Genomic DNA, 72089 nt, shown 5'->3' with positions numbered 1-72089 from the left:
CTTTCCACTCAAACCCTCTTTCCACCAAATCCAATCCTATGAGAGAGAGTTGAGTGTTTGGGGAGACTATCATTTGAAGCACAAGAGCAAGGAGTTCATCATCAACACACCATCTATTACCTTTTGGAGAGTGGTGTCTCCTAGATTGGCTAGGTGTCACTTGGAAGCCTCCGTCAAGATTGTGGAGTTGAACCAAGGAGTTTGTACGGGCAAGGAGGTCGCCTACTTCGTGAAGATCTACCCTAGTGAGGCAAGCCCTTCGTGGGCGATGGCCATGGTGGGATAGACAAGGTTGCTTCTTCGTGGACCCTTCGTGGGTGGAGCCCTCCGTGGACTCGCGCAACCGTTACCCTTCGTGGGTTGAAGTCTCCATCAACGTGGATGTACGATAGCACCTCCTATCGGAACCACGCCAAAAATCTCCGTGTCTCCAATTGCGTTTGCACACTCCAATCCCATCCCTTTACATTCTTGCAACTTGCATGATTTACTTTCCGCTGCTCATATACTTTTGTCATGCTTGCTTGATATGTATTGTGAATGTTTAAACTTGTGCTAAAACTCCACTTCAACTTAAAGAAATTAAAAACTGCAACTTTTCTTACTAAGAGTATATTCACTCCCCTCTAGACACCTCTTCTCGATCCTTTCAATTGGTATCAGAGCATTGGTCTCCATTGCTTTGGTTTAAACACCTTTGGAGGAAGATGGATGAGTCTACATTGGGGAGTCTTAGACATAGAGTGCCTATACTTGATGGAGAGTACTTTCATGAGTGGAAAAATCAGATGCTTGAGATTTTCAATGAATATCACTTAACCAAGTACATTACTACTCCTTGTGCTCGCTTTGTTGATCCTTTGCATCCCACACCCGATGAGGATCTTGACATGATTCGCAATCTTAGAACTATCAATCTTATTGTAAAAGGATTGCCTAAAAATTTGATTGCTAGCTTACCTCCTCTAGGTTGTGCTTACACCATATGGAGATTTCTAGAGGAACGATTCCCAAATTATTCCTTGAAAAATCTAGATGAGATTCTCCATAAGTCTATTGCCTTGAATAGGATGAGTACTAGTGATCCTAAGTTTGATGAGTGCCTATTTGAGCTTCGTGATCTCATGCGTGCCAAAGGAGATGTTGGAATTATTAGCAATATCATTTCTGAAGTAATTAGGATTCATAGAGATGAACATTGTTATGGTCATACTTCTAATGAATCACTCTCTCTAGGAATTGATCCATCACATGATGAGGTTGAACATGGATACTATGATGAGAATGATGATAGTGACTATGATCTTGATGATGCGATGAGACACTTCGGTCTTATGGCTAATCTTCGCGACTACATGGCTGGAGGAAAGGAATGGGTCCTTGATAGTGGATGTATTGATCATATGACCGGAGACAAAGATATGTTCCGTGAGCTTGCTGAAAACGACGGCCCTCGAAAGTATGTCACTTTCGGTGATAACTCAAAGGGTAAGGTGGTTGGCCTTGGTAAGGTGGCCTTCTCACATGATAGATCCATACAAAATGTTATGCTCGTTGAATCTCTTGGCTACAATTTACTTTCCGTATCTAGGCTTGCTGACTTTGGTTTTAATGTCCTATTTACTGAAGTAGATTGCCAAGTGTTTCGTAGAGATAATCATAAAATGGTCTTTACCAGTATCCGTAGAGGTGATCTTTACATTGTTGATTTCACTAAAAAGGCTCAACCTAGAACTTGCTTTATTGCTAAATCTTCGAAAGGTTGGTTGTGGCATAGAAGGTTAGGCCATGTGGGCATGCGAAATCTTGATAAGCTTATTAAAGGTGATCATATCCTTGGAGTAAAAGATGTTATATTTGACAAGGATAGACTTTGTAGTGCTTGTCAAGCAGGAAAACAAGTTGGAGGAAGTCACCCCGTGAAGAACATTATGACCACGAGAAGACCGCTCGAGCTACTTCATATGGATCTCTTTGGTCCCAATGCCTACAAGAGTCTCGATGGTAACTCATTTGGTCTAGTCATAGTTGATGATTTTTCAAGATTTAGGTGGGTGTTCTTTCTTGATGACAAATCGCAGGTCCAAAAGATCTTCAAGAGCTTCGCTAGGAAGGCCCAAACTCAATTTGAAGTGAAGATCAAGAAGGTTCGCAGCGACAATGGAACGGAGTTCAAGAACGCAAATGTGGACACCTCTCTTGACGAAGAAGGGATTTCACACGAGTTCTCGGCTACGTACACACCTCAACAAAATGGAGTTGTTGAGAGGAAGAACCGAACTCTTATTGAGATGGAAAGAACGATGCTTGATGAGTACAAGACTCCGAAACACTTTTGGGCGGAAGCGGTTGAGACAGCTTGTCATGCAACAAATCGCTTGTATCTTCACAAGCTACTCGACAAGACGACATACGAGCTCCTCACTGGTAACAAACCCCAAGTTGGATACTTTCGAGTATTCGGCTCAAAGTGCTACATTCTTGATAAGCATCATCGTTCTAAATTTGCTCCTAAATCCCATGAAGGCTTCCTACTTGGTTATGGCTCAAACTCTCACACTTACCGTGTCTACAACAATTTCACCTGAAAGGTTGAAGAGATGGTAGATGTGAAGTTTGATGAATCTAACGGCTCGCAAGTAGAGAAATTGCCAATTGATGTAGGAGATAAAGACCCTTCGAAAGCAATCCAAGACTTGTCTATTGGAAAGATTCGACCAACGGAGGTGAAGGAGAGTACCTCATCCGTCCAGGTGGAAGCTTCTACCTCACGACAAGGTGAACCAAGAGTTGACATGGAAGCATCCACGAGTGGGACACATCAAGATGAAGAAAACGAGGAAGTACACCAAGATAAACCTCATCAACCTCCTTCTCCACCACGACAAGAGAACGACAACGTCAACAATGAAGAAGGCCAACAAGAAGGACAAGATGATGAAGAGGATGTTCCACCCCGACCCAAGCAAAAGCTCCCACGAGTTCGAGCAAGAGTCTCAAGAGATCATCCCGTCGAACAAATCTTCAATGGCATTCAAACCGGGAGAATCACTCGCTCTAAAACTCATTTGGCTAATTTTTGTGAACATTATTCATTCATCTCGAGCATTGAACCTATGAAGGTTGAAGAAGCATTGGAAGATTCGGATTGGATAAACGCCATGCATGAAGAGCTACACAACTTTGAGAGAAATCAAGTGTGGACATTGGTCGAGAAGCCCGAAAACAACCACACCATCATTGGTACCAAATGGGTGTTTCGCAACAAGCAAGACGAAGATGGTCAAGTCGTCCGCAACAAAGCTCGTCTCGTCGCCCAAGGCTACACTCAAGTCGAAGGTATGGACTAGGTGAGACATATGCCCCCGTTGCTAGACTTGAGTCCATCCGCATCTTACTTGCCTATGCTAATCACCATGATATCACTTTATACCAAATGGACATTAAAAGTGCTTTTCTAAATGGTGAAATTGAGGAGGAAGTTTATGTTAAACAACCTCCCGGCTTTGTCAATCCTAAGAAACCCGATCATGTTTACAAACTGCACAAAGCTCTTTATGGTCTTAAACAAGCTCCTAGAGCATGGTATAAATGCTTGACCAAGTTCCTTATTGAGAAAGGATTTGAGATTGGAAAGATAGATTCTACTCTTTTACTAAAAGGGTTAATGGTGAATTATTTGTATGCCAAATTTATGTTGATGATATCATATTTGGTTCGACTAACCCTCATTTTAGTGAGAAGTTTGGAAAGCTAATGTCAAAGAAGTTTGAGATGTCTATGATGAGTGAACTCAAGTTCTTTCTTGGTTTGCAAATCAAGCAAACTAAGGAAGGCACCTTTGTTTCTCAAACAAAGTACACCAAGGACTTATTCAAGAAGTTCAACATGCAAGAAAGCAAAGGTATGAAAACTCCCATGCCAACTAGTGGACATCTTGATTTGACCAAGGACGGCAAATCGGTTGACCAAAAGGTTTACCGCTCTATGATTGGATCTTGTTATATCTATGTGCCTCCCGTCCCGATATTTTGCTAAGTGTGTGCATGTGTGCACGATATCAAGCGCCCCCCAAAGAATGTCATCTTAAGGCTGTGAAAAGGATAGTGAGATACTTAATACATACACCAAATTTTGGCATTTGGTATCCTAAGAGGTCCTCTTTTGATCTTGTTGGCTATTCCGACTCGGACTATGCCGGAGACAAGGTTGATAGAAAGTCCACTTTGGGTACTTGTCAATTTCTTGGTAGATCTCTTGTGTCTTGGTCCTCCAAGAAACAAAACTCGGTATCCTTATCCACCGCCGAAGCGGAATACATTGCCACCGGTTCATGTTGTGCTCAGTTACTTTGGATGACCCAAACTCTTAAAGATTATGGGATCAATGTGAAACATGTTCCATTGCTTTGTGACAATGAGAGTGCTATTAAGATTGCTCACAATCCCGTGCAACATTCTCGAACTAAGCATATTGAAGTTCGTCATCATTTCATTCGAGATCATGTTGCTAAAGGGGACATTGATCTTAAGCATGTTCGTACCGATAAGCAATTGGCGGATATATTCACCAAACCGCTTGATGAGAAAGTCTTTTGCCGTTTGAGAGGTGAATTGAACATCATTGATGCTTCAAACTTGGAGTAGGAACTCCATTTGGATACATGCAAGGCATGAGCCTATAACTAATCCTTGATACCTCTCTTATGATGATGATCATATGTCTTGGATATACTTGCACCCTTGCATGCTATCTAACCCTTGTAGGTACTTGGATGAATCTAAATCTATGAGATTGCAACTCACTTACAACTTGAGCAATCTCTACATCACCAAGTCTCTACACAATGGTGGTTGAAGACAAGGAAGCTTGGAACCCTTTAACATATCCTTTGACAAATTCTATATATCAAATTTCATTTGGTATCAAATTTCATTTGGTATCAAATTTCATGATTGTCATTTTGGATACACAAGTGCTCTTCCTTGCAAAACTAACCCATGTAGGTAGATGAACTCACTTCCAAGTGGTGCTCCCAACTCTTGATGAGCTACATCAACCTCGAGCAACCCACACAAGTTCAACTACATGACTAATATCAACACCACCACCCAAGGTATGTCATTCCATCTTAGAGAAGCTTTACCTCGAGTCATAGGTCAAAGAAACTCAACAAGATGTGAATACATCAAATGCTTAAACGAAAAATGGTAACCCCATTTTGAGCTTAAACGATGAGTATGACTTATGATCAAGTGTTCTCACTTGACTCCTTAGTCAATATACTCTAACATAGGTGACTTTGTCACCGCCCAATTCTAGATGAAGTTCTCTAGTGTTTCCTTGAGTTTTTGCATTTGTCCTTTGCATATTTATTCCCTTTCCTTTATCAAAAAAAAACTTCATCTAGATTTTCTTTTCTCTTTTTTCTGCATCCAATTCCTTGCAAATCTTTCAGTTAATTCCTTGCAAAGCCTTGTGAGATCTTATTTGCCTAGTGAGCTGAGGTGACAAGAGTTCTCTCTGTGCTGAACTCGGTCACACCGGTCTGTCAAGTTCGGTCAAACCGAACCAATTCGGTGCCACCGAAGTAGATAACTCGGCGTTACTGATTTCAATGCAGAAAAGACCATTTGCCACTTGTTCCTACATTTTTGTTCTAGCTCCACTCGATGATTCTTATCCTCTACCAGCATCACACTCTATATGCTGCTTTGCTCTGTGACTCAAGGACCAAACCTATTTTGACTCACACTCCAAAAGAACCCTTCTTGGAAATTGATGTCAAAGGGGGAGAGAGATCATATCAAAGCTTAATTCTTCAAAAGGGGGAAGAGAGAAATCACATCAAAACCCCCAGATGCTTGGTATTCAAAGAGGAGAGAAGTCACATGTCTTTAGAGGGGAAAAAGACATGTTCATGTTTGCCAATTTTCTTTGATCTGATTTTTTCTCAGTTCCCTATCTTCTCCCAACATCTCTCATACAAAATTCAGGGGGAGCAAGACATCTATGGGAAGGAAATCTTTGAATTCATTGCATAGCTTTTACCTTTGGGGACATGTCTACATCCAATAGAGTACTCAGTACTCACTCTCTACATGTCATCCCAGTCTTGGTACTCTTGTGGTTTGTTTTGTTTGCTCTGGCTTGTAGATGTATCTATGTTATCTAACCTTGTTTACTCAGGTTCATTCCTTCCTAAGCCAACTCAAGACCACAAGGTAAGTATATGCATCACACTCATGTGCATGAGGATTTCTTGCTGATGTACATACTGTTTGCAAGAAGGACTCATGAGCATGAAGGTACATTTCCTATATTCACATCTTTTGCTCTGATGCATATAGCCAAGATACATGTAACACATTGCTTACTCTGCCATGCTTATGCATTCACATGCTCCTATACTCCATATTTGCATGATTGCATACATATAGGGGGAGCCTATGCATACATGTCTTTCCAAAGCTTTACTGGTTATTCTCTATATCTTTATCTAAAGCTTTGATGTATGTTGTCATCAATTACCAAAAAGGGGAGATTGAAAGCACAAGTGATCCCTTGTTGATTTTGGTAATTAATGTCAACATATCTCTTGTTGGACTAATGTTTTCATCTAGTATGTTTCAGATAAGTTCAACAATGGAGTGGCGTGGACTAGAGGATGTGGAACCCCTTCAAGATGGTAAGGACAAAGGATTGGCTCAAGATCAAAGCTCAGGACTCCACATTTTCTATTTTAGTGATCCAAGATCACATTGAGTCCATAGGAAAGCCAATACTATTAAAAGGGGATGAGGTGTTGCTTAATGGCTTGCTTGCTCAAAGTGCTTAGTGATATGCTCCAAAGCCCTCAACCACTTTCTCACATCCACATATGTCCCAAACCAAAAGTCAAACTCGGCCCCACCGAAATTTCCTATCCGGCGCCACCGAGTTCACTTGACATAGCCACTGCTAGAAACCCTAGTCAATTCGGTCTCACCGATGGGATCTCGGTCTCACCGAGATGGGCTTGCCAACTCTCTGTTGCCTATTGCAGTAATTTCGGTCTCACCGAAATATGCAATCGGTCTCACCGAGTTTGCTTGGCCAACTCTCTGTTTTGCTTATTACCCAAATCGGTCCCACCGAGTTTGTGTAATCGGTCCAACCGAGATGAGGCTTTACCCTAACCCTAGCACATCAGTCCTACCGAGTTGATCATATCGGTCCCACCGAAAATCCTAACGTTCACATTTGAACTAAATCGGTCTGACCGAGTTTTCTGATTCGGTCCCACCGAGTTTGGTGATTTGTGTGTAACAGTTAGATTTTGTGTGGAGGCTATATATACCCCTCCACCCACTCTTCATTCGTGAAGAGAGCCATCAGAACATGCCTGCATACATTTTCTGAGAGAGAACCACCTACACTTGTGTTGAGGTCAAGATATTCCATTCCAACCACATAAATCTTGATCTCTAGCCTTCCCCAAGTTGCTTTCCACTCAAACCATCTTTCCACCAAATCCAATCCTATGAGAGAGAGCTGAGTGTTGGGGAGACTATCATTTGAAGCACAAGAGCAAGGAGTTCATCATCAAGACACCATCTATTACCTTTTGGAGAGTGGTGTCTCCTAGATTGGCTAGGTGTCACTTGGGAGCCTCCGTCAAGATTGTGGCGTTGAACCAAGGAGTTTGTACGGGCAAGGAGATCGCCTACTTCATGAAGATCTACCCTAGTGAGGCAAGTCCTTCGTGGGCGATGGCCATGGTGGGATAGACAAGGTTGCTTCTTCGTGGACCCTTAGTGGGTGGAGCCCTCCGTGGACTCGCGCAACCGTTACCCTTCGTGGGTTGAAGTCTCCATCAACGTGGATGTATGATAGCACCTCCTATCGGAACCACGCCAAAAATCTTCGTGTCTCCAATTGCGTTTGCACACTCCAATCCCATCCCTTTACATTCTTGCAACTTGCATGATTTACTTTCCGCTGCTCATATACTCTTGTCATGCTTGCTTGATATGTATTGTGAATGTTTAAACTTGTGCTAAAACTCCACTTCAACTTAAAGAAATTAAAAACTGCAACTTTTCTTACTAAGAGTCTATTCACCCCCCTCTAGACACCTCTTCTCGATCCTTTCAGCCGGAGCAATCCATATGGTGAAATGAGCAATAGGGGCTTGTGGCCAAACGAATGGTCAACCGACATGTGTTGGGGATATAACTATTAGGTATGACCCGCCCAGGAGGGGCCGGGTTATACCTATGGCGATTCATGAAGCCCAAGACAGCTCTGGAAGATGGCGGTTCAGTTAAGGGCCCAAGGCCCGAAGGCAGCTCAAGGCCCGTAGAAATAAACCGCCATATGCACATAACTTGTATTGTAAGGTAGGGATAGTTACAGACCGAGCCGGACACTGTTTATGAGCCGGCCGGGACTCTGTGAGCCGCTGGGCGTCGACCTCTATATATAAAGGGACGACCCAGCGGTGGTTCAGGGCAAGTAAGATCAGATCGAAAGCTAGGTCAAGCGGATTCGCTCCCTAGTAATCGAAACATAAGCAATACCACCTCAAACTGGATTAGGCCTTTACCTTCACCGCAAGGGGCCGAACCAGTATAAACCCTCATGTCCTTTGTCCCGTTTTAACCCCTTTAAGCTTCCTAGTTGCGATGGCTCCACGATTAAGTCCTTTCACTAGGACATCTGCCATGATAATTCCATGACAGTTGGCGCCCACCGTGGGGCTACGCACGATGGATTTGAGTTCTTGAAGGGCAGCTTCGAAGGGCTCAAGGGATACGCTGTGGGCCAGATGACCAAGAGTCATCGCGGCAAGCTCTACATCGACGACGCAGGCTGGGGCCCCGACGCCGGCTCAATTGCGTACGGGTACCTGGTCCCCTTCGGCAGAATCCACGTCTTCATCGGCCAGATCGGCGAGCCGGGCCCTAAGCCAGACATCTGCACCGACATTGTCGAGATGCCTCAGCGTGCGAGACCCGCCCGGGCTCAGCCCGCCATGAAGCGTGCCTTCGTGGGATGCATCCATGGAGGGGAATTTTCTGAAGGATATGTGTTTGGCGGTGAGACGGCCATCTACTCTGATGGTGAGTCGTCCACGGGTGAGATGGATTCATTGTATCAATTGCAAGACGGTGGGCTTGGGGGCTGTTCCGATGGCAGCAGTATTCCGGACCCCTTTGAGCCGCCGAGTAGAGTGGGGATCTTCATGGCTGGCACGCAACCCATTCAAAACTCTATGGTTGCGGCAGCGATAACCTCCGGGTCAGTGGCAGCCGGGGCAGGAGGCCCTGCGCGCCCGCCGGCTCAGGTGCTGATGGATCTCATGGATAGGATGACAGCCCTATTAACCGCCGCGGTTAATCAGGCGGATCAAGCTCAACATGATGCAGAAGTGGCACGGTTACGTGAGGAGGTAGCACAAGCCAAGGAAACCTAGCAGCAGAGGACGTCAGGATGGCCACAGAGCGGGCGGCTTTGGATGCTCGAGCTCAGCAGATTCAATCAGAGGCTTTCCAGCTTACGATGGATCTGAACGCATCAAATGAGGTCATGAGGAGAAGGCACCAGAAGGCTCAATCCCGTCTGCCTCCGACTTATGATCCTAGAAACCTCTTCCGCACACCCGGTGCAGGCCCCAGTAACCCGCCGGAGGTAAACCGGGTTGCAACGCCCGGGGCTGGGACGCCGGTTCAACCACGGGTGATGGAACATCCTCGTATGAATACTGCTCCACCTCATTATGTACCAACACCACCGGGTCATTATTCTAACCCTTTGGAGAACATGGTCGCTGCGGCGACATGATTGGCGGCTCTCTCGGTGAAGGGCGACTCTCCGACGGCGATTGAAACGCGAAGGGTCAGAGAACTTCTTCAGACGGCTCTGACGCAGCAGGAGGCATATTATTATAGTCGAGACATGATTCATTCGACCCCTCGCCCAAGCCGGAGCCCGAGTTATAGCAGGCACATAGATTCAGCAGCCGTTTCAAGCAACGCCCGACGCCGTGACCAGTCGTGCGGGCATGACCCGGCGCGTGCTAGAGCTCCTAACTTGGTTGACCAGGACAGGATACGCCAAGAGGCTGAGTGGGCGGCTCAGCGGACGGCTTACCAGTCTTTTCCGGTTTATCCAACGACTTCTATTGAGGTAGGCGTGACCACGAGGACTGGAGGTGTCCCTTGCTTGGTGCCGGCTCTGCGTAACGAGCGGTTGCCCAAGGATTTCAAGGGCCTCGAAAGGTGCCTAATTACACGGCCGATTTACAGCCCGGGGCATGGATTGAAAGTTATGAGATGGCCATGGAACTACTGGAGGTCAGTGACGCTGCAATGGCCAAGTACTTCACCATGATGTTGGATGGGACGGCCCGCACCTAGTTAAAGGGGCTGCCACCTAATTCCATTAGTTCATGGGCAGAGTTAAAGGTCCGGTTTATTCAGAACTTCAAAGACACATGCAAGCAGCCCATGTCAATTGTGGATTTGACTAATTGCAAGCAAGAGGAGGGTGAGTCCACAACCCATTGGGTGCGCCGGGTCAAATCCATAATACATTCATCTGATAAGATGGATGCCGGCTCTGCAGTCTTAATGTTGGAGAAAAATTGCCATTTTACGCCTCTGAAACAGAAGCTGGGGCGGCTCAAGCGCGATTGTAATGACATGGGCCAGCTAATGGCGGCTCTAGTCAAGTACGCTGACTCTGATAGTACCAAGGATCCCGAGTCTGACGATGAGAAGACAGGGAAGGGAAAGAAGAACGGCAATGCCAAGGGTCATCTGCATAACCCGGCGAATCAAGGAGGCAATAATAAACGTAAGGCTGACGGTAGCCCGGAGTTTGTGGCTAACACCAATGCGCGGGGCAACAATCAACGAAGTAAGGGGAGACCACCTCCTCGGTCCGACGGGTCAGGTCCCACTCTTGAGCAGTTGCTAAATGAGCCCTGTCCAAGGCACGACACTCAGCAGAAACCGGCCACTCACCTATGGAAGGACTGTGCGGTCATGAAGGCTTTCAAGAATTCTAACATGTTCGACGACAGTCATGGGCCGGGCAGCGGCTCAGGTGGCGGCGGTTTTCATGGCCCGGGCGGTTCAAATTCCAACTTTCAAGGCTCTCAAGGAAATCAAGGTGGCTATAATCAGCAATCTGGCCAGGGAGGTCAGCAGCAGCAGTAGTCTGGATATCAGAGTAATCCAGAGCAGCTGAATAGTGGACAATATCATGTGTTCACCACCAGTTTACGCAAACGGGACCAGAAGCTTCATAAGAGGGTTGTGAATGCTGTTGAGCCGGCAGTGCCTCATTATTTGAGATGGTCTGAGTAGCCTATTCTATGGAGTAGGGAAGATCACCCTCCTCGGGTTGACAATCCGGGTCACTTGGCCTTGGTGGTGGCACCTCAGGTTGGCGGATATAAATTCACTAAGGTGCTCATGGACGGAGGCAGTAGCATCAACATCCTCTATTATGAGACTTTCCGTCGCATGGGGTTGACTGATAAAAATCTTAAGACATCCAACACTGTTTTCCATGGAGTGGTGCTGGTAAGTCGGCGTACCCAGTGGGTAAGATTGAACTAGAAGTAGCCTTTGGAGATGAGCATGATTCTAGGGCTGAGAAGTTAACTTTTGAGGTGGTCAAAATCAAGAGCCAGTATCACACCCTATTTGGACGACTGGCTTATGCCAAGTTCATGGCACGACCATGTTATGTTTATCTGCAGCTCAAGATGCCGGGTCATAAGGGCACTATCACAGTGCATGGGAGTCAGAAGATAGCCTTGGAATGTGAGGAAGGCGATGCTGCTTATGCTGAATCTGTTTGTGCAACAGAGGAGTTGAAGTTCTACAAGGACAATGTTGACCCGGCGGACATGACGTCTTTGAAGAAGCCAACCACAGAACATGAGCCGGCGCTGAAGTTTAAGTCGGCTGATGACACCAAGCTTGTCGATTTTGTTCTAGGTGACTCATCTAAGCAGTTCAGTATCAGTGCTAATCTGGATCCCAAATAGGAAAGCGCGCTCATTGAGTTCATCCGTGAGAACCGGGACATCTTTGCATGGAAACCTTCTGACATGCCGGGTGTACCGAGAGAACTCGCTGAGCACACTCTCAATATTGATCCAAAGTTTAAGCCAGTCAAGCAGTTTCTTCGGCGATTCAATGAGGAGAGGCGTAAGGCCATTGGTGAGGAAGTGGCCCGGCTCTTGGCGGCCGGGTTCATTATTGAAGTTTTCCATCCAGAGTGGTTGGCTAAACCGGTGCTCGTGCTTAAAAAGAACGGCACCTGGCGTATGTGTGTGGATTACACGGACTTAAACAAGGCTTATCCGGCTGATCCTTTCGCGCTCCTCGTATTGATCAAATCATTGATGCTACGGCGGGTTGTGAGCGTTTGAGCTTTTTGGATGCTTATTCTGGTTATCATCAGATCAAGATGGCAGTTAAGGACCATGAGAAGACGACTTTTATTACTCCATTTTGAGCCTTCTGCTATGTGTCTATGCCTTTTGGGCCTAAGAGTGCCCAGGTGACTTATCGGCGATGTGTGCAGAACTGTCTTCACAGTCAGATTGGGTGCAATGTTCATGCTTATGTGGACGACATTGTGGTGAAGTCCAGAGAGAAGGAGACCTTGATAGATGATCTGAAGGAAACCTTTGATAACCTCCGGGCCTACAAGATGATGCTTAACTCGGCCAAATGTGTTTTTGGAGTACCAGCGGGCAAGCTGTTGGGTTTTCTGGTTTCTAACAGAGGCATCGAGGCTAACCCGGAGAAGATCAAGGCAATCACTTCTTTGGCTAAGCCAGCGTGTATCAATGATGTTCAGCGTTTGGCGGGTCGTATTGCTGCTTTAAGCCGGTTCATAAGCCGGTTAGGTGAGAAGGCCATACCGCTATTTCAGATGATGAAGAAGACAGACGACTTTGTCTCGAGTGATGCTGCTAACACTGCCTTTGAAGACTTGAAGAGACAGCTCGCTGAGCCGCCGGTCCTTGCTGCTCCCATTGATAAGGGGCCATTATTGTTATATGTGGCTGCTAACACACGTGCTATTAGTGTGGCCATTGTCGTAGAGTGCAAGGAGTCTGGCAAGGAGTATCCGGTTCAACGGTCGGTTTACTACGTCAGTGAGGTGCTTATTGAGTCCAAGCAAAGATATCCACACTGGCAGAAGCTTGTTTATGGGGTGTTCATGGCAAGCCAGAAGCTTAAGCAATATTTTCAGGGTCATCCCATCACTGTGGTTAGTTCTGCTCCTTTAGGAGATATCATTCAAAATAGAGAAGCCACAGGACGAGTCACCAAGTGGGCCATTGAACTTGGGCCTCATGGTTTAAAGTATGTGCCACGCACTGCTATCAAGTCTCAAGCATTGGTGGACTTCATCAACGATTGGACAGAGCTGCAGATGCCTGAAGAGAAGCCAGACAACACATATTGGACTATTCACTTTGATGGGTCCAAGCAATTGGAGGGCTCGGGGCTGGAGTTGTTTTAGCTTCCCCTCGAGGTGAAAAATTTTGTTATGTGCTACGGTTGATGTTTCCCTGTACTAACAATGCAGCTGAGTACGAGGCCTTGCTCCATGGTCTTCGGATGGCTAAGGAGATGAGCTTAAGCCGGGTAAGGTGCTTTGGTGACTCAGATTTGGTGGCTCAACAAGTATCAGGCAAGTGGGATTCCAAGGATCCTCTTATGGCGGCTTATCGCCGTGAAGTTGATGCCATTGCTGGACACTTAAAGGGTTACCAAGTGGAGCACATTGATTGCAGAAAGAATGAGGCGGCTGATGCTTTAAGCCGGCTGGGGTCTCAGCGTAAGCCGGTGCCAGCTAACACTTTCTTAGATATTCTACATAACCCTTCTGTCAAGTTGCCTACAGAGGAAGACTTGGCTGTTCCAGACCCGGAAGCACAATTGGTGGCGGATCTTCACGCCATCCCAGATTGGACAGTGCCATATTTGGCTTATATGACCTGGGGCGAGTTGCCTGAGGATGAAACCTTGGCTAGACAGATAACCCGGCGGTCTAAGTCAATGACAATTGCCAATGGTGAGTTGCATCATCGTAGTGTCACTGGGGCGTTTCAACGCTGTGTCTCTCCTGAGGAAGGTCAAGAAATTCTTCGTGCCATCATGCCGGTTCAAAGTCTCTTGTGGCCAAAGCTTTCCGTCATCGATTTTATTGGCTGACAGCTCACGCTGATGCGGAGGATCTAGTCAGTAAATGTGATGGTTGCCAGAAATTCTCAAGACGGGCTCACGTGCCGGCTCAAGAATTGAGGATGATTCCAATTACTTGGCTGTTTGCAGTTTGGGGGCTCGACATGGTTGGGCCTTTCAAAAGGTCCAAAGATAAAAAGACACAACATCTGGTGGCAGTTGACAAATTCACAAAGTGGGTTGAGGCAGAGCCGGTTAGTAAGTGTGACGCAGCCACAGCGGTTCAATTCATGAAAAAGGTGATCTTTCGTTTTGGCTTTCCACACAGCATTATAACTGACAATGGTACTAATCTGTCCAAGGGTGCCATGGAAGAATTCTGTCAACGTGAGCATATCCGGCTTGATGTTTCATCAGTAGCTCACCCCCAATCCAATGGTCAAGCTGAAAGAGCCAATCAGGAAATCTTGAAAGGCATCAAGCCCCGGCTTATGGTTCCTTTACAACGGACGCCGGGTTGTTGGGTGGAGGAGTTACCCTCAGTGATATGGAGCATCAATACCACCCCTAACAGGTCTACGGGTTACACGCCTTTCTTCATGGTTTACGGAGCCGAAGCGGTTCTCCCTAGTGACATCCGTCATGACTCGCCCCGCGTGGCGGCTTATGTTGAGGCTGATAATGAACAAGCACGTCAGGATGCACTTGACCTGTTAGATGAGAAGCGTGACTTGGCAGCTGCCCGCTCGGCGATTTACCAGCAGGACTTGCGCCGTTATCATATCTGCCGGGTTAAGTCCAGAACCTTTCAAGAAGGTGATTTGGTGCTCCGGCTCATCCAGGATCAAACTGATGCACACAAGTTATCCCCACCTTGGGAAGGGCCCTTTGTGGTCAGCAAGAACTTGCACAACGGGTCATACTACCTCATCGATGTTCGAGAGCACAAAGACTCACGTAAGTCGGAGGAAGAGACCCACCGGCTGTGGAATATTGCTCATCTTCGGCCTTACTATACTTGAGCCACTGGCTCTCATGATGTACATATTTTGACGATGTATATATTATGATAAGTAATAAAACAGGACCTCTGTCCTTTTCATCCTCAATGATCATATGTCTTCATCATCATAATTTTAAACGACCAATTGGGGGCTAATCATACTCGAATCCAGCTTAACCCTTTGGTCTGGCTCATGATCGTATTCGAATCTAGCCATTAAACCTCATGATCACTAGGGGGTTTCCTGTTCAAACATAGGTCGTATTCGAACCAAAGAGAACATAGCTATCGGTACCCTCTTGATCGGCACAATGCCAAACTCACTAGGGGGCTTCTTGATCGTATTCGAATCATATCTTGACCCCTTTTGGGTTCGACTTTGATCGTATTCGAATTAGAGTCGTTAAAAAAACTCTCAAGGTCATTTGGGGGCTTCCTGTTCAAACATAGGACGTATTCGAACCAAAGAGAACATAGCTGTCGGTACCCTCTTGATCGGCGCAATGCCAAAGCCACTGGGGGCTATATGATCGTATTTGAATCCTAGCTTAACCCCTTTGGTCCGGTTTACTGATCATATTCGAATCAGAAGCCTCAAATTTTTCTTTCTATTTGGCTTAAGTTTTTTGAAAACAATCTTTGTTTTTGTCTTGAGGCTTTTTGTCCAGATCTAAGTATAAGTATGGTTTAAATTTAACCCGGCTTGGTTTTGGACGATAAGTCGCCAGCATATGACAATCATCATACATGTGGAAGTGTTGGTTTCTAAAGGATTGGGTTATCACCCTTACTGTTCAGTTCACATGAACCGGCAGTGCAAATTCAAAATCACAGGTATGATATTATGGTTGTGTCTCAACGCTATAATTCATAACAGGCTTATCTATGTCTGTTCTTTCAATATTAATGGTTGTATGTAAGATGTTATGACCCGCCCTGCGGTAAGCCGCCAAGGATTCTTGTGAACTATCTCTGTGTGCATGACAGTTAAAAGACTTTCTTAAGCATAAAGAAAACAGATGATAATTTTAAAAGGGGGAAAGTTTAAGGCGACGGCTTAACAAGTGTTGAGCACCAAAACGTGCATGATGGCACGACAAAGCAAAGTCATTTCTACCCTATTACATGACTCGCCGAGTCCAAATGATTAAATTGTTTTTCAGCAAGGTACAAATATGAGCCGCCCGGCGGTTCAGTCTTCTTGGCCTTGTTGCTCGGAGTCTTCTGCGTCATCCTTTGCCGGCTCTTCGTCTTCTTCCGCTAGCTGAAAAGTTGGTGATGACCAATTGATACCAGATAAAGCTTCAAATTCAGCTTCATCATCTATAAGCTCAAACGGATCGACTTCAGGAGCAAAGGTGTGCTTACGAATTGGCGGGATTAAATCCATCACTCTGTAAGCCGGAGTTGGCATCTTCTTATGGTCCCGGTCATAAGCCAGATGGTACTTGGAGAGGTCTGAGTCATTCGCAATCATTGTGGCCATTGGACGGATTTCTTTTACACAGGCCGCAAAGTCTTTCTGATTGAAAGGTGTACCATCTTCTTTCAGACTTGGGTAACCAGTAGCTACCTCGGATGGATAAAGCTCTGGTACCCATGCCTTGGCCCGGCTCAAGGCTGTCATGACGTCGGCTCTTGCAGATGATCGCTTTATTTCATCAAATCGAATAGGTAGCACAAAAAGCTTCTTCAAAACATCTATCAACATAGTTGGTGCTTGACCTGTTGGTGAGATAGAGGCCAGTGCATGTTGAGTCCCGGTGTACAGCTGTTCAACAAGGGTATAGACAGCTTTCAGCTTAACAAGCATGTCTTCATTGAGGTTGCTGCTCCTGGGACCTAAATAGATTGCAGTATGATTAAGATGGCGAGTTATATGATCAAAAATAATGATTCACTTCTGATGCTTGATAAAGGTGACTCACCGAAGATGGCTGAAACCATCTGATTAACACGGCTTTTTAAACTGGACAATTCAGTGGTTGCTTCTTGAAGTGCTGCTTCTGCCTTCTCAGCACGTTGGGTCAAGGCCGTCTTCTCATCTGCCCAGGATTTTCTATCTGCTTCAAAGCCGGTCTTCAATTTTTCTGACTCAGCCAAGCTAAATTGGAATTTTGACTCAGCCTTCCGGGTCTCAGTTTCCTGAGTCACCAGGCGGGTCTTGGCATCATTTAATTGGGATTCCAGTTCAGCAGTGGCAGAATGCATAAGGAGCAGAATTGTCAAATATCAAATTTATTAGATTGCAAGTCCCAAGTCTTTTGCCAGCAACAACACTTGACACTTGGGGGCTAATGTCTATCGAAGCTCAATTTTCAAAACAGCGGCTCTAATAAAGTCCCAAGTACTTTGCAAGCAAAACTACTTGGCACTTGGGGGCTAATGCATACTGTTTGTTTTTTCTTCATTATGAGCCAGAAGTAATGTAACTGTCCTAACTGATTCATAGGGGCAATGCAGTCAAAATCTTTCTTCTTATACAAAGACAAACAAGGACCGGCTAATTCCCATGGATTAAGCCGGCCCTTGGGGGCTACGGATGGAAAGTTAAAATCTGGTTTACATTTAAACCGGCCAAAGAGGGATTCTATGGTAGCAGTTATGAATTTTTCTCAAGTCTACAACCTATATTATCATAGATAGTAGACTTGGGGGGCTGGCAGGATATGTATACAAATTACTTAAAGATGGAAATTCATACCTCATATTTTTGGTGCATCTGCTTCACCATATCAATTTCGAGGTCGCGGCTGGAGTGGACCTGGCTGAGATAGCCGGAGAGGATCTCATTGCTGCTTAGTTGGGAGTATTGAGAAATATCAAACTTCTATTTCCGCCTCTCAGTGACTTCTTGTTTGGCAGTATGTTTGGCTAGAGCTATCGAATTTTCCGGCTCTACAAAGCTGGTGCTAGTAATCAACACATCATCATTTTGAGGCTCTGACGGCTTAGGTGAGTCGGAGGGGGCATAAGTTGAAGGATTGATGGCAGTGTCACCAAGGCTAAGTTCCGGAATCTCAGGAGGGGTGACAGTGACAGTTTCTACCGGCTGCTTATTGGAAGCCTCAGGGACAGGGATTTGTTGTTCCGGCTCAGGGATTTTTGTGGTGCTTCTGTTGGCTTGATCACTTTAGCCTTTTTGTTTGGCTTCGCTTGACCACTACAGAGGTTATGAAAAGTCAGTATTAATATAAGAACATATGAAGGTATAGAGTAAAGCTAATTGATATTACCCAAGGGCAATCTTGAAAGCCGGCATTCAGTTTGTGATGAGCCATCAGAAAAAGAACGAGCAAGTTCCTGGTCAATGATCATTAAAAGAGTTAAGTAACAAATAAGCAAGACCCGTTGACAGATGAGAAGAATTTTTCAAGTTTAAACACCTCGTTTCGGCGTTTCCAAGGAGCAAGGGTGTTCGGTAAGCCGGAGGATAACTCATCACCTCCGCTGGTCCGGGTCTGGCGATGGCTTTCATGCTGCTGTCGTTTCAAAAGAAAGTGAGGATCTAAATAAGCCAAGGGGTGTGAAAACCTTACTTTCCGGGTTACTTGTTGAAGTTTCTGTCTTGTCAAAGATTCTGAGCCGGAGGAAATAATAGTTACCTCTTCTTCAGCTACTTGGCTGGCTCCCGTCTTAGCTTGATAATAATCAGTGTCAATAAGATGGTTGAAAAATAAGCCAAGAGAGTCAAGGGCTACCTCCGACTCAGAGGTATCATCCAGCTTAAGCATGTCAGAGGCGCTTGGTTTTTTCTTCTTCTTGGTGGTCTTCTTGGCGGTTTTCCAAGCAGCCTTCTTGGCAGCTCTGGCCTTCTTAGCAGCCTCGTGGTCATATTCCGCCTTCCAGAATTCTGACTTAGCCTGCAGAGGTTGTCAATAGTTGAGTTAATCATATATTCAAATAATGAGGTGAAGATACAGTAAAGTTCAGAGGCTTACATCTGGGGCCGTGTTAAGCTTGCAGAAAGGGGCCAGACCCACTTTGACACAATCCTCCGGGTCTTCATATAGAAGAGACTTCACCATTTCATTGATTGCTTCTTCAGACAATGGTTCGGAGCTATGGCGCAGTGAATCTCTTGTATCACCACTATAGGTACCCATTAAGCCGGTGCGACGGCTCAACGGGATGATCCGCCAAGAAACCCAGCACCTGACTAAATCAACACCAGTCAGCCCGTTTCCCGGCAGAGCTTTGATTTTCACGATGGTGCGTGCAATCTTCTTCCGTTCAGCGGCAGAGAGCTTTTCAGGGAGATTATGTTTGGGGTCCAGGCGCTCAACACGATAACCCGACATAGGATTCTCATCAGCCGGAGAAGTGTCTTTGCAGTAAAACCATGTCTGATTCCAGCCTTTAGGGTGACTCGGCAGCATGGCGTAAGGAAAGATGGCGTCTCTGCGAAGTTGAATCGAGATTCCGCCTAGTTCCAAGCTAGGGCCATTGGTGAATTCAGTCTGGCGGTTTAAGTAAAAATACTCTCAAAAGAGTTCAACACTAGGCTCCTCTTAAGTCTCGAAAAAACTTAGAGCCGGGTGGTGAGAAACCCCGGTTCATGTGGTCAGTAAAGACAATGACTTCGCCGTCTTTCGGTTGAGGTTTCTCTTCACCCGGGTTAGGAGCACGATTATGCATCACGCTCTTGGCGAGTAAATATCCGGTTTTGAAAAAAATCCTTGAGGGTGCTCTCAGTGACGATGGAAGGAACCCAATTGCAGGTGTACACTTTTTTTAGGCGGCATTGTGGAAGAAAACCTAAAGGAAAGAAAAATTGCCGGTTCAAGTTAATTGGTGAAATCACAGTTTAAGTACTCACAGTATATGTTCAGGATGGCGGCTTAAGTGAGGACTAATGGTATATGACTAAATTATGTCAGGTTACGTAAACCGCCATGAGCAGTGCAAGTTATTTAAGCCGCCAGGATAAGTTGGATGATGTCTGTTGAGTATTTCAATTTAAGTCGGCAATTTGAGCCGCCATGGCTAGGTGGATCTAACAAATGAAGTTTTTCCCTTAGTGTTACACAAACAAGTTTCACAGGCTGCAACTATTATTTTGGATCAACGGCTGTTCAGGAAAAGAAAAATAAATCTAGACCTAAAACCAGTACAAATGAGTTCATGAGATTTCACAAGATTTTTCTTCCGGGAAAGGGGATCTACTGCTATCAAAAGTGGAAATAAAACAACTACCGCATTGGTTGAACACCGTTTTCAGATCAAAGAAGCTCGCGGTATAGCCTGGAAGATGAACTACGAAGAACACAGAGAAACTCGCAAACCCTAATGCGGATCTGAGGTATGGGAAGGCAGAAACTTACAGCTGCAGATCTACTGCGGAGGGTCGCCGCCGTTCTCTGGATCGACTCAGGTTGATGCAGCGGCCGAGGTTGAGGAAGACGAGGTGCTCTGCGGCGGCGGCGGAGCTCGAGCGGCAGAAGGGTTGCGAGAGGAAGAAGATGCTGGAAAGGGGGAGAATGAGGAAAGACCGGTCGTGCCTATTTATAAGGAAAGACTCTTAAGTGGGCATGAAAAACGAGGATGACAAAAATATGGTTATCCAGCTACCAGGACGCCTCGATTCTCGGGATGGTCATTAAGATAAGGATCCGTTGAGATACGTTGGATAAAGTGTGAAGTAATGCCGAATGACATCATGGCGGGTTATCACAAATCCAGAAGATGATGTCATGGCGGGTTACAAATTCTTGCACAATGAAGAGTAGAAGATTTTCTGTAAGTGTTGAAGATTTGTCAGGACCGGGTTTTCGGGATATATTTTCCTAGAAAATGATCCTTGTGCTCACTAGCCCCAGGATTTCTGTTAGCTGATGAGGCACCAACTTGATACAGAAATTCCAAGCAAAGTACAAGATATGTAGTACAAGACCATTGTGGCCTATGAGTACAACAATTGGTTTCTAGTAGTTGATGGCGGAAGCGGTTTGTGGTTCATCTGCGTCTATGGGACTCCATTTCCCACAGGAACAGCTGACCAGGATAACTCCTATCTTCGCGAGGCTGCTATCACCTTTGCATGGGTTCCGGGGCTGTCATCGCAACGCTCTTCTCCATGCAAGAAATCTGGCCAAGACAATAGCCAGGGACAAGCCAGCGAGTACTTTTGAATGTACTCGCAAACATTATGAACACAGGTATAACATAACAAATGGTAATAATGCTCTGAAATATTCTATGATCACAACGTCAGTCATAAAATAACAATCCGTGATGCACGCAAGCAGGGTTATTTATATATAACACGAATATGCAATATGGGAGTAGAAATAGATTGCACCGATCGGGTGTCTGGAGCGATGCCTCGAAAGGATTTTTATAGAAAACATGCCTCAGTCGGGCGTCTGAGCGACACCACCTAAAGGGCTTATAAATAAAAGAAATGACAAGCATGCCACAGTCGGGCGTCTTAGCGACACCACATAAAGGGCTTATAATTAAAAGGAATAACAAGCATGCCGCAGTGGGCGTCTTAGCGACACCACATAAAGGGCTTATAAATAAGGGGAATAACAAGCATGCCGCAGTCGGGCGTCTCGGCGACACCACATAAAGGGCTTATAAATAAAAGGAATAACAAGAATGCCACAGTCGGGCGTCTTAGCGACACCACATAAAGGGCTTATAAATAAAAGGAATAACAAGCATGCCACAGTCGGGCGTCTTAGCGACACCACATAAAGGGCTTATAAATAAAAGGATCATAGTGAATATCCAGGAGGTAGAACCGTCCCAGGGATACTCGATAATTCAAATAATATAATGGGTTAGTCCATAATAATAATAATAATAATCATAATCATCACATGTCACAAGTCATGATCCATGTTCTGGTTTAACAGTTTTCTCCTCCGAAGACCGACACTAAGACCGACACTTGACCCATCCCAGACTGTAGTCCTTACCCATGGACCCGGCTATTCGAATAGATTTAACCTCTGCAGAGGGTGTACTCTTTACCCATGAGTAACAGATTTCTTTAGTCCATCGGGACTAATTCTGTCTATGGTCTTTTAATTGAAAACACACCTGACCGCACACACCAGCCTAACTTACCGGTGTCTGGAATCACCCACGACACCTGTTAAGCAAAACTCTAAGTGGGGAGGCTACAACCTCGCGTAGCATGGGATCAAATTTATATCGCGCGCTCTAAGGGGTGCCCCCCCTCTCGGTCCCAACCGGAAACACCCATGCCCCCGGACCAGGTGGCATGCCTACCGGATGCAGCCGGTATCTTCCACCATGGCCTCTCTGTACGGTGTGTGCTAGGAAAGGGGTTGACAACTTACTGAGCCGTACCCTACGTATGGCAGGGACAAGTGGTAGTACGAAACAAGTATGGGGGTTACTGGAACAAGACTCGATCTATGGTCGACTCAGGAGGTTTAAGTATCCCCTGCATGATTAGCATAGCAAATATATTTCAACCAACAGATAGAATCACCACTCATCATACCTCATCATGCCATACCGGACACAACCGTCTTGACGAGGAACTAGAGACAAGCTCGTGTCTACCCAAGACAGAGACTTTCCCTGCTTCCTTCCGGTAGGCATGAAAGGCATACGAAGATGATTACTATCACAAGCATATCCATTTCTAACAGCAAAGAATCTTCATTATGCACTCATGCGTATGATTGTATCGTCACATAAAATAACGAATGCTCCATGTCAAGGTGGTGTTGTAACCGTATCAAGCAACACACAAAAATATTATGCCAGGGTTCAGAATGCTTGCCTTCAAGTTGTGGAGAGGCAGGGTGCATCCCAAAAACTTTTTGAAAGTTTTCTTCTCTCTCCAAAATCCTATTTTGAGGAAATTTAAATTAACACATAATTTTAAAACAGTACAAAAAAGGTGTCTGGAAAATTTTCAAATAAATATGAAAATAAACTAGACAGAATTTGAGAAACAACAAAAAAAGAATCAAGTCATTTGGACTTATATTTAAAAAGTTATGGCCAGTCAAAGTTTAGTCAAATTTCTGTTTTTAAAATAAAACCTAAAAAGAGGAAAAACGTTTCGAATAGATACACGCAGGAGACATACTTTGAGTTTTACGCCTCCACTTACGCCAGGGTGGACCGGCCCGTGGTCACTGACAGTGGGTCCAGGGGGCCCACTGGTCAGGTTTGACCAGTCGCCCCCCGCCTCCTTCCTCCTCTGGCCGAACAGAGGCGGGGCTCTGGCGATCGACGCCGGCGAATGACGGCTCCCCGCATGGTTTTGAGGGCAGGGATGGATCCGCCAGTCTAGGGCGGTCCTCCCGGTGGTCGCTAGGTCGGCGGGGGTGGAGGGAATCGCCGGCGGCGAGTTCTGCGGCGGACGGCGACCTCGGGTGAATTGGGGCTTTGGGTTACGGCGGTTCCCGAGCGAGTTTGAGGTGCATGGCAGCTCCGCACGGTCAAGGGGAGTCGGGTGATGGTGCTAGATGGACGGGAGGATCTCTACTTGCGACGAACTGGACCGGAGGGCGGCGGCGGCCGAACTGGCCGGAGACGGGGAAGGGAAGGGCTTCTGGCCTACTGGGGGGAGGGGGGCTCTAGAGAGATGGCCTGAGGCTGCCTGGGTGTTTGGATGAGCTCGGGGCCTCCCATTATAGCGCAACTAGATCGGTTCCGCGGCCGTGGATAAGAACGCCGGCGAACCGCCGTTCTGTTGCAGCAGGGGGGTGCGTGGTGGCGACGGGCGCTAGCGGACGCGTTCTTGGATAAGCTCGGACGGCTCCACAGGGCAGCTGGCGCACGCATATGGCTCGGGCGGCGCCGTCCATGGCAGGGGCTGCTGCGGCCGCCCGCTTGCTGCCATGGCCGACCTGACAGCGGCGCTGTAGGGCGCTAGGAGGGGGCCAGGGCGGCTCTGCGGCGAGGAAGGGGTCGGGCGTGCAGGCTGTGCGAGGGGAGTGGCCAGAACGAGCGCGGGGAGGCGGCAGTGGGACGCGGCGACTCGGTGTGCGCGCGCCCAGCGCACGCACGCCAGGTGCTCGACGCAATGCCAACGCGTTCTAGGCCTCTCTGATGCCCCTGTAACTAAACAGAACTAGGCTAATGATTATGTGAGAGCTAATAGACATGCTGGTAAGGCCATTAGAGCAACTTACTAATGCAAGTCTAAAAGCATGCCAAAACTGGCCATGCCCTTAACCTGCTTGATGAAATGCAAGGGCATCTAGGCATGTCTTCTGCTGGCCAAAGTCTCGAGATCAAAGTCTCTTTAGATGTAGGTGAGGGTGGCAAGGTTAGTTTGTCAAAAACAAAAACTTGTTAGTGCAAGTTTTTGAGAAAACCAATTCTGGACAGAAGTAAAGGGCATAGTTTCATGGACCAAAAATACTCCAATGGGTGCATTCTCCTGGACTTAAGGGTTTTGCAGGGAGGACTATAAGCAGGAGGAAGAATCAAGGGTAAAAGGGCAAGTTAAAATATGGTTGCAGTAGAAAATACCAAACTGAGCCAGAGAGCAAAAGAGGATGTTTTGCTCAAATTTTTCAAAGAACACCAGTGGGTTAATGCATATAGTTGAATTATATACTCTGTTGGGAATCGTAGCATAATTTAAAATTTTCCTACGCTCACCAAGATGCATCTATGGAGTCTACTAGCAACGAGGGGAAAGGAGTGGATCTACATACCCTTGTAGATCGCGAGCGGAAGCGTTCCAATGAACGTGGATGACGGAGTCGTACTCGCCGTGATCCAAATCACCGATGACCGAGTGCCGAACGGACGGCACCTCCGCGTTCAACACACGTACGGTGCAGCAACGTCTCCTCCTTCTTGATCCAGCAAGGGGGAAGGAGAGGTTGATGGAGATCCAACAGCACGACGGCGTGGTGGTGGATGTAGCGGGTCTCCAGCAGGGCTTCGCCGAGCTTCTGCGAGAGAGAGAGAGAGGTGTTGCAGGGGAGGAGGGAGGCGCCCAAGGCTTAGATGTTGCTGCCCTCCCTTCCCCCCACTATATATAGGGCCAAGGGAGAGGGGGGCGCAGCCTTGCCCCTTCCTTCAAGGAAGGGTGCGGCCAGGGGGGAGTCCTTCCCCCCCAAGGCACCTCGGAGGTGCCTTCCCCCTTTAGGACTCTCCCTTCTTTCTTATCTCTTGCGCATGGGCCTCTTGGGGCTGGTGCCCTTGGCCCATATAGGCCAAGGCGCACCCCTTACAGCCCATGTGGCCCCCCGGGGCTGGTGGACCCCCTTGGTGGACCCCCGGACCCCTTTCGGCACTCCCGGTACAATACCGATAAAGCGCGAAGCTTTTTCGGCGACCAAAATAAGACTTCCCATATATAAATCTTTACCTCCGGACCATTCCGGAACCTCTCGTGACGTCCGGGATCTCATCCGGGACTCCGAACAACTTTCGGGTTTCCGCATACATATATCTCTACAACCCTAGCGTCACCGGACCTTAAGTGTGTAGACCCTACGGGTTCGGGAGACATGCAGACATGACCGAGACGCCTCTCCGGTCAATAACCAACAGCGGGATCTGGATACCCATGTTGGCTCCCACATGTTCCACGATGATATCATCGGATGAACCACGGTGTCGAGGATTCAATCAATCCGTATGCAATTCCCTTTGTCAATCGGTATGTTACTTGCCCGAGATTCGATCGTCGGTATCCCAATACCTTGTTCAATCTCGTTACCGGCAAGTCTCTTTACTCGTACCGCAATGCATGATCCCGTGACTAACGCCTTAGTCACATTGAGCTCATTATGATGATGCATTACCGAGTGGGCCCAGAGATACCTCTCCGTCACACGGAGTGACAAATCCCAGTCTCGATCCGTGCCAACCCAACAGACACTTTCGGAGATACCCGTAATGCACCTTTATAGTCACCCAGTTACGTTGTGACGTTTGGCACACCCAAAGCACTCCTACGGTATCCGGGAGTTGCACGATCTCATGGTCTAAGGAAAAAATACTTGACATTGGAAAAGCTCTAGCAAACGAAACTACACGATCTTTTATGCTATGCTTAAGTTGGGTCTTGTCCATCACATCATTCTCCTAATGATGTGATCCCGTTATCAATGACATCCAATGTCCATAGTCAGGAAACCATGACTATCTGTTGATCAACGAGCTAGTCAACTAGAGGCTTACTAGGGACAGGTTGTGGTCTATGTATTCACACATGTATTATGATTTCCGGACAATACAATTATAGCACGAATAATAGACTATTATCATGAACACAGAAATATAATAATAACCATTTATTATTGCCTCTAGGGCATATTTCCAACAGTCTCCTACTAACATCTCCAAATTTTGGTGGAAATTTTAAAGAAATATTTAAATAGGTTGTAGTGCAATTCACAATCTGGACCAGATTTGAAAACCTGGGGTAAAGCTCAAAATTCACAATTGATTAAGAGAGGTTTTTGCATAAAAGTGATTTAGGAACACCAAATGTCATCCCCAAATTTTGGTGAATTTTTTTTAAATGAATCTATAAAAGGGTTGTAGTGCAAAGGAGCCTCTAAAACTCACCAAATGTCATCCCCAAATTTTGGTGATTTTTTTTAAATGAATCTATAAAAGGGTTGTAGTGCAAAGGAGCCTCTAAAACTTATAAAAATCATTTCAAAAGAAATAAGGCTCAAAAAATAATAATTATATAAATAATTCCACTGATAAAAGAAATGTTTTCTTGAGAGGGTATACAAGTCCAATAATATTTTTGGAAAGTTCTCACTTGGGGGAAAAACTCCACAATATCCAAGAAAAGGGAGGTTCTGCAACCAAAAGATAAATCCCGAAAATAAAAATTAAATTTCCTGGCAAAATTTTAATTAATAAAACAAAGTCAAAATTTTGGGGTGTTACAACACTACCCCCCTTAAGAAAAATCTCGTCCTCGAGATTTGCTAAAAGCTGTTTTGAACAAACATTGCTCTTACCAAAAAAATCATCCTACTTATGCAATAAAATGTATCTATAGTGAGAGGGCAATAAGTGGTGTAAAACTACAGTGTGGTATACTAGCGCTGTGTGGGAAAAATCCATGGTTTGGGGAAAACGAGAGATTTGTACTTTGGATATAGTAAATTTAGAATAAATTCTAAATTTCTAAAATACGCTGGTCGTACCCGAGAGCACAGTGCTCCCTCTGGCTAACAGGTGGACCCGGGGCCCACTGTCGGCCTCTTCTTCTACCTCTGGCTCTCTCCTCTTCCTTTCTCCCGCGTGCTTTCCCGCGCTTTCTCCACCGTCGACGTCTAGCGCGTAGGGCATCTAGGCCGTACTGCGGTAGTGCGCGGCGTGCTAGCTGCCGGTGCAGCGTGCACTCACCTCGTGGGCCAGTGCACTATCGGCACTGCTCGCGGATTCTCCTCCGAACACCGGCGATCGAGCGACGAGCGGCGCTGGTGGACCTCGCCCACCGTACATCGATCTCGAGCTATAAAACGATCGCGGTGCTCCTTTCTTCTTCCTCACACCTGGCCTCGCTTCTCCTTCTCCTTCCTTCTCATCCATTTCTGTCTGCAGGAGCTCGAGACGAGGCTCTAATGGCGGAGGTGATGCCGGACTGGTACGTGGTCCTGATGTGCGGAGGGTTGGCGGCGTTGCTGGGGTTCTCCGTGCTCCTGTGCGTGATGATCCTCGATGATTGTCGTGATGCTGCCGCTCGAGTGTTAGCCCTTCGCGGTGGCGGTGATCATGAGAATTAAGTGCGGTGTCGAGCGCTAACTGTTGTCAGTGTGTTGGAGGCAGCTTGTACCCGAGTGATTACCCACTAACCTCTCCTTCAAAGGTGATCAGTTAGGTGTAACATGTGTATGTGCATTAGCAATTAGTGCGCGAGGTCGAGTGGTTGCGGTTGTGAGTCTGCTGTGGTGCTGCGTGAATAAAAATCTACGCCGTGAAGAGATATATGCCGCAACGATTCCGGGGAAAAATCTCACTTCAGAATTACCGAAAGTGAAAACGGTTAATAAAAATTAACAGCAGTAAAAAAACCACTCACATTAATTGAAACTAAAAATTTAATTCATCGCACAATTTTAGGATACCACGCATGAGTTGCGACACAGAAATAAATGCTGAGACAATGAACATAGCAGCGACGTCTACAATGATAACGGTAAATGGATAGGGTCCTGAGAAAACGTCTCTGGTACTGGGGCACACTCCTCTTCAATCGGGGGAAGCGGATTGACTAGCCGATGAATGCGTCTCTCCTGGTCGGGCCTTAGTGGTCTCATTGTGCACAATAGGGCCAGGCATTATGCCTCGAGTTGGGGGAAGAGGCTGTGCTGTGCTGTGTTGAGGCTAGCGTGCCCTTTTTATAGAAAAGGGGATGGAGTCTTCCTTCGCACGCTTGCGAATGAGACAAATTAGGTGTCGGTAACTGGCGCGTGATCGACAGGCTAGGCTGATAGGTTGGGCACCGACTGCCAAAAGCGTCGGGGTCACTGTGTGGCTATCTTACACGGGAAGCTTGGCCAGGGTTAGGTTAAGGTCTAGTGGGTCGGTTAACCTAGGTTTATTGACCTGGCTAAGATAGGATTAGCAAATGGTCAGCCTGGCTCTGATACCAAGTTTGTCAGGACCGGGTTTTCGGGATATATTTTCCCAGAAAATGATCCTTGTGCTCACCAGCCCCAGGATTTCTGTTAGCTGATGAGGCACCAACTTGATACAAAAATTCCAAGCAAAGTACAAGATATGTAGTACAAGACCATTGTGGCCTATGAGTACAACAATTGGTTTCTAGTAGTTGATGGCGGAAGCGGTTTGTGGTTCATCTGCGTCTATGGGACTCCATTTCCCACAGGAACAGCTGACCAGGATAACTCCTATCTTCGCGAGGCTGCTATCACCTTTGCATGGGTTCCGGGGCTGTCATCGCAACGCTCTTCTCCATGCAAGAAATCTGGCCAAGACAATAGCCAGGGACAAGCCAGTGAGTACTTTTGAATGTACTCGCAAACATTATGAACACAGGTATAACATAACAAATGGTAATCATGCTCTGAAATATTCTATGATCACAACGTCAGTCATAAAATAACAATATGTGATGCACGCAAGCAGGGTTATTTATATATAACACGAATATGCAATATGGGAGTAGAAATAGATTGCACCGATCGGGTGTCTGGAGCGATGCCTCAAAAGGATTTTTATAGAAAACATGCCTCAGTCGGGCGTCTGAGCGACGCCACCTAAAGGGCTTATAAATAAAAGAAATGACAAGCATGCCACAGTCGGGCGTCTTAGCGACACCACATAAAGGGCTTATAATTAAAAGGAATAACAAGCATGCCGCAGTCGGGCGTCTTAGCGACACCACATAAAGGGCTTATAAATAAGGGGAATAACAAGCATGCCGCAGTCGGGCGTCTCGGCGACACCACATAAAGGGCTTATAAATAAAAGGAATAACAAGCATGCCACAGTCGGGCGTCTTAGCGACACCACATAAAGGGCTTATAAATAAAAGGAATAACAAGCATGCCACAGTCGGGCGTCTTAGCGACACCACATAAAGGGCTTATAAATAAAAGGATCATAGTGAATATCCAGGAGGTAGAACCGTCCCAGGGATACTCGATAATTCAAATAATATAATGGGTTAGTCCATAATAATAATAATAATCATAATCATCACAAGTCACAAGTCATGATCCATGTTCTGGTTTAACAGTTTTCTCCTCCGAAGACCGACACTTGACCCATCCCAGACTGTAGTCCTTACCCATGGACCCGGCTATTCGAATAGATTTAACCTCTGTAGAGGGTGTACTCTTTACCCACGAGTAACGGATTTCTTTAGTCCATCGGGACTAATTCCGTCTATGGTCTTTTAATTGAAAACACACCTGACCGCACACACCAGCCTAACTTACCGGTGTCTGGAATCACCCATGACACCTGTTAAGCAAAAATCTAAGTGGGGAGGCTACAACCTCGCGTAGCATGGGATCAAATTTATATCGCGCGCTCTAAGGGGTGCCCCCCCTCTCGGTCCCAACCGGAAACACCCATGCCCCCGGACCAGGTGGCATGCCTACCGGATGCAATCGGTATCTTCCACCATGGCCTCTCTGTACGGTGTGTGCTAGGAAAGGGGTTGACAACTTACTGAGCCGTACCCTACCTATGGCAGGGACAAGTGGTAGTACGAAACAAGTATGGGGGTTACTGGAACAAGACTCAATCTATGGTCGACTCAGGAGGTTTAAGTATCCCCTGCATGATTAGCATAGCAAATATATTTCAACCAACAGACAGAATCACCACTCATCATACCTCATCATGCCATACCGGACACAACCGTCTTGACGAGGAGCTAGAGACAAGCTCGTGTCTACCCAAGACAGAGACTTTCCCGGCTTCCTTCCGGTAGGCATCAAAGGCATACGAAGATGATTACTATCACAAGCATATCCATTTCTAACAGCAAAGAATCTTCATTATGCACTCATGCGTATGATTGTATCGTCACATAAAATAACGAATGCTCCATGTCAAGGTGGTGTTGTAACCGTATCAAACAACACACAAAAATATTATGCCAGGGTTCAGAATGCTTGCCTTCAAGTTGTGGAGAGGCAGGGTGCATCCCAAAAACTTTTTGAAAGTTTTCTTCTCTCTCCAAAATCCTATTTTGAGGAAATTTAAATTAACACATAATTTTAAAACAGTACAAAAAAGGTGTCTAGAAAATTTTCAAATAAATATGAAAATAAACTAGACAGAATTTGAGAAACAACAAAAAAAGAATCAAGTCATTTGGACTTATATTTAAAAAGTTATGGCCAGTCAAAGTTTAGTCAAATTTCTGTTTTTAAAATAAAACATAAAAAGAGGAAAAACGTTTCGAATAGATACACCCAGGAGACGTACTTTGAGTTTTACGCCTCCACTTACGCCAGCGTGGACCGGCCCATGGTCACTGACAGTGGGTCCAGGGGGCCCACTGGTCAGGTTTGCCCAGTCGCCCCCCGCCTCCTTCCTCCTCTGGCCGAACAGAGGCGGGGCTCCGGCGATCGACGCCGGCGAACGACGGCTCCCCGCAGGGTTCTGAGGGCGGGGATGGATCCGCCAGTCTAGGGCGGTCCTCCCGGTGGTCGCTAGGTCGGCGGGGGTGGAGGGAATCGCCGGCGGTGAGTTCTGCGGCGGACGGCGACCTCGGGTGAATTGGGGCTTTGGGTTACGGTGGTTCCCGAGCGAGTTTGAGGTGCTGGGCAGCTCCGCACGGTCAAGGGGAGTCGGGTGGTGGTGCTAGATGGACGGGAGGAGCTCTACTTGCGACGAACTGGACAGGAGGGCGGCGGCGGCCGAACTGGCTGGAGACGGGGAAGGGAAGGGCTTCTGGCCTACTGGGGGGAGGGGGGCTCTAGAGAGATGGCCTGAGGCTGCCTGGGTGTTTGGATGAGCTCGGGGCCTCCATTTATAGTGCAACTAGGTCGGTTCCGCGGCCGTGGATAAGAACGCCGGCGAACCGCCGTTCTGTTACAGCAGGGGGTGCGTGGTGGCGACGGGCGCTAGCGGACGCGTTCTTGGATAAGCCCGGACTGCTCCAGAGGGCAGCTGGCGCACGCGTATGGCTCGGGCGGCACCGTCCATGGCAGGGGCTGCTGCGGCCGCCCGCTTGCTGCCATGGCCGACCTGACGGCGACGCTGTAGGGCGCCAGGAGGGGGCCAGGGCGGCTCTGCAGCGAGGGAGGGGTCGGGCGTGCAGGCTGTGCGAGGGGAGTGGCCAGAACGAGCGCGGGAAGGCGGCAGTGGGACGCGGCGACTCGGTGCGTGCGCGTGCAAAACGTGCACTCTGGGCGCGCCCAGCGCACACACGCGAGATGCTCGACGCAATGCCAATGCGTTCTAGGCCTCTCTGATGCCCCTGTAACTAAACAGAACTAGGCTAATGATTATGTGAGAGCTAATAGACATGCTAGTAAGGCCATTAGAGCAACTTCCTAATGCAACTCTAAAAGCATGCCAAAACTGGCCATGCCCTTAACCTGCTTGATGAAATGCAAGGGCATCTAGGCATCTCTTCTGCTGGCCAAAGTCTCCAGATCAAAGTCTCTTTAGATGTAGGTGAGGGTGGCAAGGTTAGTTTGTCAAAAACAAAAACTTGTTAGTGCAAGTTTTTGAGAAAACCAATTCTGGACAGAAGTAAAGGGCATAGTTTCATGGACCAAAAATACTCCAATGGGTGCATTCTCCTGGACTTAAGGGTTTTGCAGGGAGGACTATATGCAGGAGGAAGAATCAAGGGTAAAAGGGCAAGTTAAAATATGGTTGCAGTAGAAAATACCAAGCTGAGCCAGAGAGCAAAAGAGGATGTTTTGCTCAAATTTTTCAAAGAACACCAGTGGGTTAATGCATATAGTTGAATCATATACTCCTACTAACATCTCCAAATTTTGGTGGAAATTTTAAAGAAATATTTAAATAGGCTGTAGTGCAATTCACAATCTGGACCAGATTTGAAAACCTGGGGTAAAGCTCAAAATTCACAATTGATTAAGAGAGGTTTTTGCATAAAAGTGATTTAGGAACACCAAATGTCATCCCCAAATTTTGGTGAATTTTTTTAAATGAATCTATAAAAGGGTTGTAGTGCAAAGGAGCCTCTAAAACTTATAAAAATCATTTCAAAAGAAATAAGGCTCAGAAAAAATAATAATTATATAAATAATTCCACTGATAAAAGAAATGTTTTCTTGAGAGGGTATACAAGTCCAATAATATTTTTGGAAAGTTCTCACTTGGGGGAAAAACTCCACAATATCCAAGAAAAGGGAGGTTCTGCAACCAAAAGATAAATCCTGAAAATAAAAATTAAATTTCCTGGCAAAATTTTAATTAATAAAACAAGGTCAAAATTTTGGGGTGTTACAAGATTGACATGAACCAGTTCAAATCAATCTGGGGCCTAATGTTGGTGATATAACTATTAGGTATGACCCACCCATGAGGGGCCGGGTTATACCTACGGCGATTCATGAAGCCCAAGACAGCTCTGGAAGATGGCGGTTTAGTTAAGGGCCCAAGTCCCAAAGGTGGCTCAAGGCCCGTAGAAATAAACTGCCATATGTACATAACTTGTATTGTAAGGCATGGATAGTTAGAGACCGAGCCGGACACTGTTTATGAGCCGGTCGGGACTCTGTGATCCGCTGGGTGTCGACCTCTGTATATAAAGGGACGACCCGGCGGCGGTTCAGGGCAAGTAAGATCAGATCGAAAGCTAGGTCAAGCGGATTCGCTCCCTAGTAATCGAAACATAAGAAATACCACCTCAAACTGGATTAGGCCTTTACCTTCACCGCAAGGGGCCGAACCAGTATAAACCCTCATGTCCTTTGTCCCGTTTTAACCCCTTTAAGCTTCCTAGTTGCGATGGCTCCACGATTAAGTCCTTTCACTAGGACATCTGCCGTGACAATTCCACGACAACATGTATCCAATGGTTGGATTCCAAAGCACGGTCTCTCTATAGATTGCAAGCATACGAGATGAGTGATCCGGAAGTGCTTCATCGTCCAAGGCTAGGCGTCACCGATGAACTAGAGGAGGGAGGAGCAACCTTGAGCAGAATAACTATATATTGCTGGAGATTTAGAGAGGGAGAGGGGTGATCCTTTGCGCAGAACTTGATGTGCAAAAAGAGGGGGCACCCCTTGAGTATATATAGGTGCAAGGGAGGGGCGACTTGGAGGAGGGGTTCCTCTCCTTTGTGGTGGTGCACCAAGGGGTGGTATCCACCCCAAACCCTAGCCGCACCAAGAAAGGCTTGGTCGTCAAGGCTAGGGGGCGCCCGGCCCCTTCTTGGGCCTTAAAGGCCCATGCGGCTGCCCCTATAGGCCTTGCCTATAAGGGTTGGCATAGGTGCATCTTTCATCCTAGGGGGCTCTTCAAAAGTTCTTGTATTCCTCCTACATAATTATCTACCTCCTGAAACTTTCCCACTTTCCTCGTTTTATCTTGTTTTATCCGAAATGCTTCTGGTTTCTCTAAAATACTTTGGGTTCTCTCTCGAAACAATTTTCGTTATCTCTGCAATTTTTCCGATGATATTCTCCTAAGCTCCTAACTCAACTAGCACTCAATAGATCTAAGATCCTTAAGCGTGTGACTCGGCATAGAACTGACCAAAACACATTTCATTCAATGATCAATAGTGGAACCGTGGACATCCATATTGAGCTCTATACCCACACAGATGATTATCAAGTGGAGCTATAGCTACTGTATGCTATTCCTCTTGCTTTGCGGTACTTTACAAAACCCGAGGTGAGATATATCAGCATCCCCAGGAATCAACACATGAGCACTAGCTAGTTTCCTTGTTCTATTTTATCGTTCCCATGTTTTGGCATCCCCGTGAGAAATACACGATGTGTCTGGCCAGACGATGATGGATACAAGCATACCAAGAGTTCCCTAAGAATATCTCTCCATCACCGGAGCAAATTGTAATCTCAAGCATCTAGTCCCGTGTCACAGTTTCCAATGAGCCCATAAGTTACCCTTATCATCACCATATTACGGTTGATATTAGAAAAATCCCAAAGGGCATCGTCCAGTATGAAGTGACTCAATACTCCCATGGTCTAAGTAATTGTGCATACATTAACTTCGTGTTATAGACTATAGACTATAGACTTGTGACGAAATCATCTTCTTCTATAACATACAACTTGGGTCAATTCAACACAAGTGTTCATCTAACATCGTGCCCTCAATATTGTTGGCATCATCGTTACACTTAACTCATGCCTATGATCAGGAAAATGGAACCATCATGCAACACTTGAGCTAGTGCTAGAGGCAAAGGAATGTATTTTACTATTTATTATTCTACATGTGCACATGAGTTATTCTACACATGATCATGCATACTCGAGAACCATTACAGTTATAACATATAACATTAACATTAAGTATAAAATTGGAAATGTATAATAACACAATTACTATTGCCTCTAGGGCATATTTCCAACAGTCTCCCACTTGGACTACAATCAATAATCTAGTTACATAACTTCTTTTACACCAATGGCAATTCGGTGTTGTTCATGGATTGCTCGTGGTAGAGGATTCGTCATTAGGTCTGACATGTTCAGATCATGTGAATCTTGATTACTTTCATAGAATCCTTATCTACATGATCCCAAATATTGTGATACTCGCATTCAATATGTCTGGACTTCTGGTGGGACATTAGCTCCTTTGTGTGAGCCACGATGCCACTATTATCACAACAGAGAGCCATTGGGTTCAGTGCGCTGGGAACCACACCTAGTTCTTCAAGAAAGTTCTTGATCCACACCTCCTCCTTCGAAGCTTCTAAAGCTGCGATATATTTCGCCCCGTTGTAGAATCCGCAACAGTGTTCTGCTTAAAACACTTCTATCACACTGCACCACCATTGAGTGTGAAAACGTAGCCCGATTAAGATTTGCAGTCATCTGTATCAGTCAAGAAGCTAGCATCAGTGTAACGATTTACAATGAGCTCTTCATCGCCTCACTAAACAAGGAAAAAATCTTTAGTATTTCTACGGTACTTAAGAATATTTTTCATTGTTGCGAGTGAGTCAATCCTAAATCACTTTGGTACCTTATACTAACACTTAGCACATAAGAAACATCCGGGCTTGTGTGTTAGCGCCGCCTCTCCTCGCAGCGCCGCTTCTTCTACTACCTTGAGCTGCCTCTCACAGCTCAACTCTCTTTGTCTCACACAAGAACACACACACACACATGGTGAAACTCAGAAAACACACACGCACACAGCCAAGGAAGAAACCCAACGAGGCTTTGCCCAGAACACTCTTCCTTGGTGCACACAAAGACTACATTTTTCCTCTAGCCCTCACGGCCTCAACTTCTATTACTCAATGCAATGTATTTATACAAGACTCGGCAACCATGCGATCTAAACTCACGCCAGTAAAGAGGACCCACGCACGCACTAGCCACCAACCCTCTCGGCAACTAATCCCACTAAGCCATGCAGGCACTAACACACGCACTACCGGCCTTATCCAGTCCTGGAATTGCTCCAACAGCCATGACTCGGCCAAGCAACTAACAAACTCTGTGAATCTCTCAGCTCTAACCACCTCGTCTAGCCGGTCAGGCTCCAGCCTCTCATGTACTTGCCGCATCACACGGCCGTGCCACCTCGCGCAGCTTTGCAGCATCTCGCCGTACTCGCCGTATCACACGGCGCCCTGGCATCTCGCCTTCTCCGCACATCTTCGCTGAAGCTTGACCGGACTAGCTACTCTCTAACCTATCCTACATGCATGATGAAAGCAAACTAAATATGCAGATACATACATCAAGATTAAAGCTAACATTTCCCCCCTTAATCTTGATTCTCCAATCTCCGACGCGGATCACCCACAACCACTTGCCGAATGTAGCGACTTCTCCTTGCCGAGGACGACGCTGTCGCGGCGCCCATCACCACATCGTCCTGCCACACGCAGTGGCCACCTCTTGTCGTGGACGGCGCCTTCGCAACACCGATCACCACGCCATCATCACCTCGCAGCATTGCACCGCAACCGGCCACCAGCGGCATCGCGCCGCCGCCAGCCATCACCTCGCGTCGGCGTCCTCCACCTCACATGGAGTCCACCGCGTCGCCGCCGTCGCAGCCGTTGCCTCCGCCACCGCCACGCCGGCCACCATAGCCGCCGGTACCGTAGTCACCGCCACGGATCGACAGGGCTCTGATGCCAATTGTTGGCGCTGAATCTCCTTGCAGCGCCGCTTCTTCTACTACCTTGAGCTGCCTCTCACAGCTCAACTCTCTTTGTCTCACACAAGGCACACACACACATGGTGAAACTCAGAAAACACACACGCACACATCCAAGGAAGAAACCCAACGAGGCTTTGCCCAGAACACTCTTCCTTGGTGCACATAAAGACTACATTTTCCCTATAGCCCTCACGGCCTCAACTTCTATTACTCAATGCAATGTATTTATACAAGACTCGGCAACCATGCGATCTAAACTCACGCCAGTACAGAGGACCCACGCACGCACTAGCCACCAACTCTCTCAGCAACTAATCCCACTAAGCCATGCAGGCACTAATACACGCACTACCAGCCCTATCCAGTCCTGGAATCGCTCCAACAGCCACGACTCGGCCAAGCAACTAACAAACTCTGTGAATCTCTCAGCTCTAACCACCTCGTCTAGCCGGTCAGGCTCCAGCCTCTCATGTACTTGCCGCATCACACGACCGTGCTGCCTCGCGCAGCTTTGCAGCATCTCACTGTACTCGCCGTATCACACGGCACCCTGGCATCTCGCCTTCTCCACACATCTTCGCTGAAGCTTGACTGGACTAGCTACTCTCTAACCTATCCTACATGCATGATGAAAGCAAACTAAATATGCATATACATACATCAAGATTAAAACTAACATTGTGCACGTTTTGGCTGGCCGGTTTTGTTTGCATATGCCCGTGTCGACCTGTTGCATGCCCGTGCATTGGGCGACGCTTTTACCCAAGCATCATCGGAGAAAGGGTCCGGGCCTCGGACCGTGACGAAAGGGTCAACCCACGCGCGGTTCGCCACCTCGCGATCCTATCTACATCAACATGTGAGCCATCGCTCAACGACTCCCAGGCGAACGTCGATCGAGCGTTGAGACTACTTGCAGTGGAAGTAATATATGTGGTAACATCACACATATCTAGATAAAATAGATGATGTGGCAAGGAATTAATGAAGAAAGAGAGACATGTAGTAACATACTAGCTAGTTACTAGTACTATGAGTAACATCACACATACTAAGGCAAGATGAGTCTATAACCTAATGAATGAAGTGTTGCATGATACCATAGTAACATAGACTAGTAACATATGCATGTTACTAGTCTAAGTTACTACTCACTGTGGCTAGTCTGATTGGTCGCCTCGAACTGGTGACACCTGGCGCCTCCGCTACCACCACATACATGCAGTCTTCTTCGACCAATCACTACCAGACTCGCGGCCTATGCCTACGGCCCAGGGCCGTCGGCATAGGTCCTCTGCCGTCAACATAGATCTATGCCTACGGTTGCCATCGGCATAGGACCGTCGGCGTAGATCACGTCAGCATAGTCTTGTCAGACCGTCGGCGTAGTATAGCCGTCGGCATAGGGGCCTATGCCGACGGCCGGGCGTCAGCCTTCGACGTAGTTTAGCCGTCGGCAGTGTTTTTCGCCTGACGGCAACGGACAGCGCCATCAAAAGCGCTGACGATTCATGGGAAGCCACGTGGCAGAGGTATGCCGACGGCTTGGCCGTCAGCATAGGTGGAAATCTATGCCGACGGCCAAGCCGTCGGCATACCTCTGGCACGTGGCACTCCCTGGTGCCTCCTGGTGGCAGGGCTATCCCTACGGCAAAGCCGTAGGCATAGATGGAACCTAGGCCGACGGCTTTGCCATAGGCATAGCCGTGCCACGTGTCATCCCCCGGTTCCTCCTGGCGGCAGAGCTATGCCTACAGCAAAGCCGTAGGCATAGATTTATGCCGACGGCTTTGCCGTAGGCATAGCCCTGCCACGTGGCGCGCCCCTGGTGTCACGACAGCCATCTATGCCTACAGCATTGCCGTCGGCATACTTGCTGACCAGAACCAAAAAAAAAGATTAGCCAACAAGGCTAGCTATTTACAAATGCTTATACAGACATGATTCAACAGCCATGGATTTGCAACCACAGAACATAGTATATTTTTTATGTACATAACATTTCCATTCTAAGAATCCACAACATTATAGGAGGCCAAGGGGCGGTGGTGGGGGAGACAAGGCTGCAACGATGGAGGTGGCATACAGTCAGTACAACAAACCAAAGATCCTACATATGAGGATGAATATGTAATCTATACATTGAATTTACCAAAAGAAAATCGCCTAGAACAGGGCATCAAACTAAAAAGGCAGAAAATTATTGCTTTTGCTGAAGATAACTTGTCATGTTGGTGCTTGAACCGAACAATACTACTAATACATACAGTACAGAGATGCTCCAGTTTCAGTTGTATCTATCAAGCATCAGTTGTTGTTCAAGGCAAGCTTCAAAGAGAAAAAGAGTGGTGCTGATTCATATGTATATATGTATATACAGAAGATGCAAGTGTCATCAAGTTGGCTTTAGTCAAAGTAAAAACAAATGGACACATACAAAACTGAACCAAGGGTGGTGCTGATTCATGTGTATGTACAGATTGAGGTGCCATCCAGTTGGTTTCAGTCAAAGTTCAACCAAAAAAATTGACACATACAAACTGAAGAAAAGTGTGGTGCTGATTCATATGTATGTATGTACAAGAGATGCAAGTGCCACCAAGATAGATAGTTTCAGTCAAAAGTAAAAAACAATTGGACACATACAAACCGAAGCAAACCGTCGTGCTTTTTCATGTGTACATACAAAAGATGCAAGTGGTACCTCAATGTGGTGAATTTTGTGAATCTATACTCTGCATCTACCAAAAGGATCACTCCCCTCACATGCAAATATAATTCAGTCCAATGGCTTTCGTCTCCCCTCACATGCATAAGACGAGAGCAGACCATCTAAACAGGCAGATCAGACCTTCACCTTGGGAGAGAGGCGAGTGCTACCTGTTGCCGTATCGTCGTCGAGCTCGGGTGGTCCTCCTCCTCCTCCTCCTCGAGCAGGACAAGGTTGTTTCTCCCCTACACTCCAATGGCCATCTTCTCCAAGGACATCTACAAGGGCAGAACACACCATTGATGCAATTGTCACCAAGATAGTTTCAGTCAAAGTTAAAGCAAATGTAAATATGCAAACTGAACCCAACCGAGGTGCATATTCATATGTGTGTGTATGTAGAGATGCAAGTGCAATCTGAATTTTGGGGAACCAAAGCATGGTTGTTGTCGTTGTTGTTGCTACTTTAGCAGCAACAACATCCTTGAAATCAAACAAGGAGCAAGTTGTTTTAGCAGCAGCGCATACTAGTAATTAGCTAGGACCATTATTATTGAACAACCATTCGAGGACGGTGGCAGACACATCAATCTCACAAGGCTCTACTGGAGAAACAAAAGCATAGGATATGTGATGCTAGCAATCTTAGCACAAGAAGAAAAAAACACAACCTCTCCGATAGAATGGATGGATGCATCATGCACAATCATCGGTTCCATCATTGCAGCACTAGTTGAGCAAGAAATCAAATATAACAGTAGTTCCATTCGTTCAGCCAACAAGTTAACAAAAGTTTACTTCCCACTACTAATTTTGCAACTTGTCATAATAAATAAAACAGAGTTCGACATCACAGCAACAAAAGCGGTAGACTGGGAGCCTGGAACCATGCAAACCAAATCGCAGAGCAGAAAAATAACAGTACTACCTGGAGCAATAAGAAACTCAACGGACTAGGGCAACATTTGGAAGGAGACAAGCAAGTACTACAACAGCTAGCTGGGCTGAATTGAAGATTAACCAAAATCATATCAAGTATTTGTTGAGCATGATTATACACGGGAAGGGGTTCACGGCAGGGACCTTTAGGTCATGGCCTGGCTTGCATCTCTCCTCCTCATGTGCATTGGTTTGCATCTAATCCTTCCAGTCCAATCCATGGACGTCCCTCCCTCCCTGCATCTCTAGAACAACATGACACTTAAATTTCATCAACTTCCATTGCTACTGATAAAAGAGGAGCAAGATGTATATGCTGCATAAATCATACATGGTGAAGCAAGCTGCTTGGAAACAGAGGAGGTCCATGATGGTTGTTCTCATTCGCAACAGAAGAACTCAAAAAAGTGCGCAAGTGTATGCTATCTATGGATACACCAACTCTATCAGTACCTAGCACCCAAACTAAGAAAAAAATCGTTCATATGCAGCAGCCTAAACTCAACTTTGAGAGAGCGGACTGATTAACATTTTTTTTGTTGGGTCGAATTTTTCACAAATATAGATAGAAGCACTCCAGAAGCTACATAATAAATCATAGAGGCTGGCCGAACTAATTGGCGCACTCAAACGATACAAGAGAGCGGCCCGATGGACAACTAAGCAAGCATACACAGCAAGTAAAACTACATCACCAATATTATGTAATTAACTGGAAGCTCTTGTTCATCATACCAGTACAAATATACTATCTATATCTATACTTTAATCATGCAGTCAATTGAAGTAAAAGCTGCCTCGGCCAGGAATCAAGCCTAGGATGTGAATTTGTCACAGGATCCAACTAGGCCACTGTACTTTACTTGTCAATTGGAGTAAACCGATTCTTCATGTACATTGTAAAGTAGTGCTAAAGTTCCCTTGAACGTGATTTCACGCGTATGTGCAAAATACATGTGAATATGTGTGTCCGAGTAGGACTGGAAGTAGACATGGCTAGGGGCTATATACTTATACACTGGTAAATTATGGAATTGATCGTAAGCATCAACAAAGAAAAAAAGAGATTGTCGCGAGCCTATGGCCAATCACAAATTAGAGGACAAACTAAAAGAAAGCTAACTAGAGATTTCCTCTGTGTGTGTGTACGTTGTGCTCTGGCCGGTGGGGGAATGATAAAAAAGCAACTACTACTATGTATGTTAGCTTGTCCGTCAGGATAGATCAAACTAGCTACCGGTGAAGGATATAGCCAGCTTCGTGTGGTGCAGTGCATCACATATTCCTCTACTTAGCAGCAGCAGTAGTGAGCAGAGGAAGGAGGCGGAGGAGATGGAGGTGCTACATGCCGAGGTGGGTCGTTGTGGCCGTGCTTGAGCTCGGCAACCCCCGCCTCCTCGAGCAGGACAGGGCCGCCAGCTAGGTGTGCCCCTCGTCCTCCGCCTCCTAGAGTAGGAAGGACGACGCCCTCCTGCCGTCGCCGCCGTCCAGACCGCACCAAGGTGACCTGTAGCAAGGGAAGGAAAGGAGAAGGTGAGGTGGGGAGGGTGGATCCGGGCGAGGAAAGAGGGGAAGGACGTACCTGCGCCACGCCCGTAACGGATCCGTCGAGCTCTGGCCTCGCCGTCGCCGAATCTGGCTGATCCCGGGGATGTTAGGGGTGGTGGTCGAAACCCTAGCTAGCCACGGGGTCGGTGGAGGACGGGAGCGCCGATTCTGGATGGAGGGGAAGGTGGAGCGGACCTAGGGGAGCTCGGGGGCGTGCTGCGCGCCGCCGGAGCTCGCCGGAACCGGCCGGCGTGGGTGGTGGCGGCGGCGAGGGAGAGGGGTTTGTGGGGGAGAGAGGAGTCGCGAGAGACAGAGAGGTTCGTGGGGAGAGAGCGAGGTAGGGGTTGGGTGGGCTCTTTTTTCTTTTTCTTTTTTTCTCCTTTTCTCTAGATGGATGGATGGATGGTTGTGGGGTGGACAGCTAGATGGATAGATGGATGGATATGCGCCACGTCATCGATCCGTGGCACAAACGTTTCCACCAATAGAAACCAAGCTCATACAATTGTGTTCTCCCTTTTGTTTTTCTTCTATTTTTTCTACCCTCTTGGACCGACCATCGACGATCCGTGACGGGAGAGGAGGGCGGCGAGGAGGAGATGGGGAGGTGAGGTGGGGAGGGAATGGATCGGGGAATGGTGCGTCCGGTATGATGACTATGAGTCCGGACAGGGACCTACGAACAGTCGCACGAAACATCTCTTCGGCTTTCCCCATCACCGTCGACGAAGACACGTGCGACGTCCCTCAGCATCGAACGACGGCACCAAAGGAGGGGTAGGCGCCACCATCGGGGGGCGAATGTACCTCGACGGCATGCCGGATCCAGCGGTTAAAATCGACCAAAAATCATACGATGCCGGAAATCCTCGGGACCTGGCACGGTGTCGTCGTATGGCCCTTGTAGGGTGTGCTGAAAGTTTTAGCGTGTTTCGTAGAAGCCTGACCGGAAGTCGCTTGTAAACTGCACCATCTCCGAGGTACTATCTGGCTATCGATAGAGAACGTGTCCAGTTTGTGAAGGAAGTGCGTTGCCCGTTGCTCCGCTGACCTCAAAACTTATCGTGCTCTCAAAGGGGGCAATTGCATGACACGTGTCAGTACATGGAATTTTTTGGGCCCGCCTGCAATATTTGAGATATTTAATGCATCCGTAGGGTTTCAATGCGGGAATGGCAGATCTGCACGGCGGCCACCTGAAATGATGTCCAGAAGTGGTTTTTCAATCATATATGATGTCTTTGCGGTATGTGTAGGCCTAGTGCAACCCAAGGGGGGCATGCCCCACCACCGAGAGGCGAATGTACCTCGGCGGCATGCCGGATCCAGCCGTTAAAATCGACCAAAAATCATACGATGCCAGAAATCCTCAGGACCTGGCGTGGTGTCATCATATGGCCCTTGTAGGGTGCAGTGAAAGTTTTAGCGCGTTTCGTAGAAGCTTGCCCGGAGGTTGCATGTAAACTGCACTATCTCCGAGGTAGTATCTGGCTATCGAGAGAGAACGTGTCCGGTTTGTGAAGGAAGTGCGTTGCCCGTTGCTCCGTTGACCTCGAAACTTCTCGTGCTCTCAAAGGGGGCCATTGCATGACACGTGCCAGTACATGGCATTTTTTGGGCCCGCCTGCAATATTTGAGACATTTACTGCATCCGTAGGGTTTCAACGCGGGAAATTGCAGATCTGCACGGCGACCACCTGAAATGATGTCCAGAAGTGTTTTGTTAAATCACATATGATGTCTTTGTGGTATGTGTAGGCCTAGTGCAACCAAAGGAGGGGCAGGCCCAACACCATAGGGTGAATGTACCTCGGCAGCATGCCGGATCTAGCCGTTAAAATCCACGGGAAATCATGCGATGCCGGAAATCCTCAGGACCTGGCATGGTGTAGTCATATGGCCCTTGTAAAAGTTTGAGCATATTTCATAGAAGCCTGACAGGAGGCCGCTCGTAAACTACACCATCTCCAAGGTAGTATCTGGTTATCGAGAAAGAACATGTTCGATTTTGTGAAGGAGGTGTGCTGCCTGTTGCTCTGTTGGCTATTTCAACCCTCCATCACACTTTTATATATATATATATATATATATGTTAAGACACAATGCAAGTTTTGGTGGCATTGCTACCCCCGAAGGTCCCCGACCGGCCTTACCCTAGCCCTGTTGACCCGGAGATCTAGGCGTTTGACTTACACCGGACGGCCTTTGACCAACGGACTTTTCCACCTGATTGTGACAGGTCAGCCCATAGGAACATTTTAGAACAAGGTCTGGGCCCAACCCACCATCGGATCCCCCTCGTGTCGACCCGGCGCGACTGTTTCCCCCGTCCAAGTGCTGGCGGCAGCGCCTTCCGTGAAGGGGGTCACACTCTGGAGCCGCATGACGGGTGTTTGCACCTGACAGCACACTTCTAGACATGTAAGAGGAGCCAACGCAAGATTTGGTGGCATGGCTAGCCCCCAAAGGCCCCTGGCCACACTCGTAGACACGCGAAGAACAATCCGTAGTGGGGGGGGGTTTCACATACTCTTGCATATTTAAAAAATATAAGAAATTGCCACACCTATTATATCACATGTGTCTGCATTGTGTAAAAATTTCATGAATTGGTCACACTCCGAGTGTTCAGTGAAGGAAATATGCCCTAGAGGCAATAATAAAGTTATTATTTATTTCCTTATATCATGATAAATGTTTATTATTCATGCTAGAATTGTATTAACCGGAAACATAATACATGTGTGAATACATAGACAAACAGAGTGTCACTAGTATGCCTCTACTTGACTAGCTCGTTGATCAAAGATGGTTATGTTTCCTAGCCATAGACATGAGTTGTCATTTGATTAACGGGATCACATCATTAGGAGAATGATGTGATTGACTTGACCCATTCCGTTAGCTTAGCACTCGATCGTTTAGTATGTTGCTATTGCTTTCTTCATGACTTATACATGTTCCTATGACTATGAGATTATGCAACTCCCGTTTACCGGAGGAACACTTTGTGTGCTACCAAACGTCACAACGTAACTGGGTGATTATAAAGGTGCTCTACAGGTGTCTCCAAAGGTACTTGTTGGGTTGGCGTATTTCGAGATTAGGATTTGTCACTCCGATTGTCGGAGAGGTATCTCTGGGCCCACTCAGTAATACACATCACTATAAGCCTTGCAAGCATTGTGACTAATGAGTTAGTTGCGGGATGATGTATTACGGAACGAGTAAAGAGACTTGCCGGTAACGAGATTGAACTAGGTATCGAGATACCGACGATCGAATCTCGGGCAAGTAACATACCGATGACAAAGGGAACAACGTATGTTGTTATGCGGTCTGACCGATAAAGATCTTCGTAGAATATGTGGGAACCAATATGAGCATCCAGGTTCCGCTATTGGTTATTGACCGGAGAGGTGTCTCGGTCATGTCTACATAGTTCTCGAACCCGTAGGGTCCGCACGCTTAACGTTACGATGATAGTTATATTATGAGTTTATATGTTTTGATGTACCGAAGGTTGTTCGGAGTCCCGGATGTGATCACGGACATGACGAGGAGTCTCGAAATGGTCGAGACATAAAGATTGATATATTGGAAGCCTATGTTTGGACATCGGAAGTGTTCCGGGTGAAATCGGGATTTTTCCGGAGTACCGGAGGTTACCGGAACCCCCCGGTAACTTAATGGGCCTTAGTGGGCCTAGGTGGAAGAGAGGAGAGGAGGCCAGGGCAGGGCCGCACGCCCCTCCCCCCAATCCGAATAGGACAAGGAGAGGGGGGCGGCGCCCCCCCTTTCCTTCCTCCCCTCCACCTCTTCCCCCTCTCTCTCCTAGTCCAACATGGAAAAGGGGGGGAGTCCTACTCCCGGTAGGAGTAGGACTCCTCCTGGCGCGCCTCTCCCCTTGGCCGGCCGAACCCCCCCTTGCTCCTTTATATACGGGGGCAGGGGGCACCTCTAGACACACAATTGATCATTGATCTCTTAGCCGTGTGCGGTGCCCCCCTCCACCATATTACACCTCGATAATATCGTAGCGGTGCTTAGGCGAAGCCCTGCGTCAGTAGAACATCAACATTGTCACCACGCCGTCGTGCTGACGAAACTCTCCCTCAACACTCGGCTGGATCGGAGTTCGAGGGACGTCATCGAGCTGAACGTGTGCTGAACTCGGAGGTGCCGTGCGTTCGGTACTTGATCGGTCGGATCGTGAAGACGTACGACTACATCAACCGCGTTGTGTTAACGCTTCCGCTTTCGGTCTACGAGGGTACGTGGACAACACTCTCCCCTCTCGTTGCTATGCATCACCATGATCTTGCGTGTGCGTAGAATTTTTTTGAAATTACTACGTTCCCCAACAGTGGCATCCGAGCCTGGTTTTATGCGTTGATGTTATATGCACGAGTAGAACACAAGTGAGTTGTGGGCGATATAAGTCATACTGCTTACCAGCATGTCATATTTTGGTTCAGCGGTATTGTGAGATGAAGCGGCCCGGACCGACATTACGCGTACGCTTACGCGAGACTGGTTTCACCGTTGCGAGCACTCGTTGCTTAAAGGTGACTGGCGGGTGTCTGTCTCTCTCACTTTAGTTGAACCGAGTGTGGCTACGCCCGGTCCTTGCGAAGGTTAAAACAACACCAACTTGACAAACTATCGTTGTGGTTTTGATGCGTAGGTAAGAACGGTTCTTGCTAAGCCCGTAGCAGCCACGTAAAACTTGCAACAACAAAGTAGAGGACGTCTAACTTGTTTTTGCAGGGCATGTTGTGATGTGATATGGTCAAGACATGATGCTATATTTTATTGTATGAGATGATCATGTTTTGTAACCGAGTTATCGGCAACTGGCAGGAGCCATATGGTTGTCGCTTTATTGTATGCAATGCAATCGCCATGTAATTGTTTTACTTTATCACTAAGCGGTAGCGATAGTCGTAAAAGCAATAGTTGGCGAGACGACAACGATGCTACGATGGAGATCAAGGTGTCGCGCCGGTGACGATGGTGATCATGACGGTGCTTCGGAGATGGAGATCACAAGCACAAGATGATGATGGCCATATCATATCACTTATATTGATTGCATGTGATGTTTATCTTTTATGCATCTTATCTTGCTTTGATTGACGGTAGCATTATAAGATGATCTCTCACTAAAATTTCAAGATAAAAGTGTTCTCCCTGAGTATGCACCGTTGCCAAAGTTCGTCGTGCCCAGACACCACGTGATGATCGGGTGTGATAAGCTCTACGTCCATCTACAACGGGTGCAAGCCAGTTTTGCACACGCAGAATACTCAGGTTAAACTTGACGAGCCTAGCATATGCAGATATGGCCTCGGAACACTGAGACCGAAAGGTCGAGCGTGAATCATATAGTAGATATGATCAACATAGTGATGTTCACCATTGAAAACTACTCCATTTCACGTGATGATCGGTTATGGTTTAGTTGATTTGGATCACGTAATCACTTAGATGATTAGAGGGATGTCTATCTAAGTGGGAGTTCTTAAGTAATATGATTAATAGAACTTAAATTTATCATGAACTTAGTACCTGATAGTATCTTGCTTGTCTATGTTAATTGTAGATAGATGGCCCGTGCTGTTGTTCCGTTGAATTTTAATGCGTTCCTTGAGAAAGCAAAGTTGAAAGATGATGGTAGCAATTACACGGACTGGGTCCGTAACTTGAGGATTATCCTCATTGCTGCACAGAAGAATTACGTCCTGGAAGCACCGCTGGGTGCCAGGCCTGCTGCAAGAGCAACACCAGAAGTTATGAACGTCTGGCAGAGCAAAGCTGATGACTACTCGATAGTTCAGTGTGCCATGCTTTACGGCTTAGAACCGGGTCTTCAACGACGTTTTGAACGTCATGGAGCATATGAGATGTTCCAGGAGTTGAAGTTAATATTTCAAGCAAATGCCCGGATTGAGAGATATGAAGTCTCCAATAAGTTCTACAGCTGCAAGATGGAAGAGAATAGTTCTGTCAGTGAGCATATACTCAAAATGTCTGGGTATAATAATCACTTGATTCAACTGGGAGTTAATCTTCCGGATGATAGCGTCATTGACAGAATTCTTCAATCACTGCCACCAAGCTACAAGAGCTTCGTGATGAACTATAACATGCAAGGGATGAATAAGACAATTCCCGAGCTCTTCGCAATGCTAAAGGCAGCGGAGGTAGAAATCAAAAAGGAGCATCAAGTGTTGATGGTCAATAAGACCACTAGTTTCAAGAAAAAGGGCAAAGGGAAGAAGAAGGGGAACTTCAAGAAGAACAGCAAGCAAGTTGCTGTTCAGGAGAAGAAACCCAAATCTGGACCTAAGCCTGAGACTGAGTGCTTCTACTGCAAGCAGACTGGTCACTGGAAGCGGAACTGCCCCAAGTATTTGGCGGATAAGAAGGATGGCAAGGTGAACAAAGGTATATGTGATATACATGTTATTGATGTGTACCTTACCAGAGCTCGCAGTAGCACCTGGGTATTTGATACTGGTTCTGTTGCTAATATTTGCAACTCGAAACAGGGACTACGGATTAAGCGAACACTGGCCAAGGACGAGGTGACGATGCGCGTGGGAAACGGTTCCAAAGTCGATGTGATCGCCGTCGGCACGCTACCTCTACATCTACCTTCGGGATTAGTATTAGACCTAAATAATTGTTATTTGGTGCCAGCGTTGAGCATGAACATTATATCTGGATCTTGTTTGATGCGAGACGGTTATTCATTTAAATCAGAGAATAATGGTTGTTCTATTTATATGAGTAATATCTTTTATGGTCATGCACCCTTGAAGAGTGGTCTATTTTTAATGAATCTCGGTAGTAGTGACACACATATTCATAATGTCGAAGCCAAAAGATGCAGAGTTGATAATGATAGTGCAACTTATTTGTGGCACTGCCGTTTAGGTCATATCGGTGTAAAGCGCATGAAGAAACTCCATAATGATGGACTTTTGGAATCACTTGATTATGAATCACTTGGTACTTGCGAACCGTGTCTCATGGGCAAGATGACTAAAACACCGTTCTCCGGAACTATGGAGAGAGCAACTGATTTGTTGGAAATCATACATACAGATGTATGTGGTCCGATGAATATTGAGGCTCGTAGCGGATATCGTTATTTTCTCACCTTCACAGATGATTTGAGCAGATATGGGTATATCTACTTAATGAAACATAAGTCTGAAACATTTGAAAAGTTCAAAGAATTTCAGAGCGAAGTTGAAAATCATCGTAACAAGAAAATAAAGTTTCTACGATCAGATCGTGGAGGAGAATATTTGAGTTACGAGTTTGGCCTACATTTGAAACAATGCGGAATAGTTTCGCAACTCACGCCACCCGGAACACCACAGCGTAATGGTGTGTCCGAACGTCGTAATCGTACTTTACTAGATATGGTGCGATCTATGATGTCTCTTACTGATTTACCGCTATCGTTTTGGGGTTATGCTTTAGAGACGGCTGCATTCACTCTAAATAGGGCACCATCGAAATCCGTTGAGACGACGCCTTATGAACTATGGTTTGGCAAGAAACCAAAGTTGTCGTTTCTTAAAGTTTGGGGTTGCGATGCTTATGTGAAGAAACTTCAACCTGATAAGCTCGAACCTAAATCGGAGAAATGTGTATTCATAGGATACCCAAAGGAGACTGTTGGGTACACCTTCTATCACAGATCCGAAGGCAAGACATTCGTTGCTAAGAATGGATCCTTTCTAGAGAAGGAGTTTCTCTCGAAAGAAGTGAGTGGGAGGAAAGTAGAACTTGATGAGGTAACTGTACCTGCTCCCTTATTGGAAAGTAGATCATCACAGAAACCAGTTTCTGCGACACCTACACCAATTAGTGAGGAAGTTAATGATAATGATCATGAAACTTCAGATCAAGTTATTACTGAACCTCGTAGGTCAACCAGATTAAGATCCGCACCAGAGTGGTACGGTAATCCTGTTCTGGAGGTTATGTTACTAGACCATGACGAACCTACGAACTATGAAGAAGCGATGGTGAGCCCAGATTCCGCAAAATGGCTTGAGGCCATGAAATCCGAGATGGGATCCATGTATGAGAACAAAGTATGGACTTTGGTTGACTTGCCCGATGATCGGCAAGCTATTGAAAATAAATGGATCTTCAAGAAGAAGACTGACGCTGACGGTAATGTTACTGTCTATAAAGCTCGACTTGTTGCGAAAGGTTTTCGACAAGTTCAAGGGATTGACTACGATGAGACCTTCTCACCCGTAGCGATGCTCAAGTCTGTCCGAATCATGTTAGCAATTGCCGCATTTTATGATTATGAAATTTGGCAAATGGATGTCAAAACTGCATTCCTGAATGGATTTCTGGAAGAAGAGTTGTATATGATGCAACCGGAAGGTTTTGTCGATCCAAAGGGAGCTAACAAAGTGTGCAAGCTCCAGCGATCCATTTATGGACTGGTGCAAGCCTCTCGGAGTTGGAATAAACGCTTTGATAGTGTGATCAAAGCATTTGGTTTTATACAGACTTTTGGAGAAGCCTGTATTTACAAGAAAGTGAGTGGGAGCTCAGTAGCATTTCTGATATTATATGTGGATGACATATTGCTAATTGGAAATGATATAGAATTTCTGGATAGCATAAAGGGATACTTGAATAAGAGTTTTTCAATGAAAGACCTCGGTGAAGCTGCATATATATTAGGCATCAAGATCTATAGAGATAGATCAAGACGCTTAATTGGACTTTCACAAAGCACATACCTTGACAAAGTTTTGAAGAAGTTCAAAATGGATCAAGCAAAGAAAGGGTTCTTGCCTGTACTACAAGGTGTGAGATTGAGTAAGACTCAATGCCCGACCACTGCAGAAGATAGAGAGAAGATGAAAGATGTTCCCTATGCTTCAGCCATAGGCTCTATCATGTATGCAATGCTGTGTACCAGACCTGATGTGTGCCTTGCTATAAGTTTAGCAGGGAGGTACCAAAGTAATCCAGGAGTGGATCACTGGACAGCGGTCAAGAACATCCTGAAATACCTGAAAAGGACTAAGGATATGTTTCTCGTTTATGGAGGTGACAAAGAGCTCATCGTAAATGGTTACGTTGATGCAAGCTTTGACACTGATCCGGACGATTCTAAATCGCAAACCGGATACGTGTTTACATTGAACGGTGGAGCTGTCAGTTGGTGCAGTTCTAAGCAAAGTGTCGTGGCGGGATCTACGTGTGAAGCGGAGTACATAGCTGCTTCGGAAGCAGCAAATGAAGGAGTCTGGATGAAGGAGTTCATATCCGATCTAGGTGTCATACCTAGTGCATCGGGACCAATGAAAATCTTTTGTGACAATACTGGTGCAATTGCCTTAGCAAAGGAATCCAGATTTCACAAGAGAACCAAGCACATCAAAAGACGCTTCAATTCCATCCGGGATTTAGTCCAGGTGGGAGACATAGAAATTTGCAAGATACATACGGATCTGAATGTTGCAGACCCGTTGACTAAGCCTCTTCCACGAGCAAAACATGATCAGCACCAAGACTCCATGGGTGTAAGAATCATTACTGTGTAATCTAGATTATTGACTCTAGTGCAAGTGGGAGACTGAAGGAAATATGCCCTAGAGGCAATAATAAAGTTATTATTTATTTCCTTATATCATGATAAATGTTTATTATTCATGCTAGAATTGTATTAACCGGAAACATAATACATGTGTGAATACATAGACAAACAGAGTGTCACTAGTATGCCTCTACTTGACTAGCTCGTTGATCAAAGATGGTTATGTTTCCTAGCCATAGACATGAGTTGTCATTTGATTAACGGGATCACATCATTAGGAGAATGATGTGATTGACTTGACCCATTCCGTTAGCTTAGCACTCGATCGTTTAGTATGTTGCTATTGCTTTCTTCATGACTTATACATGTTCCTATGACTATGAGATTATGCAACTCCCGTTTACCGGAGGAACACTTTGTGTGCTACCAAACGTCACAACGTAACTGGGTGATTATAAAGGTGCTCTACAGGTGTCTCCAAAGGTACTTGTTGGGTTGGCGTATTTCGAGATTAGGATTTGTCACTCCGATTGTCGGAGAGGTATCTCTGGGCCCACTCAGTAATACACATCACTATAAGCCTTGCAAGCATTGTGACTAATGAGTTAGTTGCGGGATGATGTATTACGGAACGAGTAAAGAGACTTGCCGGTAACGAGATTGAACTAGGTATCGAGATACCGACGATCGAATCTCGGGCAAGTAACATACCGATGACAAAGGGAACAACGTATGTTGTTATGCGGTCTGACCGATAAAGATCTTCGTAGAATATGTAGGAACCAATATGAGCATCTAGGTTCCGCTATTGGTTATTGACCGGAGCGGTGTCTCGGTCATGTCTACATAGTTCTCGAACCCGTAGGGTCCGCACGCTTAACGTTACGATGACAGTTATATTATGAGTTTATATGTTTTGATGTACCGAAGGTTGTTCGGAGTCCCGGATGTGATCACAGACATGACGAGGAGTCTCGAAATGGTCGAGACATAAAGATTGATATATTGGAAGCCTATGTTTGGACATCGGAAGTGTTCCGGTGAAATCAGGATTTTTCCGGAGTACCGTCCGGTAACTTAATGGGCCTTAGTGGGCCTAGGTGGAAGAGAGGAGAGGAGGCCAGGGCAGGGCCGCACGCCCCTCCCCCTATCCGAATAGGACAAGGAGAGGGGGGCGGCGCCCCCCTTTCCTTCCTCCCCTCCACCTCTTCCCCCTCTGTCTCCTAGTCCAACATGGAAAGGGGGGGCAGGGGGGCACCTCTAGACACACAATTGATCATTGATCTCTTAGCCGTGTGCGGTGCCCCCTCCACCATATTACACCTCGATAATATCGTAGCGGTGCTTAGGCGAAGCCCTGCGTCGGTAGAACATCAACATTGTCACCGCGCCATCGTGCTGACGAAACTCTCCCTCAACACTCGGCTGGATCGGAGTTCGAGGGACGTCATCGAGTTGAACGTGTGCTGAACTCGGAGGTGCCGTGCGTTCGGTACTTGATCGGTCGGGTCGTGAAGACGTACGACTACATCAACCGCGTTGTGTTGACGCTTCCGCTTTCGGTCTACGAGGGTACGTGGACAACACTCTCCCCTCTCGTTGCTATGCATCACCATGATCTTGCGCGTGCGTAGAATTTTTTGAAATTACTACGTTCCCCAACATTCAGAACTATTTCATGCAACGCCAAAACCGCAGAGGGATTACTTCGATTTCATTGCCGTCCGTGAGGGGGGAGGACCTCACACCGGAGCCGCGTATTGCCTCTTTATACGTGCCACCACACCTTAAGACATGTATGAGGACCCAGCGCGATGCTCTGGTGGCATTGCTACTCCCCGAAGGGTTTTTCTCAAAATATACAAAAAATCAAAACAAAATGGTGTTTTCTGTAAATTTGAAGCAAACATGATTTAAGTTAGTTCAAATTTGAAACATAGTATAGCAACATAATCCTTTCAAGATTCTGATAAAAAACCATATAAAATTTGTCAAAATCGATCCAAGTATCAATTACTTATGCTTTTAACAAAGTATAAGGACAGATATGCAAAAGTACACGAGGTCACATTTCTAACATACTCAAAATTAAAAACAAACCGGATATTCATAATCTATGGAAAATTCTACCCCAAGTCGATGTATAATTTGTGTATGTTTAAGTTTAGATAAGTTAGATTTAAATTATTCAAATTTTAACTTTTAAAAAATAAAAATAATTTAAAATAAAAAACAGATGATATCTATGCCTACGGCCATGCCGTAGGCATAGTTCTCGAGGCTACCAGGAGGCGCCACGTGGAGGGGCTATGCCTACGGCCTTGCCGTAGGCATAGATGGATAACTATGCCTACGGCTTTGCCGTCAGCATAGCTCTACCACGTGGCAGCTCCTAGTAAAAAAACCAGATGATATTTATGCCGATGGCCGCCGTCAGGGCCGTCGGCATAGATTTGACGGCGTCAGCCCGCCGTCTGTCCCCGAGCCACCAGGGCCACCTCTATGCCTACGGCTGCCGTAGGCATAGATCGATGTATGCCGCCGGCCTTACTATGCCTACGGCTGCCGTAGGCATAGATGAAGCTATGCCGACGGCTTTTCTATGCCGACGGTATTCGCCAGGCCGTCGGCATAGCTCCATCTATGCCTATGACAGCCGTCGACATAGATATGGCCGTAGGCATATAAGGTTATTCCGGTAGTGAATCGTAGGACAAACCTTGTCGCGTAGGCCTCACCGCTCTGGCCTCCTTGCCCAACAGACCCGGGCCTCACCGCATGGGCAGCACGTAGGATTCAACATGTCGGGCCACACTATGCTGACCTCCTCGCGTGGACCTCAATCTGCAAACCTTGCTGCGACCATCTCGAGGGCTTTGCCCTGCGGCTTACAGACCTTGGTGTGATTTATCTATTTATTGATTTTTCTCATTTATGTTATTTTTTATGAGAAATTTTTCTACTAGTACTGCACTATGCATACGTTTACAATTAGGACGCACATCGCATCACTAAGCCGACCTCATCGCCTCCATCGCACTGCTGACGTCTTCGCTCAAGCCTCGCCGAGCCAGCCTCACTATGCTAGCCTTGCCTTGCCAAAAAGCATCGTCGAGACAGCCTCGCCGTGCCATCTCTATGGCCTCGGGCCTACTAGCTTTGGTGGGTCTGACCCAAGGGCTCCGTTTCGCCGCGTCTGGCTCGATAGATTCCGTCACATTATCACCATGCCAGTCTACATGATCGAGTCCAACTTCGCCAAAACCGGCTCGAGGACACTAGCCTCGCCACATATGGCTTGAGGGCTCTAACTTGTTGGTTATAGCTCGGAGTGTAGTATGCATATAATTATATATATAATTATTTTCCTCACGCCTATTAATTCCTATGAGAACTTTTTCTTCTACCAGTACTACTTTATGTATGTTGCTACACCAATGGCCACAACCGACTCCTTACCGGGCTCGACAACAGAGGCTTCGCCTCATCACGCTTTATTTGAGGGTTCGAACCTCATGACCTCAATAGCTCGGACTACATTGCCAATGCCTAGAGCATATAAAGCCAAGTCACCTTCATGCTTAAGCTTCCCATTTTTGCTCCATAAGTGAGTTTATTTTTTTGATTCATCTGAGCAATGCTGATTTCTAATCAAGACCCACACACACCTGGTGAGTTGCGCCCTAGTGCGCCATTTCGACAAAATTGATCCTCCTGAGGTGACACCTAGTTGAGTTGCATCAAACATAATCATTATACTAATTTCTCCATGGGAATTGCCGGAGGATGCATCCTATTGACCCATCAAAGGTCAAAGACCAGATGTTGCATCACAAAGACCCCTCCAAGGCCAGGACATAGCTAGTATCCAGCCAAGCCCTCTAAGGTCGAACCCCGACCGGGGTTGATCTCCCCGCTGGCAAACTTGAGGTTGTATCAACGAGATCACTCTAAAGTTGGAACCAAAGATTGCATTGTAACTGATCACCCAAAGGATAACTTAGAGATTATATCTGCACTGATTACTCCAAGGCTGAGACCCAGGGCTGCATCAAATACAGGTGCCCTTGTGATCTGTTGGAGGCTACATCAAAGGATCCCTCTAAGGCCAGACCCAAAAACCGTATCCAAAAATGATCTCTTTGAAGCCAGACTCGGGGCTACATCACAAAAGTGGATCCTCCCGTAGTCAGCTCAGGGGCTGCATCAAAGTGATCTTTCTAAGGCTGGATCGGGGGCCGCATCAAAAACATTGAACTTCTCGGGTACACTGAGAGGCTCCATTGAAAATGACCTCTAACAGCGCAGAAAACTGTCAGACCCCTCCATAGGGGGTCCAAGCATAGCTGGAAGTCACATATCGGATGTCACACGAGGGTTTTACCTAGGTTCGGGCCTCGGGAGAGTAATACCCTTCATCCTTCTTGTTTTTCTTATTCATGGTGTAGGGATACCTCGTGCGAGGGTTTACGGTGTATGAGATAGCTAACGGGAGGTTCTATCTGAGAGAAGATGGGAATGAGAGCCCTCTAGCCTCTTGATACTCCCATAGGAGTTGTTGGATTTACATGAAGAGGAAGGGTGATGTAGCATGACAGCAGATAGTATTTCTCTCAGTTAAGAACCAAGGGCTATCGAACCACTAGGAGTAACTAAGCTAACAACTTTAGCAGTACCCGCACACAAGCAAATAATTTGCTTGCACCCAATAGAGGCAAGGGGGTCGTCACTCCCCTTGTTCTTGGTAGTTACAAGATTAAAAGGAAATAGTGATAGGGAAAGTGGCAAAACAGTAAAAGTAAGTAAAAAGCAATTGTAGGAGTTTTTGTGTTGATCAGAAATGGACCCAGGGGCCTTATACGTCTCCAACACATCTATAATTTTTATTGTTTCATGCTATTATATTCTCATTCTTGTATGCTTTATATGCCATTTGATATTGTCTTTATGGACTAACCAATTGACTTAGTGCCCAGTGTCAGTTCCTGTTTATTGCATTTTATTTCCCAGGAAAACCATACCAAACGAATTCCAAACGTGACGAAACTTTTTAATGGTTTTTTCTGGACAATAGGAGACCCTGGAAGCTTCGGGAGAGGACCAGAAGACCTACGAGGCCACCACAAGGTAGGGGGCGCGCCCTGGTGCCTTGTGGGCCCCATGGGACTCAATTTTCCCTAATTCTTGGCCTATAAACTCCCAAATATTAGAAAAAACCCAAAGCAAATCCTGAAACAATTTTATCGCTATCGCGATCCCTTCTGGAGGCCTTTTCTGGTACTTTGCCGGAGGGGGAAACCACCAGGGAGGCAATCTTCATCAAGCTTGTTGCCTCCATGATGGTGTGTGAGTAGTTCCCTTAGGACCTATAGGTCCATAGTGGTAGGTAGATGGCTTCTCTCTCTCTCTCTCCGACCTTCAATACAATGATATCCTTTGAGATCTATTCGATGTAATTCTCACGGTGTGTTTGTTGGGGTTCAATGAATTGTGAGTTTATGATCGGATTATTCATTGATATTATTTGAGTCTCTTGAGATTTAGTTGCTACAAAGTTTTATAGCTATGTTGGATGAGTAGATCTTCAGGGGGAGTGGTGCATAGTAGTGGGTTCAATCTTGCGGTTAGCCTTACTCTATGGCAGGAGGAGCTGAGGCACGTATTTGTATTGTTGCTACTAAGGAGAAAACAATTGGGTTTGAACATCTTGCTTAATGTGTTACTCTATTTATCATGAACTTAATACTTAGAGATGCACGTTGGATAGCGGTCTTGGGAAGGAGTAATAGTAGTAGACGTCAGTAAGTTCAATTGTCTACTTGTCACGGACGTAATGCCTATGAATGGATTATACCGTGAAGAATCACAATCATAACTATGTGTAATTCTGTCAATTGCCCAACAGTAATTTCTTTACAACCGATGATATGTTTATGAGAGAGATGCCTCTATTGAAATTAGAGCCCCCGGGTCCCTTTTCCAATTATTACTAAGAATCCTAAAATTGCTCGTTGTTTTCTTTATTTCATTTTATTTTTTTACCTATCACTACCAGATTTCATCCTTGCAACTGGCGAGAACAAGGGGATTGAAAACCTCCTTGCCTTAGTTGGGTGCAAGCATTTGCTTTATGTGTGTGCAGGTGTTGTTCATGCTGTTTGTGTGCCATCTCCTTCTAGTTCGATAAACCTTGCACTGGTACGCGTCGGTGCTATACAAACGGTTTTTAACCCCTTTCCACGACGGCGTTCAGAACCGTCACCAAGTGAGTGACTGCGATAAGGGGGTCCTTCCCACACGACCTAGAAACCGTCGAGGTTATGCCCTCCTGGCATAGACACTTGGCAAAATGAGGTCGTGTGCGACCGGCGAGCGCTCAAATATGGTTATACGTACAGTAGTGCTAAAAAATACAATTATACAGGTGAAATCGTTTTCGGTCGTAAGTACATCCCACACAGTCAGTCCCCGCTAAATATTTCCGTTCGTATGTACATTCCACACAGTCCATCCAAGGAATACGTTTTCGTTAGTATGTACATCCCACACAGTTAACCCAAGAAGTGCCAAACGTTTGCGACACGCACCACATCACAAACAGTCTATAATTTCGAAGCGTGTGTGATAAGGTGACTATAGCGAACATTTAATAAGAAAGAACTATGTGCGATGTTGTTGTTAATCGCACACGTTTTTTCTTGGCTGATCGTGTGTGCAGTGGAGATTGATCACACATATTTTGTCTTGGCTGATCGTGCACTGGTACGCGTCGGTGCTATACAAATGGTTTTTAACCACTTTTTGCGACGACATTTGGGACTGTCGCCAAGTGAGAGTGGGTGATAGGGGGTCCTTTCCACACGACCCAGAAACCGTCGGGGATATGGAGCAATGATCCAGAGGCCTTCCAAAATGTAATCGTGTGCGATGCAACACACACTAAATTCTTTCGCACGTGTGGTATCGGTGATTAAACGTTTCTAATGACGCAGTGAAACCAAACGGTGTGTCGTAATGAACCGTTTGGGAAACAGTATGTAAGGCACACAGGCCCACATATGAACTATGTGCGATTTGTGCCCCATCGCACACGAGTTTTCTGCGTAACCGTCTGCCATGCAAGACTCCATCGCACATGTTTCCCAACAATTACCGTCTGTGATAATGTTCTATCACAAATGGTCCAGGAGCCCCTTCGCACACATACAAGTGTTGCAGACCATTTGTGATTTGTTGTGTATCACCGACGGTTGCGGCAAGAGTGACGTGTTCTGTTCGTTTGGGATCCCACACGCTTCCTCAAAAAATTACGACTGGGATTGTATTTTACATTGGGCATGGTTTAATCCGAGTTCTCGTGTGCGATAACGCGATATCACAAACGGTTCCGGAGACCCTACGCACACGTAGTAGCGCTGCAAATTGTTTGCGATCTGCTGTGTATCACCGATGGTTCCGCCATGATTGACATATGCTTTCCGATGTGGATCGCACACACTCATTTAGTTGAATCGTGTGCGGAGTAATTGCTAGGTTAAAACAAAAATATCTCATTTTGAATCGGCATGCAAAAAGCAAATTCGCCACAATATTAAATTGAATAAATAAAAAAATCCCATTTTGAATCGGCACGCAAAAAGCAAATTCGCCACAATATTCAATTGAACAAATAAAAAATATCCCATTTTGAATCGGCACGCAAAAAGCAAATTCGCCATAATATTCAATTGAACAAATAGTGTCCACAGGAAGAACATTCATCAGATTTCGCAACAATTGCAATTGAACATATGGTAGCTAAATTCCAATGATTTGTCCACACATATATGCATTACATAATTAATCATAGTGTACGAAATACGAAGACCTCATCAGATGGAAAACAATGGATCCATGCGTATATGTTTAGCGGCTAACTCTTACTCAATGTTTCAGGAGAACACATGCTGAAATCTTCATATCACCAGTGGGATTGATGTAGTGATTCAGGAAGAAGTCACTGATAAATCTCCGAACCATGAGCAATTCACCAGCCGGGAGCGGTTCAGGGTTCCTCGGTTTTAAGATGAGCTGCAGTATTTTTAAGATCAGAATGTGCCATATGAGTGGAGTAGAAGATATTAATTAAGATAGACTTACTGGTACTAATTCGCGAGGATCGTTACAACTATCAGCATATTTGCAGATGGAGGTCATGTCTCTGCAAACATAGTATCCACAAAGGTTGGTCCCTGCTTCTTGCTGAGGACACTGAATTTTTTATACAAAATTAGTCATGTATTTGTCCTGTTAGGAACAACCTAACCGGAGTTAGATGTATTATTTTTTCTTTGGACAAAATAGAAAGAGGTTTATTTAGAAGCTTGAACATTTGACTAGCGTAAGAAAAGGTATTTGCAGACTGTTGGATAAATTTTCCGAAAATAATGGATTTCGGTGTGTTATCGGAGAAACGATCTCGTGCTGCAGAGGTAGTTCCCTCTTGAACAGGTTCCCTGGTTTAGTTTTCCACAATGCGAGCACACTGCAAATGAAGATGCATTTTGACAACATCAATTATTGAACCAGATATGAACGCAAATTAATTTCAACATCATAGAATTCAACACCTATCTATGAATTGCTGAAGATGCATCAGATCCTGAGCGTTTGTTGACTCTCTGAGCGAATCGATGTAGTAAACTGTGTTCTTGTTTGGAACAATGAATACCAATATCCAGTGATTGCTACATATTAAGAAAGCCATGAACTTACGAATTATGCCAAAATCTGAAAGACAATCAGTGTATGCGTGGTTGTTTACTTGACTTACCGTTCATGATATGGCCAGAGAAATGATTCTGCATGGGACGTGTTTTCAAAGAGACGGACGAACGTGTTAACGGCCCAGTCCCGTAGGTCCTTACCATGTATTGTTGTGCCATTTGCTAATTCAGGATCTATGAAATACACACTCTCCCTTTTTCTTCTCTGCGTGTTCAATCCCCTGAGAGGAATAAAATGCAGTTAGCTGTTTATCATTTACAGCCTTGTATGGAGATGATCAGAGTTTGTTAAGTGCTTACAGAATCAGGCATCTAACAAGAGTGGCATCGAGCTCATTGAAGTTGAAGAAGAGATGTAAGTCCTCGAAACTCACATTGATGGAACCAGCATCGTGTCGGAAATGATCTCTGTTGTAGTGGACTAGCAAACCATGATGACCTGCTGACATTTGATCCATGCAATGTTCATGTAACTTGCGGCAACTGGAGCTGCACTCATGCAAGTATTCGCCAACAAGAAATGGCTGGCCATGGACGTAATTGCGTGCTTCAAGTACGTCTGCTTTACTTTTAGCAAGCTGCAAAGCTATTTCTTCATCATTGATGCCATCAGAAATAATATTACTCCTCGATTCGAACAAGCTGTTGTTAATTTGGTTCTGGGTGATGAGTGCTTTAAGTAAGAGGCAATCATTCTCTTTCCTCTTCACTCTCCCGCTGCGCTTCCTCCTGGGTGTAGCCTTTTTGGCCACTTCCTTCTTGGTACTTGAAGCATTTCTGGCAGAACGTCTGGTTGGCTGCTGTCGGATGTGGGGTTCCGGCAAACCCTTGAGGTTCGGACACTGGGGTGCGCGCGAAGTCTTTCCCTCCTACCGATCTACGCCCTAGCTCGCAAAGATCTCGCTGACGAACTCGACGAACTCGCAACACAGAGAGACACGAGGTTTATATGAAGGAAATATGCCCTAGAGGCAATAATAAAGTATTATATATTTCCTTATATCATGATAAATGTTTATTATTCATGCTAGAATTGTATTAACCGGAAACATAATACATGTGTGAATACATAGACAAACAGAGTGTCACTAGTATGCCTCTACTTGACTAGCTCGTTAATCAAAGATGGTTATGTTTCCTAGCCATAGACATGAGTTGTCATTTGATTAACGGGATCACCTCATTAGGAGAATGACGTGATTGACATGACCCATTACATTAGCTTAGCACCCAATCGCTTAGTATGTTGCTATTGCTTTCTTCATGACTTATACATGTTCCTATGACTATGAGATTATGCAACTCCCGTTTACCAGAGGAACACTTTGTGTGCTACCAAACGTCACAACGTAACTGGGTGATTACAAAGGTGCTCTACAGGTGTCTCCAAAGGTACTTGTTGGGTTGGCGTATTTCGAGATTAGGATTTGTCACTCCGATTGTCGAAGAGGTATCTCTGGGCCCACTCGGTAATGCACATCACTATAAGCCTTGCAAGCATTGTGACTAATGAGTTAGTTGCGGGATGATGTATTACGGAACGAGTAAAGAGACTTGCCGGTAACGAGATTGAACTAGGTATCGAGATACCGACGATCAAATCTCGGGCAATTAACATACCGGTGACAAAGGGAACAACGTATGTTGTTATGCGGTCTGACCGATAAAGATCTTCGTAGAATATGTGGGAGCCAATATGGGCATCCAGGTCCCGCTATTGGTTATTGACCGGAGACGTGTCTCGGTCATGTCTACATAGTTCTCGAACCCGTAGGGTCCGCACGCTTAACGTTACGATGACAGTTTTATTGAGTTTTGATGTACTGAAGGAGTTCGGAGTCCCGGATGAGGTCGGGGATATGACGAGGAGTCTCGAAATGGTCGAGACGTAAAAATCGATATATTGGACGACTATATTCGGACTTCGGAAAGGTTCCGAGTGATTCGGGTATTTTTCGGAGTACCGGAGAGTTACGGGAATTCGTATTGGGCCTTAACGGGCCATACGGGAAAGGAGAGAAAGGTCTCAAAAGGTGGCCGCACCCCTCCCCATGGTCTGGTCCGAATTGGACTAGGGAAGGGGGGCGCACCCTTCCTTCTTTCTCCTTCCCCCTTCCCTTCTCCTACCCCCACAAGGAAAGGAGGAGTCCTACTCCTGGTGGGAGTAGGACTCCCCCCTATGGCGCGCCTCTCCCCTTGGCCGGCTGCCTCCCCCTTGCTCCTTTATATACGGGGGCAGGGGGGCACCCCAGAGACACAACAATTGATCCTTGAGATCTCTTAGCCGTGTGCGGTGCCCCCCTCCACCATATTACACCTCGATAATATCGTTGCGGAGCTTAGGCGAAGCCCTGCGTCGGTGGAACATCATCATCGTCACCACGCCGTCGTGCTGACGAAATTCTCCCTCAACACTCGGCTGGATCGGAGTTCGAGGGACGTCATCGAGCTGAACGTGTGTAGAACTCGGAGGTGCCGTACGTTCGGTACTTGATCGGTCGGATCGTGAAGACGTACGACTACATCAACCGCGTTGTGATAACGCTTCCGCTATCGGTCTACGAGGGTATGTGGACAACACTCTCCCCTCTCGTTGCTATGCATCACCATGATCTTGAGTGTGCGTAGGAAAATTTTGAAATTACTATGTTCCCCAACAGTGGCATCAGAGCCTGGTTTTATGCGTTGATGCTATGCACGAGTAGAACACAAGTGAGTTGTGGGCGATATAAGTCATACTGCTTACCAGCATGTCATACTTTGGTTCAGCGGTATTGTGAGATGAAGCGGCCCGGACCGACATTACGCGTACGCTTACGCGAGACTGGTTTCACCGTTGCGAGCACTCGTTGCTTAAAGGTGACTGACGGGTGTCTGTCTCTCTCACTTTAGTTGAACCGAGTGTGGCTACGCCCGGTCCTTGCGAAGGTTAAAACAGCACCAACTTGACAAACTATCGTTGTGGTTTTGATGCGTAGGTAAGAACGGTTCTTGCTAAGCCCGTAGCAGCCACGTAAAACATGCAACAACAAAGTAGAGGACGTCTAACTTGTTTTTGCAAGGCATGTTGCAATGTGATATGGTCAAGACATGATGTGATATAATTTGTTGTATGAGATGATCATGTTTTGTAACCAAGTTATCGGCAACTGGCAGGAGCCATATGGTTGTCGTTTTATTGTATGCAATGCAATCGCCATGTAAATCTTTACTTTATCACTAAGCGGTAGCGATAGTCGTAGAAGCATAAGATTGACGAGACGACAACGATGCTACGATGGAGATCAAGGTGTCGCGCCGGTGACGATGGTGATCATGACGGTGCTTCGGAGATGGAGATCACAAGCACGGTGCTTCGGAGATGGAGATCACAAGCACAAGATGATGATGGCCATATCATATCACTTATATTGATTGCATGTGATGTTAATCCTTTATGCATCTTATCTTGCTTTGTTTGACGGTAGCATTATAAGATGATCCTTCACTAAATTATCAAAGTATAAGTGTTCTCCCTGAGTATGCACCGTTGCGAAAGTTCTTCGTGCTAAGACACCACGTGATGATCGGGTGTGATAGGCTCTACGTTCAAATACAACGGGTGCAAAACAGTTGCACACGCGGAATACTCAGGTTAAACTTGACGAGCCTAGCATATAACAGATATGGCCTCGGAACACGGAGACCGAAAGGTCGAGCGTGAATCATATAGTAGATATGATCAACATAGTGATGTTCACCATTGAAACTACTCCATCTCACGTGATGATCGGACATGGTTTAGTTGATATGGATCACGTGATCACTTAGAGGATTAGAGGGATGTCTATCTAAGTGGGATTCTTAAGTAATATGATTAATTGAACTTGAATTTATCATGAACTTAGTACCTGATAGTATTTTGCTTGTCTATGTTAATTGTAGATAGATGGCCCGTGCTGTTGTTCCGTTGAATTTTAATGCGTTTCTTGAGAAAGCAAAGTTGAAAGATGATGGTAGCAATTACACGGACTGGGTCCGTAACTTGAGGATTATCCTCATTGCTGCACAGAAGAATTATGTCCTTGATGCACCGCTAGGTGACAGACCTATTGCAGGAGCAGATGCAGACGTTATGAACGTTTGGCTAGCTCAATATGATGACTACTTGATAGTTTAGTGCACCATGCTTAACGGCTTAGAATCGGGACTTCAAAGACGTTTTGAACGTCATGGACCATATGAGATGTTCCAGGAGTTGAAGTTAATATTTCAAGCAAATACCCGAGTTGAGAGATATGAAGTCTCCAACAAGTTCTATAGCTAAAAGATGGAGGAGAATCTCTCAACTAGTGAGCATGTGCTCAGATTGTCTGGGTACTTCAATCGCTTGAATCAAGTGGGAGTTAATCTTCCAGATAAAATAGTGATTGACAGAATTCTCTAGTCACCATCACCAAGTTAGTAGAACTTCGTGATGAACTATGATATGCAAGGGATGACGAAAGTAATCCCCGAGCTCTTCGTGATGCTGAAATCGACGAAGGTAGAAATCAAGAAAAACATCAAGTGTTGATGGTTGACGAGACCACTTCAATTGTTGATGGTTGACGAGACCACTAGTTTCAAGAAAAAGGGCAAAGGGAAGAAGGGGAACTTCAAAAAGAACGGCAAGCAAGTTGCTACTCAAGTGAAGAAGCCCAAGTCTGTACCTAAGCCTGAGACTAAGTACTTCTACTGCAAAGGAACTGGTCACTGGAGGCGGAACTGCCCCAAGTATTTGGTGGATAAGAAGGATAGCAAAGTGAACAAAGGTATATTGGATATACATGTTATTGATGTGTACTTTACTAGTGTTTATAGCAACCCCTCGGTATTTGATACTGGTTCAGTTGCTAAGAGTAGTAACTCGAAACGGGAGTTGCAGAATAAATAGAGACTAGTAAAAAGGCGAGGTGACGATGTGTGTTGGAAGTAGTTCCAAGATTGATATGATCATCATCGCACACTCCCTATACCTTCGGGATTAGTGTTGAAACTAAATAAGTGTTATTTGGTGTTTGCGTTGAGCATGAATATGATTTGATCATGTTTATTGCAATACGGTTATTCATTTAAGTTAGAGAACAATTGTTGTTCTGTTTACATGAATAAAAACCTTTTATGGTCATACACACCAACGAAAATGGTTTGTTGGATCTCGATCGTAGTGACACACATATTCATAATATTGAAGCCAAAAGATGCAAAGTTAATAATGATAGTGCAACTTATTTGTGGAACTGCCGTTTAGGTCATATTGGTGTAAAGCGCATGAAGAAACTCCATACTGATGGGATTTTTGGAATCACTTGATGCTTGCGAACCGTGCCTCATGGGCAAGATGACTAAAACGCTGTTCTCCAGAACTATGGAGAGAGCAACAGATTTGTTGGAAATCATACATACAGATGTATGTGGTCCGATGAATATTGAGGCTAGTAGCAGGTATCATTATTTTCTGACCTTCACAGATGATTTGAGCAGATATGGGTATATCTACTTAATGAAACAGAAGTCTGAAACATTTGAAAAGTTCATATAATTTCAGAGTGAAGCGGAAAATCATCGTAACAAGAAAATAAAGTTTCTACGATCTGATCGTGGAGAAGAGTATTTGAGTTACGAGTTTGGCCTTCAGTTAAAACAATGTGAAATTGTTTCACTACTCACGCCACCTGGAACACCACAGTGTAATGGTGTGTCCGAACATCGTAACCGTACTTTATTAGATATGGTGCAATATATGATGTCTCTTACCAATTTACCACTATCGTTTTGGGGTTATGCATTAGAGACAGCTACATTCACGTTAAATAGGGCACCATCAAAATCCGTTGAGACGACGCCTTATGAACTATGGTTTGGCTAGAAACCAAAGTTGTCGTTTCTTAAAGTTTGGGGTTGTGATGCTTATGTGAAAAAGTTTCATCCTGATAAGCTCAAACCCAAATCGGAGAAATGTGTCTTCATAGGATACCCAAAGGAGACTATTGGGTACACCTTCTATCACAGATCCGAAGGCAAGATATTCGTTGCTAAGAATGGATCCTTTCTAGAGAAGGAGTTTCTCTCGAAAGAAGTGAGTGGGAGGAAAGTAGAACTTGATGAGGTAACTGTACCTGCTCCCTTATTGGAAAGTAGTTCATCACAGAAATCTGTTCCTGTGACTCCTACACCAATTAGTGAGGAAGTTAATGATGATGATCATGTAACTTCAGATCAAGTTACTACCAAACCTCGTAGGTAAACCAGAGTAAGATCCGCACCAGAGTGGTACGGTAATCCTGTTCTGGAGGTTATGTTACTAGACCATGACGAACATACGAACTATGAAGAAGCGATGGTGAGCCCAGATTCCACAGAATGGCTTGAGGCCATGAAATCTGAGATGAGATCCATGTATGAGAACAAAGTGTGGACTTTGGTTGACTTGCCCGATGATTGGGAAGCAATTGAGAATAAATGGATCGTCAAGAGGAAGACGGACACCGATAGTAGTGTTACTATCTACAAAGCTAGAATTGTCGCAAAAAGGTTTTTCGACAAGTTCAAGGTGTTGACTACGATGAGAGTTACTCACTCGTATCTATGCTTAAGTCTGTCTAAATCATGTTAGCAATTGCCGCATTTTATGAAATATGGCAAATGGATAAACAAAACTGCATTCCTTAATGGATTTATTAAAGAAGAGTTGTATATGATGCAACCAGGAGGTTTTGTCAATCCTAAAAGTGCTAACAAAATATGCAAGCTCCAGCGATCCATCTGTGGACTGGTGCAAGCATCTCGGAGTTGGAATATACGCTTTGATAAGTTGATCAAAGGATATAGTTTTATAGAGACTTGCGGTGAAGCCTGTATTTACAAGAAAGTGAGTGGGAGCACTACAACATTTCTGATAAGTATATGTGAATGACATATTGTTGATCAGAAATAATGTAGAATTATTCTGCAAAGCATAAAGGAGTGTTTGAAAGGAGTTTTCCAAAGAAAGACCTCGGTGAAGCTGCTTACATATTGAGCATCAAGATCTATAGAGATAGATGAAGACGCTTGATAAGTTTTTCAATGAGTACATACCTTAACAAGATTTTGAAGTAGTTCAAAATAGAACAGTCAAAGAAAGAGTTCTTGCCTGTGTTACAAGGTGTGAAATTGAGTAAGACTCAAAGCCCGACCACGGCAGAAGATAGAAAGAGAATGAAAGTCATTCCCTATGCCTTGGCCATAGGTTCTATAAAGTATGCCATGCTGTGTACCAGATCTATTGTATACCCTACACTGATTTTGGCAAGGGAGTACAATAGTGATCTAGGAGTAGATCACTGGACAGCGGTCAAAATTATCCTTAGTGGAATAAGGATATGTTTCTCGATTATGGAAGTGACAAAAGGTTCGTCGTAAAGGGTTACGTCGATGCAAGTTTTGACACTAAATCTAGATGACTCTAAGTCTCGGTCTAGATACATATTGAAAGTGGGAGCAATTAGCTAGAGTAGCTCTGGGCAGAGCATTGTAGACATAGAAATTTGCAAAATACTTACGGATCTGAATGTGACAGACCCGTTGACTAAAATTATCTCACAATCAAAACATGATCACACCTTAGTACTCTTTGGTTGTTAATCACATAGCGATGTGAACTAGATTATTGACTCTAGTAAACCCTTTGAGTGTTGGTCACATAGAGATGTGAACTATGGGTGTTAATCACATGGTGATGTGAATTATTTATGTTAAATCACATGGCGATGTGAACTAGATTATTGACTCTAGTGCAAGTGGGAGACTGAAGGAAATATGCCCTAGAGGCAATAATAAAGTATTATATATTTCCTTATATCATGATAAATGTTTATTATTCATGCTAGAATTGTATTAACCGGAAACATAATACATGTGTGAATACATAGACAAACAGAGTGTCACTAGTATGCCTCTACTTGACTAGCTCGTTAATCAAAGATGGTTATATTTCCTAGCCATAGACATGAGTTGTCATTTGATTAACGGGATCACCTCATTAGGAGAATGACGTGATTGACATGACCCATTACGTTAGCTTAGCACCCGATCGTTTAGTATGTTGCTATTGCTTTCTTCATGACTTATACATGTTCCTATGACTATGAGATTATGCAACTCCCGTTTACCAGAGGAACACTTTGTGTGCTACCAAACGTCACAATGTAACTGGGTGATTATAAAGGTGCTCTACAGGTGTCTCCAAAGGTACTTGTTGGGTTGGCGTATTTCAAGATTAGGATTTGTCACTTCGATTGTCGGAGAGGTATCTCTGGGCCCACTCGGTAATGCACATCACTATAAGCCTTGCTAGCATTGTGACTAATGAGTTAGTTGCGGGATGATGTATTACGGAACGAGTAAAGAGACTTGCCGGTAACGAGATTGAACTAGGTATCGAGATACCGACGATCAAATCTCGGGCAAGTAACATACCGGTGACAAAGGGAACAACGTATGTTGTTATGCGGTCTGATCGATAAAGATCTTCGTAGAATATGTGGGAGCCAATATGGGCATCCAGGTCCCGCTATTGGTTATTGACCGGAGACGTGTCTCGGTCATGTCTACATAGTTCTCGAACCCGTAGGGTCCGCACGCTTAACGTTACGATGACAGTTTGATTGAGTTTTGATGTATCGAAGGAGTTCGGAATCCCGGATGAGATCGGGGATATGACGAGGAGTCTCGAAATGATCGAGACGTAAAAATCGATATATTGGACGACTATATTCGGACTTCGGAAAGGTTCCGAGTGATTCGGGTATTTTTCGGAGTACCGGAGAGTTACGGGAATTCGTATTGGGCCTTAATGGGCCATACGGGAAAGGGAGAGAAAGGCCTCAAAAGGTGGCCGCACCCCTCCCCATGGTCTGGTCCGAATTGGACTAGGGAAGGGGGGCGCACCCTTCCTTCTTTCTCCTTCCCCCTTCCCTTCTCCTACTCCCACAAGGAAAGGAGGAGTCCTACTCCCGGTGGGAGTAGGACTCCCCCCTATGGCGCGCCTCTCCCCTTGGCCGGCTGCCTCCCCCTTGCTCCTTTATATACGGGGGCAGGGGGCACCCCAGAGACACAACAATTGATCCTTGAGATCTCTTAGCCGTGTGCGGTGCCCCCCTCCACCATATTACACCTCAATAATACTGTTGCGGAGCTTAGGCGAAGCCCTGCGTCGGTGGAACATCATCATCGTCACCACGCCGTCGTGCTGACGAAACTCTCCCTCAACACTCGGAGGTGCCGTACGTTCGGTACTTGATCGGTCGGATCGTGAAGACGTACGACTACATCAACCGCGTTGTGATAACGCTTCCGCTATCGGTCTACGACGGTACGTGGACAACACTCTCCCCTCTCGTTGCTATGCATCACCATGATCCTGCGTGTGCGTAGGAAAATTTTGAAATTACTACGTTCCCCAACATTATACTTGTTCGGGCCACCGTTGTGGTGTAATACCCTACTCCAGCGTGGTGGTGGTGGATTGCCTCTTGGGCTGATGAAGAACAGTACAAAGGAAGAACATCCTCCTGAGGTTGAGGTTTTCTTGTGCTTGTCGAACTTGAGCGGGCGAGGATTCGATGCCTCCTACTGTGGTGGCTAGACCTATTTATAGAGGCCCTGGTCCTCTTCCCAAATATCGAGTGAGAGGGGAGCCAACAATGGCGGGCGAATTTGAAGGGGGACAACTAGTACAAGCTATCCTGACAAAAGCGGTCTTCGCCTGCGAAATGCTCTGGTGGTGACGCCGTCTTGGGCTCCACGATGACCTCCGTCTTGCCGTCCTCCTGGTCTTGGTCTCGTTGCACCAATATAGCAACCTTTGCCTGATGTCTCGGTACTCTTCGCCTGCGCTGGCCTCCTTAGCACCAAAGAGGAAATAAGGACGCTGCATGCGCTGGCGCCCGCCTGGTGCAGTTCGTCATGGCTCACGTCACGAGGGCCTCGTGAGGTTTTGCCCTGCCTTGATAACTCCGCTCCTCACGAGCCTGCCTGGTTAGGCTACTCCAGAGGAGGTCTTGCGTCATCCGCCTCGCGAGGCTTGGACCCTCGCGAGGGTCTTGGATGCCTTGTTGATGAAGATGGGCCGTATGGCCTGCTGGCTTAGCCACGCTGTGGGCCGCAGGCAGGCAAGTCTGGCGACCCCCGTTCCCAGAACACCGACAGTAGCCCCCGGGCCCAAGGTGCGCTCGGGCTTGGCTTCACGGCGAAGTCAAGGGTCAAGTTCGGAGCACCGCTGGCCCCAAATGCCTGCGGCCTCGGTTGACGCGTGGCGGTTGATTGGACGTGGGCGTCTCCGCTTCCCCACGCTGCCTTGGCAACTGCTTGACCTGACAAAAGGCTGGCGCAGGCAGTTCTTGCCTTCATTGCTTCTTCCTTCCCTTGCTCCAGATCCCCTTTCTTGCTCCTCGCCACCGCTACCTCCAGATCTGCTCCAATCTCATCCTGCACCCGCAATCCATGGCGCCGCGCAAAGTCAAGACTTCCTCAGCACCGGCTTGGTATGAGCCGGCCCTGGAGGCGCCCACCGTCATGGAGAAAAGCCTCGCCTCCGTGCGCCTGCTGACGGCGGGCGAAAGCAATGAGTGGGGGGCGACCGAGCTCCGGCTTGCCTCCGATGTGCCGGAGCCCGAGGGAAGCACCTGCTTCCCCTTCTTCTCGAGCAGCGTCACTGTGGGGTTGGTTCCTCCATTCTCTGATTTCTTTTATGAGGTCCTCGACCACTACGGTCTGCAGGCGCTGCATCTCCATCCCAACTCTGTCCTCCTCCTGTCCATCTTCGCCTACTACTGCGAGGCATACCTGGGCATGATGCCGTCCGTGGCGTTGCTTCGCCACTTCTTCTTCCTTCGTGTCAGCGAGGGTCACATCTCCGGATGCTCTAACTTCGTCGCATGCGGCAAGGCCAACTCGATCTCGAGCACCGGGAAGAGGGCCGACAACATTCGATCCAAATGGGTCATGATGGATGCCCAGCGTGCCGATCCGTGCCTGACGTTGCCGACGGAGGCGCCCCGGCAGGGCAAGGGGTGGCCCAAGGCGGAACTTGTCGACAAGCAGGCATCGTCAGTGTTGGGGCAGATGATGACTGACCTGAGGCCGGGCAACGCGAGGGCGGCCAAGATAACGGGGGCGATGCTCCTAAGGGAGTTCTTGATGCTGTGGGTTGCCCCACTCCAGGCGCGCGCGCCCCCTCTGGGAGCTTGAAGAAGAGGAGAACAAGACCCGCCTGAGGCCAGAGGACCTGCCTGGCGATGAATTGGACGCCGTCCTGCGCCTCATAGTTGGGGACAACCAGGAGTACCCGCCTAGCGCCTTTGTTCCCCTGTTCCAACGCAGGGACCGGGAGGAATTCATCGCCTCCAGGCCGACTTTTGATGCACGCGGGCTGGTGCCGCCGGTGCTTCCAGGAGCTCCTACGGCGCAGAAACCGGTGGAGGTGTCTTCTGGCGAGTCCCGCGGAGGGGGGGAAGAGGAGGTGGACTCGGGGAAGACCCTGGAAGAGGTGGGGGAG

General features: G+C 46.3%; 1 long non-coding RNA gene across 5 annotated transcripts; it reads right to left on the bottom strand.

Annotated features, from left to right (window-relative positions):
* Positions 1-38785: 38785 nt before the first annotated feature.
* LOC123097896 (uncharacterized) lies at positions 38786-42523 on the bottom strand. 5 transcript variants are annotated; one of them, XR_006447541.1, is made up of 5 exons: positions 42210-42523; positions 41973-42134; positions 40772-40872; positions 39836-39966; positions 38786-39041 (listed from the first exon to the last, which is right to left on the bottom strand). It is a non-coding gene; the product is annotated as an uncharacterized lncRNA (long non-coding RNA). The 5 variants fall into 5 exon arrangements; XR_006447539.1 differs by having other exon boundaries at positions 38788-39041; positions 39859-39966; XR_006447538.1 differs by lacking the exon at positions 38786-39041 and having other exon boundaries at positions 39097-39966.
* Positions 42524-72089: the final 29566 nt, after the last annotated feature.

The sequence above is a fragment of the Triticum aestivum genome, chromosome 4D, assembly GCF_018294505.1.
Source record: "Triticum aestivum cultivar Chinese Spring chromosome 4D, IWGSC CS RefSeq v2.1, whole genome shotgun sequence".
Classification (NCBI taxonomy): Eukaryota; Viridiplantae; Streptophyta; class Magnoliopsida; order Poales; family Poaceae; genus Triticum; species Triticum aestivum.
This window is presented reverse-complemented; position numbering and strand designations above follow the sequence as displayed.